The sequence below is a fragment of the Notolabrus celidotus genome, chromosome 8 (genome assembly GCF_009762535.1).
Source record: "Notolabrus celidotus isolate fNotCel1 chromosome 8, fNotCel1.pri, whole genome shotgun sequence".
In the NCBI taxonomy this organism is placed as follows: domain Eukaryota; kingdom Metazoa; phylum Chordata; class Actinopteri; order Labriformes; family Labridae; genus Notolabrus; species Notolabrus celidotus.
Window position 1 is genome coordinate 7,536,169 of NC_048279.1, and position 72,089 is coordinate 7,608,257.

The 72,089-nt window shown below is 40.1% G+C and overlaps 1 long non-coding RNA gene across 2 annotated transcripts; it reads left to right on the forward strand.

The window, feature by feature from the left end:
- The first annotated feature begins 7,054 nt into the window (after positions 1–7,054).
- On the forward strand, positions 7,055–44,710 carry LOC117816913. Of its 2 annotated transcripts, none has more exons than XR_004632051.1 (3): positions 7,055–7,079; positions 7,811–7,971; positions 44,281–44,710. It is a non-coding gene; the product is annotated as an uncharacterized LOC117816913 (long non-coding RNA). The 2 variants fall into 2 exon arrangements; XR_004632052.1 differs by lacking the exon at positions 44,281–44,710 and adding an exon at positions 38,544–40,205.
- Positions 44,711–72,089: the final 27,379 nt, after the last annotated feature.

Sequence of the window (72,089 nt, forward strand, 5' to 3'; positions counted from 1 at the left end):
AGCGATCACTGCTCATACTAAATAGCCAGGCTTCTTTTTGTTTCTTTCAAACAGTGCATTTAATAAAAAGGCATCTCTTCCATCTTGCCAGAAAGTTTCTCTCCACAAAGTCTTGCCAGAACAACAAATGATAACCCATCAATTATCTGTAAGAGATTCACAGACAAAGTGAAGCATTTGTCTAAATCAAAAGTTAGGAGATTAATATTGTCTGATCGGATTTACTTTAGACTGCACAAACATTCAGGGCCATCAATTTGCTAAAAATAATCTCCCACTGAAGAGCAAATGACTTAGTTTATCTTTGTAAACTGTGTTAAAGTGGCACTGAAATATGATTGATGGTGGATAAGCCACAGTTAATCTTTCGTGTTTCACTGATATGACCTGGACTACTCCCTCAGTTCAGACATTAAGGGAAGAACTTTCATAACATACCTTACAATCTGTCTTGTTATGCTTGCACTGCAAGCCATGGCTGTTTAGATGGAGTCCCTCTTCCTTGATCTGCAATCCCCTTAAACTAACATGAGCTCCTAACGCGAGTCACCTGTATTTGCAACACTGAGCTCTCTGGTAACTAGTTAGTAGGAGCTTGTTGTTTTGCTAAGTGCTTTATGAGAAGATAACTACAATACATCATCCTTCATTCCCTAATGCTAGTTTATAAGCCAGCTCTCTGACTGATCTTCTGGTATCTTGTAAGATGTTGGATTCTGATTGGTCAAAACCCCTTGACGATGATTATCAAACATTTGCTAACATGAGCAACACCAGAGGCAAACTGATCACACGTCATGTCAAATCAATCTGCGGAAAAGAGTTCCAGCACATTTAGCTTCTGCTTGTTGACGCCATAGACCGTATGGTAAGGGAAAACCGTTAGCTTCCGTTAGCATCAAAACAATGTGGCTAAAACGCACATTTTTGGTAAGCATACTAAATCTGCAAGCTATGGACATCTTCATATTGGATCCTGTCCAGCAATATTAGTAACAAATGGAGCAGGTGAGAGCAAGCGGTCGCTATAAAGAAACTTAAAGCTAGGGTTGGTAGTCTCGGAAAACTAGCATGAATTTGAATGTAGCATTTCCTCAGGACTCCGTCTAACCCCTCCCCGCCTACCTCGGAGCTCCTCCAAAACGACGCCCCCCCCCCGGTTACATGCACGAGCGCCGCTGACTTGTGACAATATGATCTTGACTGATTCAAAAGCGGTCTTCACCAAAACATTATCATAGTGAAAGTTAAAAACACAAACAAACATGGCTGCTGTTAGTACTTACAACTGTCATGCTAGCATTATCCAGTTGTACCAGTGACACGATATCAGGAGAGAAGTTATAACATGTATAATACTGTAACAACTCTGCTGTTTGTTAAACGTGTTCAGTGTAGATGTTCTTAATTCCTACAGTGTTGACAGTCAGTGAAGGCATCAGGAGACTGAGGTGTAGAGAGTGCAAGTGGGAGAGAGGAGAGACAAGAGGAGAAGTTTTTCATTCATTCAAACATTGATTGTTGTTTTGTTGGTTGTCGTGATCACGGCCGACAGTGACCGGTTATTAAAACTCAACATGTTCACGAATCGGCTCGTCATCCCTACAGCGTCCGGACGGACGCTACAACATCTACATTTTCTGTAGGACTTACTGAATGTCATTCATTCTTTTGCCTGTCAGAGCCCCCGTGGTGAGAGCTTTTTAGACTCTGATCCGGACTACAGTCCTGAGCAAAGCACCTCATCGGGTCAGAGGGGACAGGCCCGAGGTTGAGCGAGAGGGGCAGTCAGAGTCAGGGGAAGCAGAGGCAGGACCGGAGAGTGCACGCCGGGGAAATGTACGCGCAGGAGGCGGGCAGAACAGCAGGACAGGATTTGAATGGTTTAAAATTTTGGCACCCAAAAAACTGTGATTGGTTAGTGTTTTCCCAGGTTTACTCCGGCTGTAGAAAGCAGCCTTTTTTGGTTCTTTTTTAGGAACACATTATGTATTGATTGCCATCAGGACATAAAGATCATTTTAACCACTATAACAAAAAGTGTATCTAAATCTGATTACCAACCCCAGCTTTAAACCATGAGCAGTGGTGATGATAGCAGCAGGGTTCAAAGTTGTGACATTAGTTTGTTTTTAAAGGTGTGTGAACCGCAGAGCTCAGAGAAGAAGGAGAGCTGAATGAGGACAGTTTCATTTTAAATGAAAACATCAACATCAACATGAAATGATAACTGCTGCTGAATCACTGGGACTATTTTTAAAAACAGTAAACATAAATAATTTTAAATCAACAAAATAATCTTAGTTTTTTGCCAATGTGTTTGTATTGTATGTCAGTAGCCGGGATTGTCTCACCCTTTCGGGGTTCAATTTCCCACAACTACCTGCTAACCATACATTATCCCTTACATGTCCAAGACATAAAGCTTACGTGTTAATGATCATCAAATATTGTGTGTGTGTGTTTACTATGTCAGATGACGTAGTTGTCAGCTCCTTGATGTAAATGAATGAGCAATGAGTCTTTCAATTTCTGCAATTGTGAAGGCATTTTTTAAGTTGTAAAGTAACTACATTCACCACTACTACAGATACTAGTGGAGTTACAGTAACACATCACTCATGACACAGTTCATAAAAAGCCAGATTCAGAACTTTGAGGTTTATAAATAATGAGACGGTGATATGAAGAGAAAAACATTTTTTCTTTTGTTGTTTTGAAAACTAAAAACTCGCCCATGTTCATACTTTACATCAAGGGATCCTTCATGATGCACTTTGAAGTGATGAGGGAGATAACCACCTTTGTTGTCTTTGTTTTGTTGAAAAGAGAAAAGTACGGTTCAAAGTTTAAACAAGTTTGACACTTTCTGTGTACGAATTACAAAGTCAGTCCCACATTGTGTAACTCTGTCTCTCTGCAGCAGCTCAGTGGGGAAACAGCTTTGTAGAAACTTAAAGAACAAATTCTGCATTAAAACGAGAAACCCTGTAAGACATCTTGTTTATTTCACCAATGTGTCTTTTTTGAAACCTTTGTTTTTGGACTGACTGTAAACCTATCTCCTAATGGACAGCCATGTCTGAAAATCAAAAGAACGGAAAAATAAACAGCACAAACCAGTGATGTGGATGAGTCACGAAACCAAAGTCCAAGTCAAGTCTCCTTGACCCAAGTCCATTTTGAGTCCCCATTGTAAATATTACCACTAGTTTTATACTTCTTTAGTTGAAAATCTTCCATTTAGAGTGCTGCAGATACTTAAATAGGCTTTGGAGCAAGATGGCAAACCAGACACTGTGTTCAGTGTCAAGTGTGGTCAAGTTTCACTGGAACAAGCAAATAAAGTTCAACAAAGAGACCTGGCTACAAGGAACACTTCACTTTATATTCTGAACGATAGGTTTGCCAATTTAGTGATTGGTTTTTCCATCTTGCCAAACCAGCATATGGTCATTCAAAATCATGGACATACAAGTAGTTTCAGTGACGTCCTCATTGGTTCCATGAAGAGGTGAAGCCTAAAGACACTGGTCACCATGTTGAAATTGCTGACTACCTCTCACATCCAGCTAATGTAGAACTCTCAAGCTGTGTCACCAATGCGTTAAGAGAATTACCCCCACCCTCCATCTAAATGTTGTACAGCATTTCAACAACAGATCATTTCTAACACGCACAAATTAATGTTTTTTGGCATAAACAGGCCCAACTTAACGCTTGGCCAATGACCTCTCTGGCACTTATTAAGTCCCAATTCTTATGATTTTTGGACCATGTCCACTCCGTAATGTTCCAAATGATTCCCAGATCTTGAATAATAGAGTTGAATAAGATAAGAAGAAGAAACATGTTTACTGGACTCTAACAGAGAAAGAAGCACTTATGCGTGACAGCTGTGAAACATCTTTATTTCCATTTCTGTGTTCGTGTTAACACATCCGGGACCTGGATCCATTTAGACCACCAGTGTGAGCAGATTGTTTCATGCACCAAATAATCCAGATAATAGGAGGCATGGTCATGTTTTTTTTCCACAAACTGCGTTAGGATCTCGACGAAAACAGACCAAATAATGATCAGTTCAGCCTGTATTAGCTTTATATTAGGCAGCCTCAAGTGTAGACTTATGGGTTAGCTGTGTTTCTTTGTTAATTTTTTGTTTTGTTTTTGTAGTTTGTAGTTACAGGGTGTTTGCCTGTACGTATATATTTATATTTTACTATCATCTCTGTAGCTGTTTTGGACTTTTGTATATGTTCTTTTTGTAATTCTTGAATGAGCTGCAGCATTTCTCTGTGACTGTGTTGAGGTTTCACAGGCTGTGGTGGTGGGTTTGTCATGTTGGCGAAGGCAGTAAACAGATTTTATTTTATAGAAATCAATAACAGTCATCCTTGCTGTATGACAAACCCAGAGCCTCTCTGTTCATACACAATGGCTGTTTTGTGTGAGTGATTTTGATAAAGTGAAGTTCACTTGAGGTGGGTCAGTGGACGTCAGTTATCTGGACCTTGGTTAGCTTGTGCTTTGACTCTTTGTCTATAATATTGAATCAGACACACACAGGGTCAGCTGTTATTGCCATTCCCAGAGCTGAATGCCTCAGATGACACAAAGACAAGGAAGAGGTTTCCAGCCAATGACAGATCTTCTATTTGTTCTTCATACTCTGCTTCCCTGTGCATGCGTGTGGGGTCAAAGAAAACTTTGGATCCCATGAAAGCCTAACTTGTGAAAGATTTCCCCCTTTCTTTAAATAAAAGGCTGCTGCCACTCAGGTCATCTGAGAGATAAAGAGAAGTCAGGGTGGGCATTCAGGGGTGAAATATTTCAATGTGAAAACATCATTGTTGAGTCAAAATGTGTCCTCTTCATGTGTGATCCACGGCCTGGACACCATGCTGCAACCATTTCCAAGCAACAATGAGCCACTAAAGATTCCCCGGGATGTCAAACAAATTCTGTTTTTCTGCTGAGGCCGTCGACATTCCTTCAAAGAGCTTTCCCACGATGCTTTGGTTCAGGACGTTCTTTCATTTTGTTCTTTAAAAGTCTTCCAATGTCAAAACCTGGACGTACTCCACCAGTATGTGTTGTTTGATGCCGTTTAGAGAACTTGAAGAACTTCTGTGTTCAGCAGCTATTCACTCTGGTCTTTACGTTTGATTGGCTGCATTGGGAGGCTTCATTTACTTTGAAAAGCTTTTTATATTGGAACTAGTTTATGTGCAAACACTTTGGCTATATGCTCAGCTGTATGTGTGTCAGCTTGTGCACATGAATAAATTTGCATACGTACTAAAGCATGCTCGTCCATGTGTGTGTTTGCATGGGAAAATGCTCAGTTTTGAAGCACTTCAAAGTGTGTGTGAGGCTGTGTGTGTGTGTGTGTGTGTGTGTGTGTGTGTGTGTGTGTGTGTGTGTGCTGTTTTAAAGACCATTTTTATTAGACTGGGCACTGATTCATGCAGCAACATTCATATTCAAAGTGCCGGTCTTTGGTCTGTGTAACCACTCAACCATTCTGCTATCTTCCCACTGCAGCTACACTATAAAGTTTAGGACTTTACTATTGAATCTATTTCCTGTAACAAGCTCAGGCCAGCTGCAGTCACATTAAACGCCTTGTTGAAGAAATGGAATTGCAGCGCTTTCATGTCCTTGATTTTTCTTACTTCACTTTGCTGTTTTTCAAAATTATTTTCCAACTCCTTTTCTTTTTTTTTCCTTAAAAATCTCCACTCTCTAGTACTCCCCCCCCCCCCCCCACCTTACCTCCATATCTTACCTTTGTCGCTCTTGAAATCCAGTCTCCGGTCCTGTGTCTATAAAAGCAAGAATGTTTCTTGGTCAGACTGAAGTGGACCCCCAGACTATTCAGCACCAGCTCTTTTTCAAGTGCAGGGGAAGTCTTCTGTGATGACCTGTGTGGGAAAGACAGACAGAGGGCATTCACAAAGCTTTTCATTAGGCTCTATTAAAAAAGAGTCTCTCTTTTCTTTTCTCTCAGTCTGTCTCCTTTTTCTTTTTCCTTTTCTCTGACCTTCATCGTCACTGCTCCTTAATTCAGCGCAGCCTTTTTACAAGGTCCGCTGCCTGCCTGCTCCCAAGCCCCCTCTTTCTCTCTGTGAATAAGGGGCCACCGGCCCCTCTTCCTTTTCTTATGCAATGACCTGCTTTTGTCCTTCAACTTCTGATAAAACTGGCCAGCAAAAAAAGGGAAAACTTTTTAAAAAGTTATTCAATTTATTCTTAATTAATGAAAATGTAACATTTTTAAAAATCTGTTTGGTGACATCAGTCTTGGTTTCAGAGCATCAACCTATTTGAAATGAAACATTAGCAGTGGTGAATATCTTTCGTTAATATATATTTTAAGTTGTGTTTTGGGGCATTTTTGCCTTTATTGGATAGGAAAGCTAGAGAGACAACAAATGTGGGGAGTAGAGTGCAGGTGTCACACTCTGACCTAGAGTGAGGGTAGTAGGTTGAAAGGCTGACTGAAAAAGGTGTAGTTTAACCTAAAAATGCCCCCCTCCCCCCAAAAAAAAAGGTAGTCAGACAAAGTCCATTTGATGCAAAAAAAAATGTGTTTTATTGCCCTTTAATGACAGTCCAGGGATATGTGAGCAAACAAGGCAAAAATGCAGCAGAAAACTATTTACAAAACACTGTCCAGAACCACATTTACCTCTGTGCAGCACCACAGCCCTTCTCTGACTGCTTAGGCAGTGTAGATCCCCTCCATTTAAAGGCTAAGCCCCTCCCACTGGACCATACCATCTTTAATTGGAATCAAAAGTAATCAATTCAACTACACAGGTTACTTTCCTTATCAAAAACCATTAAAAAGTATATTTACATTTATTTACCAAACATTAAGGGAGTCATCAAAGCATTCACCTAATACCCAAGCTAGGAATGAATTTTTCAACCCCATTTAACACCCCCATCAGTTGGTATGGTGCAGTAAGATGGACTGAGCATGCTCCCTACCTTTTACTCAGGCACTATAAAAGACAGCCTGAAACCATGCTCGGGTCCTTTGTCACTGCCCAGCACTAGGAAGCACTGAGGTAAGAGAAGAGAAACATTATTGGATACAAACAACTCATAATATACAATCGTTAAATAATTAAGAGTTAACTCAAAACCATAACCATGTGTGTGTATGTGTTTCTGTAAAACTTTATGGGGAAAATAACACAGGAAACTAAATAACACAGGAAACTTACTAAGATGTTAAGTGTAGTTCAGTAGCATGCTACCTGGCTAACATGTGGCATGTGGAATGAGTGAAGGTGTGGTGTGTTACCAGTGGCAGGGGAAACTGCCACAAGACATGGGAAGACAAAGACATGCAGCAAATGGTAGAGGTCCTGCAACCAATGCGACGAGGACTTTATGCCTCTGCATGTGGGGCGCATGCTTAGACCACTAGACCAACAGCGCCCCTGTGAATATCTTTTATAATTATAACTATTTTGTCTTGCTTTAAGTTAGAACATCCCATGAAGTTGTGTAACTACATTGAGCAAAGCCAAAAGTACAATGAATGAGTACATTCAAATGTTGAACCACACATACAGTACAACCATGTGATCAGGACTGCAGAAGTAGGTAAAAGCTAACATCCTTTATGAAGTAATTCTTGCTTTGTATATACAGAGATTCTCGTTGACATTATTTTGATTTACTGGGTGAGAACATTAAAACATTTATTGCAAAGATGATTTCATAAGCTAGAAAGACTGGGTTCACAGATTTGGAGGTCTAAACATTCAGATCTGATTCTTTTCTTCTTCAGGGAAAAAAAAAGTAAAATAAAACAACAGTACTTTGGACTTTGAATCACATGACTCACAGTCTGCATCACTTACCATCCAGAGTTCCCTGCCTCACTGAATGGAACTTACTTAAATTTCCAGAAGTTGCATCAGAAAAGGTGATTGGAAGTCCTTTTTCAAGGTAAGTTTACAGCTTTCACTGTTTTTGTTATTGTTATTCAAACTGACACAACCCATGGTCCAAACATTCTGTCTACCTTGTGAACATATTCAGCGTGAGCTTTTAAAGGAGAGGTTTGAGCTGAAATAACAAACTCTACAGTCATAACTCTGTCAGGCAATGAGGTTCAGCATTTGTTGCTAAAATTGATGTCAAACTGAGATGCACAAAATGTCAAGGTTTATTATAGATCAGAGTATTGGAGTCATGGGTTCTTTACTCAAAGTGCTCAAACAGAAAAACACAAGCTAACGTAAAAACATGCCTTGACGGTGGGATTTCTTTGAAGCAGACCTTCCAGGGTCCTGTTTGAGGGTATTTACAAAAAAGTGCAAAAAAGGTGAAAATACAATTCAATAAATTTACAAAAAAGTAATCTACAAGGCAGGAGGTCCACAGTAACTCTTAAATACACACACAAAAATTGCAAAATCAGTTTCAGCAAATACAACTGTCAATCCAGCTGGATCCAGACTGCCTACAAAGCCAAAAGCAGCCCTCTCAAACCCCTGTCCATCCCTGCCAACTGTTCATGATCAGATACATAACTTTTAACAAAAACCCTACTTTCTTTTCATTTAAAACATTTTAAACGTCTAAACCTCTGTTTTACAATAATACTTTAGATATTTTACCTGGATACACAGCACATAATTATGGACATAAACAGGGAAACAAACAAATGATAGATAAACTCTTAAACCATGTTACCGCTCCTTGTTTGTGTGCTCAAGCGGGACATGGCAGAGCATTTATATGCAACACACTTTCAGCAGATTGGTAGACATACATCTGTCTAAATGTATGTTTAAGTGAAAAGAGAGCACAAGTGTGCATCCTTGGTGAGCTTACAAGGTGATGAGAGACACTGGCAGCTTGGAAAGTTTGGAGGGTGTATGTGCATCTCTCTGTATGGGTGTGTGTGTGTGTGTGTGTGTGTCGGTGCATTGCCCCCAATCAGTGATGGCGCTGCTTGCCACAATAGGGCAAAAGTCATACTGACTTGCTTGTCCTTGCCCCTAACAGCTGCTCAGTGTGCTGCAGGTGGAGGAACATGGATGTGTTGCATGTGAATCTTTCAAAATGAAGTGACGCTCTGAAAGCAGGGCACTGAATAAATCATCACTGTAGCAAACACTTGCAGTGACATTGGTTGTTTGGGCTTGGACTTGATTGAAACAAGATAAAAAATTTGGTAGTGTTGAGCGCCTGCAGCAGTTGATCGCCTCACTCTCCTGGTTCTCCTTCCTGTTATTCAACGAAGAAGCTGAGCTGACCGGGGTCCCCTGGGTAAAACATTTTTTACCTCAAACAACTCCACTGTGAAAAAAAAGAATCACCCCTTCAAATGTTTCTTATGTATTCTTCAGTTGTTTTTTTTCTACTTGATGTTTGCAGTTACGACATATTAAGAATCATTCCCTTTTATTTTGATACCTCCTCACCTCAACCACTTCAATAAAGGAAGCTTTTGAAAGCATCACCATCTGGATTCCCCTAGAGCATCATTTCTCAATCTGCAGAGTTAATGGTTAATGAAATGCACCACCAGGTAAGATTTAGAAATAAAGCTTGATGAGAAGGCTTAACATTTTATGATGTTTTGATTTTCAATGATAATGTCATGTTAATGTTGTGGGGGTGTTTGCAGTTTGGTTACAGGTTTATGCATAGAGAGGCTCAGTTTGGTTTTGGTTAAGTAAGGAGGACTTTCGTGTGGTTCCATGGATGGCATTGTGTACTCGTTTGAATAATCCATCACCCTTGGGAGACTTTAGAGCTCTTCCTACGACATCAACAGACCTCACAGCGATACCTGATGTGGCATATTTTGATTAATTGTTCAATCTAGTATATTTGGGGATTCAGGGGTGGGGAGTGTGATGTGTTTTGGAACATGTCTGGTTACCATGAAAATCCAATTTACAGAGTTACATTTAAATCAAAGTGCAATTTAATTTCTCTGTGGTATGACAAGACCCATGTTCCTGATTGCAATGTGCCCTACGGGGGGCAGCTCAGTCTATAGGGACTTAGCTTGGGAACTGTAGGGTCGTCGGTTAAAGTCCCAGTATGGATGAAGTTTGGCAAGTGGACTGATGGCTGGAGAGGTGCTGGTCCATTTTGCCTGACGTGTCCTTGAGCAAGGCAGAGAACCCCTAACTGCTCGGGTGGTGGTGGTTGATGGCAGCCTCCAGACTCTGACATCTCTCGTAAGTGCATGTCCATAGCATGTTTGTATGTATATATCAAACTTTGAGTGTAGCATGATCAAAAAAGAACACAAGTGAAAGATGTAATTATTACATGGGGATTAATAAAGTATAAGTTTACCTTTACAAGCTTGGGAGGAAATTGTTTGGTAACCAATCATCTGTTGAACTGTAATAAAACATAAAAAATCACAGTTTTTCTCAGTCGCTTTGGTACATTTCTCGAATCATCCTGGACATTTGCTAAACAGTAAGTGCATTTCTCAAAACAATTTGTACAAATAGCAAAACACCATGGATTACCTGCACAAGCCAGTATCTTGTTCAAAATCCTTAGTTCATCTCTCAGAAGTAAATATCTGTCTCAATGAACATGTCGGTGCCATCAGAGTGACAAGTCCTCGTGTCATTGTGTACAGATAAGACAGTCACATTGCTTAGTCATGTTGTCAATATAACAGTGTACTCTGGAGGGATGTTCTGATGTTAACTATGACTAAAGTTTTGATGGCAGTTATATTAAATTGTAAGTTACACCTTAGTGTATTGTGGCTCTTATCTCATCAGGAACGCGCATATGTCCTCTGCCTCTTCCTCTGTTTTGCCTCCCAACTCCTCTTCCTCTTCTTCTACTCTCTGGCTGTTGACCCGGTCCATTTCCATGTCCTTCCATTGTCAGACATTGTAATATTGTGTTGTGCTCCAGCTATATATATACACTTGCCAGTTGATGGTTCATGAGATGCACCTTTGAGCTATTTCAGATAACTGGTTGATCATTGGTTGATCTAATGCTTCACACATTTCCCTTCGTTAGAGAAAGTCAAGATTCACCTTGGAGAAATTTACCAATTCAGGAAAGATTTAGAAAAAAAGTCTGATGGAAATGTACAGAAATATGACTGACATATTCTGACAACATGTTCAGCCATTTTGCATGTAAAGACTGATGCGATTAACTAATGCCTAAATGTTGTGGAGGCTGAGACTATTCAGCAGAGACCCATTATAATACATTTTGATCAACATGACATAAGCAATTGATAATGTAGGAAACAAAAGAGAATTGTACAGAATCATTTGCATGGATGTACCAAAGCATTTGCAACTTGTTCAAAGAAATGAGAAACTGCTTTTTTGATGTGCACAAGTGACGCAATGATTTGAAGATTGAACAAGTAGTTTTGAGAATTTCAATTCTGTTCTGAGAAATGTACCAAAGCGACTGAGAAAAACTGTAAAGCATAATAGGATTCTGGCATTGATAAAGAATGAGGGATAAACATAAAATAAAGCATAATAGGATTCTGGCATTGATAAAGAACGAGGGATCTCTCTGAAGAAATTATATAAAGACAGTCAAACTGACATGCTCTGCTGACATCACATTTATTTTTATGTGATGGACTCAAACATGGTCTCCACTCAAATTTGTTTTGAATCACATGCTTGGACGTCTCTGCAAAGTGACCTCACCGAGGTGGCTCTGAAGGATTTTCTTGTAGATTCAAAGATTTGCAGTCAAACAGAAACCCACAGTTCATTCTCCTGTGCTAAGAAGAGCTAACTGTAGAGCAAATATTGTTTTAAGCTTAATTCTGTGCCCTCTATCCTGGATGCTCGGCAGTGAAACTCAGAGGAGAGGGATGTTTGGAGGGAGCTGAGGAGAGTCTTTAGGGGGAGAATAAGGGGACTTATTCCACTGATCAAATGATTTGAATGTTGAAAATCAAAGAGAATAATTTAGCATGGGGCTGACTTCCTCTGTGATGTACTGTACGTTCACTCATCATTCCTTTTCTCTGTCTTTGTCTTTTCAGTTTCCCCTCCCTCCTGATTTCTACCTACCTTTCATTCCTCCGAATTAAGGCGACACCTCCATGAAAACTGTATGATCTCAGGCTCTTCATGAAAATAATTAGGCTGTACAGGGATTTGAGGAACTTATCAGGATTCACCAGCAGTGAACGGCTCAGAAAGATTTTTGTTTCCCTGAAGGTTAAACGATCAGACCGAAGGCTTACTGTCTCCAGTGCAAGTCAAGTATTTTACAGAAACAGTAAAATGCAGGCATAGCCTCTTGATTTCAAGCGGAAGCAATATGAAAGTGACCTTAACCTGCTTTCTTTCTATTGACCAGAAGGGGGAGACTCCACTAGAAGTCAAAAGACATAGAATTATAAACTAATTTTAATGATCTCAGTGAAAACTCAAGAAATAAGACTGTTTCACGCTCATTTCATTTATTGAGTGAACATTCATGTCTCTCTCTCTCTCCTTCTTTGTCTCTCACTGCACTGGTAATCTGCTAATTATGGTTTTCCCTCTTTGGAGTTCTAAACCAGATTTAGCCAGAACATCTATCAACCAATCATCCTGCTGCTGCTGCCAAGAAATATAATCTGTTCTCTCTCCCTCAATCAGTTTGATTGTTTCAACCCTCTTCCACCACCAATCCAAACTCAAAAATGTCCAGCTGCAGCTCCTCAGCTCATCCTGCATCCTTCTTTCACTGCCACCAGCTGAATAGCTGAAAACATCACAAAACAACTTTGTGGCCATGTGGCTAATTTGCATTAGCATAGTATTCCGATTGGCATTTGAGATTGAGAACTTACTCACCAGGTCTGCGGTCAAGATGAGCCAAAAGTCCAATCCCAAGGTCCAAAGTTCCCTTTACTATTGGTAGCAATGTCAGGTAGGCATGGCAAGGCAAGGCAGCTTTATTTGTATAGCGCATTTCATACAGGAGCGCAACTCAATGTGCTTTACATTAAAATATAAAAAGCATTGGAGATATTCAGACAGGCATAAAAGAACACAATTAATATGACAAATATAACTAAACAGAAAAGAAAAGGAAAATTAGAAATATATTAAAAATTACATTAAAATTTTAATTTAAAGTGAGTTAAAATGAGCTAAGATAGGAAGGCAGTGGCAAATAAAAAGTCTTTGTCTTTGATTTAAAAGAGGTGAGAGTTGGAGCAGACCTGCAGCTTTCAGGGAGTGTGTTCCAGATATGTGGTCTATAATGACTAAACGCTGCTTCACCATGTTTCGTTCTGACTCTAGGGACTGAAAGCAGACCAGTACCTGATGACCTCAGAGGTCGAGGTGGTTCATGAAGTAGTAGCAGATCAGTAATGTATTTTGGGCCTAAACCATTCAGTGCTTTATAAACCATCAGCAGGATTTTAAAGTCTATTCTCTGACAGACAGGAAGCCAGTGTAGGGATCTAAGAACTGGAGTGATGTGGTCTACTTTTTTGGTCCTTGTTAGGACTTGAGCAGCAGCATTCTGTATGAGCTGCAGCCGTCTGATGGACTTTTTAGGGAGTCCTGTAAAGACCCTGTTACAGTAGTTTAGTCTGCTAAAGATAAATGCATGGACGAGTTGTTCTGCATCCTGCTGAGACATGAGTCCTTTAATTCTTGATATATTCTTAAGGTGATAGTAGGCAGGTTTTGTAATTGTCTAAATGTGGCTGCTGAAATGAAGGTCTTAGTCTATGATTACACCAAGGTTTCTGGCTTGGTTTGAACATTTCATCATTGCAGATTGGAGCTGAGCAGTAACCTTTAACCTTTCTTCCTTGGCTCCAAAAACAATCATTTCAGTTTTTTCTTTGTTTAACTGAAGAAAGTTCTGGCTCGTCCAGTCATTGATTTGTTCAATGCATTTACTCAGTGTTTGTATGGGACTATAATCCCCTGGTGATGTAAATGTGTGTGTCATCTGCATAGCTATGGTATTTTATTTTGTTGTTTCTTATTATCTGACCTAAGGGGAACATGTAGATGTTGAATAGCAGAGGCCCCAGGTAGCGAGGTTGAGTAGCATGGAGTAGCATTAATGTCAATGTGCTATCATAGAGCATATTTATCAGTGTGTTCTCAAGAACGATGCTGCACAACATGAAGTGGGCAGGACAGATGCTGGGAAGCCTTGATGCTATTGGTTGTTTGGGTTTATGACAGACAGGGGCAACAGGCTGTTTTGGAAACTGCTTATTATACTAGCAGTGCGTACTGATTTGGCCAAAACTTAGTATGTTGTATGTGAACAAAAGCAAAATCTGTAGTATGCCAAAATTGATGTCGTACTGATTCGTGAATATGTCTCAGTATGCATTGGACCAGTCTCCCTCATGTACTGTTTCCCACAATGCACAGTGCTAACGTTCAGCTTTTTCTTTTTTCTTCTTATTTGACCGGGGGCACTTAGTTTGTAGGTGCTATGAAAATCATTAAATTCGATATAAACTACTTCTTAACTTCTTTAATCATAAGTGATGTTAAAGAAGCAGTTTATCTATCGGCTTGGCTGTTGTTTACTTCTGCTTTCGGAAACCAGAAACCCAGCACCACCTGGCCCAGCACACTGCAAAACCGATCCAACAGAACAGTCATACTACACACTAATTTCAAGCACAGTAGGTAGCATGTAGCAGGCCGTTACGAAAACAGCCTCAGAGTGTGGGAATGTGGGACAACAAATTCTGTTCCTGAGGGACCCATATTAGCAGGGTTACGAATACTAATCTTTTGACTCCATCCAAGGGTATCCTATCCTGCTCTCCGACTCAGAACGCCCGTTGTGCTTAAAGCATTGCAAAGTAGCAATTGAATTAAATTACAGTAACATGTTACACATTGCTGTAACTCAACTGCTATTCACAGCTACTAGTAATGTGTCTAGTTACTGTTCAAATGTAATAAAGCTGTTCAAACTACATAAATTAAAAGGACTTGTTACTTTTCCTCAAGTAGCTGAAAACTACATAAATTGTGGTCATCCAACTTCGCGACATAGTCTCGCCTCAGCACAGTAGCATTGTGGAAGAAAGAATATCTGATGGTCATTGAGCATTAGCTTTCTGTCTTTGAAATACCAGCAGTATTTTTCCACTTTGACGTAAAAGACAAGAATATGGTGGTGAGTTGTAATCTGTGTGCAGGAATGGAAACTTTGACCACCGCTAAGATGAGACTTATTTCAAAAAGCTCCAAACCAAACAACACATTTCTACTAAGCTAGCTACCAGAGAGCTCGGTGTTGCAAACACTGGTGACCTTGGAGCAGCTCACGTTAGCTCTGCAGACCAAGAAGGAGTCAATTCATCCAAACAGCCATGGCTTGATTTTAAATCACTGCCAGCTCCACAATCTGTGAACCAGGACGGAGTAAGAAGACTGATTGTAAGGTATGTTGTTGAAGACATGCCTCGTATATCAACTGTTGAGTCTGCCGCTCTAAGAGAACTAATCAGCAAAATACCAGTGAGACGAGAGGCAGGGTGCTCTAATAAGAGGGTAGAAGCAAAAATAAGTAACGATGAAGTTTCTTCACCAAGTAACGAGCTATCTGTCTGGTGCCTGGAAAGTACAATTTTACAAGCAACAGAACATTTTTAGCAGTCCCGAAACAAATTTATAAATGGTTAGATTCTACTGGAAAAAGAATGTATGGATACATTTCAAAATAAAAGACATCTGTAGTATCAAAATGTGCAACAGGCAGGGAATTAATAAATATTTGACATTAACAACACTGTTTCCACTAAGATATTTTGATTCAGTCTTAGAGGGGAACACCTGAAATGTGTTCCTGCCAATCACAGCTATATCTGATTTGGAATTTCAAAATAAAACGCATTGGAAATTTAGCCGTCTTTTACTTTGAAAATCATTGGTTTTACAAAATGTAGAAAGTTTTCCAAAATGTAAGTTTGTCTCTAACTTAATAAAAGGCTTTCATCTATTGTAAATTTGCATTGCACGTCCCAACCACCGTAAATTCAATTTAGTATATTCAGTGACTTGCCCAGCACTGCTCTTGATCCCTCCGAATAGACACCATGACAGAGTCTGATCACCTAAGACACCGACCACTTCTCATTTCTCTGAACTTAAGTAATGCCATTCACTCAAAACAGAGATTCTGCTGGCAGAATAGAGCTCATGGTCTTGAAGTCTTTGTGTTTACAGTGTAAAGTTAATCAGTAGATTCTGGTCCCTATAAAATCAATAATAAAGGGAATAGCTACCTGTGGTTGACACATTGCTCCCATTGCTTTGGCTTTTGCTCTTGTCTGTGCTCTGCGCTGCTATTTGATTCATGGACTTCATGTACCGTTACTTGGTCGAAGCTGCATACAGTGTATCAGGACTAGGAGATGTTTCTCAATGACAAACAAGGATGTTGTACGATTTGATTTCACTAAGAATTGGATGACTGGTGTGAGGAAAAACTTAAAAGGATTAAGATTAAAAACGAAACATCAAGATGCTGAAATTTAGCACAGTCAGAAATGAAAAGAGGAAACCAAGAGAAACAAATCATCTGGCTTGAATGCTTCACAGTTCAGCTTCATAAATTATCAGCTACTATCTTAAAACAAGGCTTTTACTTTCCACTGACGTTAAATGAAATCTGTTGCACCTGCTGAGTTTGCTGAACAGGCTGGCAGAAAAGTGGATTTATTGGCTGAGGTAATACGTATTTTAGTCAACCGGGGAAAATATTTAATTTAACATTCTTCGAAAAATAATCACGTCTTCAAATCATCATGCATATGACTACACAGTCTTTGGTTGGGTGTCAAATCCAAGGTTGTCTTTGCAAACGTAACCTCTACAATAGTCTCCTCTTACTGAGGCTGCTGTCTTCAATCAATCTGTATTTGTATAGCGCCAAATCACTAGTGATGGGCAAATGAAGCTTCACGAACATGTAGTTGTATTTTTTGACTCCTCTAGATGGCGCTCTCTGTTCAACAAAGAGTTGAAAGCACACTGAATTACCATTCATTGAGCCTTTATTTTTAAACCAAGAGCGCCATCTAGAGGTTTATGAAGCTCCATTTGGCCATCACTACAAATCACAACAAGCGTTATCGCGTGACGCTTTACAAACATAGCATGTCTAGACCATACTCTATGTAAAATTATTAACACCCAACGCCAAGAGAGGATAAGACTCAGTCTTACCCCACCTTAATCAACCATGAGCATTGCATCTCGCAGAATTTAGCTAGTTACAGTGGCAAGAAAAAACTTGCTTTTAACAGAACAAGACTCATGTGAGACAGCCATCTGCCTTGACCACCTGGGGTCATAAAGTGGGATAGAGGAAAATAAGAGAGAGAGAGAGAGATGATAGTGATGATGATGAGATTAATAGTAGTAGTAGTAGTAGCTGTTGCCGCTGGAGTCCAGCACATCCGTATCAGCTGGAGTCTGGAAGGTCCACAGCAACAGGACGTCTACGGCAGCAACTCAGAGGAACCTACGATACAGGGGAGCTCAGGGACTCCAGAAAGGTCTATGGTTAGTAACTTTAATGGGACAGGGAGAGTTAAAGTAAGTGAGGGGGGGTGAGATAGGATCACAGTGTGTCAGTGCGGCAGTTCCCCCAGCAGTCTAAGCCTATGGCAGCATAACTAAGAGCTGGTCAAAGTCTGATCCAGCTCTAACTATAAGCTTATCAAAAAGTAAAGTTTCAAGCTTAATCTTAAAAGTACAGACCTCCCGGACCTTGACTGGTAGTGGTATCTTGTGCTGCAGTGTTTCTACGGTAGCAAAGAACGGACAAACTACTAAGATATGTATTTTTGTATTTTATGAGAGGAAGGGAATCGGTTGGAAGATGCTTCCTGTCCCTGTGAGGCCACCATCCCTTCACTAATGGGAGGGTGAGCAAGGGAGCGTTTCAATCTAGAATTGGACCCTAGATTTCGCCAAATATTTCCATTTCTTTAAACTGTTATTTAAGCATTAGGTTATATTCATGCACTCCTGGGAATAAGATACAACATACTTTGTCTTTCCTCGTGAATTCTCCTCATCACAAAGTTATTATAGTTCAAAGTCTTCATGCGTCCAAACATAAACTGTCTCAAAGAAAACCTGATTCAAAGCTGTACATGAAGGCATCACATTAATTTTATGATGATGTTTTTAGATGTTGAAACCTTTTAAAAAAGCAACCGCAGTAAAAACTTAAATCTGAAGACATCTCTACTGCTGACAGTACAATATGTTATATGCATCGTAGTCACCATAAAGCTATGAGTCATATACCCTGGGGGTGCTTTTTAAGACCACAAAAATAGTCATTTTAAAGAAAGTGATCCATTCCTCATTTTCAGCAGAGCTGGTGGCCCTAGAGAGAAGCTTCTAACAAACACAGACATCCGATGTCTTTATTTTGATAGAGTATGAAAAGCACAGAAACACCCACCAGGAGAGACAGTCCCAGCAGAGACGTGGGAATCCCAAGGAGAGGAAGGGAGTACTGAAAGTCAGACTCAGAGAGATATTGACATAGAAAACCAGACAGACGCAGCCACCATCTCTAAGAACAGCTTCTTACTTCCTCTTTTATTTATTTATTTTCTTAAAGAACGTCTGCTGCTGTTGGTTCTGTGGAGTCTGAAAACAAAAAGTTTGACACCTCTTGTCTGAAGCCAGCTTATGGAGTCAGAACAAGACAAGAAAACTGCAAGACAAACATAATGGATGAGACAAAGTCAGCGCAACTTTGAGAAAGGTTTCTCTGTGGCCATGTAGAGAGCCAGAAAACAAGAAATGCAAAAATAAAATGAAAGTTTCCTTTAATTTGGTCTCCTGATTTAAAATCCTTCTTCTGACCTACAAAGCTCTTAATGGTCAGACACCCCTCTAGAACACTACGCTCCCAACATGCAGGCCTGCTGGTTGTACCTAAAGTCTCTAAAAGTAGTATGGGAGGTAGAGCCTTCAATTATCAGACCCCTCTCCTCTGGAATCATCTACCAGTCATGATCCAGGAGGCAGACACCCTCTCCACTTTTAAGATTAGGCTTAAAACTTTCCTTTTTGATAAAACTTATAGTTAGAGTTGGATCAGGCTTGGACCAGCTCTTAGTTATGCTGCTATAGGCTTAGACTGCCGGGGGAACTGCCGCACTGATACACTGGGATCCTATCTCACCCCCTTCCCCCCAATCCCCCCATCACTTACTTTAACTCTGCCTGTCCCATTAAAGTTACTAACCATAGACCTTTCTGGAGGCCCGGAGCTCCCTTTTCCAGTGGTTCCTCTGAGCTGCCGTAGACATCCTCCTGCTGTGGACGTACTGGACTCCATCGGCAACAGCTACTACTTGTCTCGTCACTATCGTCACTATCGTCACTATCGTCACTATCGTCACTATCGTCACTATCGTCACTATCGTCACTATCGTCACTATCGTCACTATCGTCACTATCGTCACTATCATATCTCTCTCTCTCTCTCTCTCTCTCTCTCTCTCTCTCTCTCTCTCTCTCTCTTTCAAACTCTCTATCTCTGTCTCTGTCTATCTCTCTCTCGCATTGTCCTCGCCTGAGGTTTCTTCCTGTTAAAATAAGTTTAAGGTAAGATAAGGTACAATGCTCATGGTGGATTAAGGTGGGGTAAGACTGAGTTTTATCCTGTCTTGGTGTTGGGTCTTCGTTAATAATATAACATAGAGTGGTCTAGACCTGTTCTGTTTGTAAAAGTTTGAGATAACGTTTGTTGTGATTTGGCTATAAAAATAAAGATTGATTGATTGATTTAGAAAACTAGACTGTATTTGAAAGTGAAAAGTAGAATTTACCATTTCATCCTCTTGTTTCATGACAGCATACATACTACAGAAACAATCTGTCTGTGGCATTTCACTTTTGCTATGCAGCGCATGTTTTCTCTACATGTGACATTTGCACAATCCAGATCTTAGAGCTGAACATGATTTTTACCAGGCAAGTTGTTTCCTTTCCATTTGTGGCAAGAAACTCAATCAGAGAGTGACAAATTGCAGACTCTTGACCCCAAAGCAGGGCCGCGTTGTTACCAACAGTTTCTGTGGATTTCATTATGAACTGAGAATGTATTTCATTCAGTGTAAATATTGCTTCAGCAATATATTATCAGGAGACTGTGACTGCTTGGATCTGTCTGTATTAAATGGACAGAAGGAAATATGAGGAAGTCACAAAGGATAAAAATTAGAAAATGGAAATTTCCTCATGAGGCTGTGTAAACCACATATGTACACAATGTATGTGTGGGTGTTAGGGTGTGTAAATGTAACTCAAGTTATAATCTTCAATTATTACTTAGTGTGAAACCCAATTATTGAGACTATACACTGCAGGGATTTTACAATCCATAGCAAAGTCTTGCATTTACACAATGAAATGACTATTCTCTTCTCCAAACAGTGGTTATTATATCTTTACACACTTACTGAACCCACACAATGCAGGTTTGATTCTACGTGGTAAAGTTGTGCTCCTCGGTTTAAGATTATCACAATAGAGAAAAATTGTGGCACAATACTAGTTTAACAAATGCAGTTCAGTTTCAACATCGCTTGGTGTTAAAACAAAGAGCATTAAAATACTATGCATTTAGAAGTGGTTATTTTTTAAATTCTTAAATAGCCAACCAACAGCTTTAAGAGATAAAGAGCTTGGGTCTTATTACACGACACAAACATTAAGCAGCAGTCCAGTGGCAGAGGTGGAAGTGATGTAGCATGTAGTGATGCTGATGCTTAATTTATTTCACAGCCAAACATCAGGATCAGAGAGCATGGATTCAGACCGATTTAAAACACTTCTCAGAAAATGCTGCAAAACCTGAACAAACAAGGATCCACATGGAAAATTCTTTGTTAAATAATCTTAGCAAATACTGATATGTGCCTTTTATTCCATTTCATTTAGTGCACTTTGGATTTTGTTAAAAACTCCACTGCCTGTTTGGCCTGACTTCCCCCGGATTGGGTTCACTTCATCTCCGCTGCAGTTTGGCACCACTCAATGGCCTGACAGCCTCAAAATGTCCTTTACACAGAATTTAACATTCAACATTCATTCATTGAAAATGCAAGAAATTATCAATAATTGAAGAATAACATAATTAAAATTTAAAATGAGTTTAATTTATTTTATTTATCTATTTTTTTTTCTGCTGTAACATATTAAGAGCTGAAAATGTTAGCATGTAGCATTTGGCTTATTAACTGAAGTAACTGTGTTCAGGACATCAAAATTATTGAGTTGTATTTTCCTATTTTATTGAAGCCATTCCTGTCTTGTCAGATGTTACATTTTTGGAAACTGTCCCCTTATTTACTCATTCATTCATTCATTCATTCATTCATTCATTCATTCATTCATTCATTCATTCAATCATTCAATCATTCAATCATTCATTCATACATTCATTCATTCAATTCTTGGAAGCATACTCTAATAATCCCAGTCCAATATCACCCATCTATCGAATAATATCATATTTGGGCTACTGAGCTCTACCAAGCTCCACTATATGATTCCCATATTTCAAAGCCTATAGCTTTTGTTCATTATTAATGTGTTTTTACATTTTAGCAAGGATATGTAGTTCTCCCTTCATATATACTTCAAGCCTGATATCATAAGCTAAAATCGTAGCATGTATGAAAAAAGCAAACACTGTTTAGACAGCTACTGAATCTACCAGTCTCATTCAACATCTCAGCTAAGAACACTGACAGTAAGCTGCTCAGGCAATCTGAGATACATTTATAAACTTCAGCCTGAACTCAAGGATGAAATGTTTCAAACTGCTGCAGACATTTTTTCTGGCAGACATCTTGACTTGTAACAGCAGGAAAAGAACATGCGAAACAAATTGCTAACACGGTTCAGTGCCATCAAGGTTGAGAGACATGACAGTAAGCCAGTATTCACAACACCAGGACCCTGTAACCTACTCAGTTTAATGGAATCGATTCACTGATGCAATAAATTCCACCTGTGCTTTTTCTGCCATGCCAACACAAAACTTCTGCTCTGTGAAATGTCCTTTGAATGCCTTGTAAGAACATGAAACCTTGGAAGGAGAAGAAATAAGTATATAAGGGGGTGCAGCTTTAAAAAAAATCCCTTGTTCAGTAACTTTCAGAGTCTGCTTTCACAACTTAATAATACAGCAAACATTTATGTTTGGATCAGATACAATGAGAAATGAATGTCCTGGATGAGAGAGAGCCAGAGTATTTCTGTATTCACATACTATACATGATATTCAGCATTCAATGACAAGTCCAGAAGGCTATTTTTTGACATTGACATAACATTGTCTGTTTTGATGTTTATCTAAACAACAAGATTTGAGCCTGTAGGTCATGAACGTAACACAAGTTGTTTTTTTGCTCTGCAGCATATCTGACAGGCAAGCTGCACAGGGCATGTTTACTCACCCCTTGCTCCATACATGTGTCATTCTGTACAGAACCCTGAGGCCTGCAGTAGTACAGAATACGTACCAATATTACCAGCGATATCCACAAGGGGGCTGAGAACCAACCAAGGATTTCAATTATTCCAACTTTCATTGGGATTTGTCTCCATCTTTGTTCAAGATGAAGTTTTATAACATGACTTATTACACTTTCAGAATATGTCATTGTTTCCCTTAAAGCCCTGTCCTCGTGTTCATGGGACCAGTACCACTTCCTACCCTGAAACCTAAACACTGAGCCCTCACAGACTTTAGTGTGTCAGGAGTGCGGTGTGCAAGTATATGAGATGTTGTAAGGAATGAGGCCTCTTATCATATATGTCGCCTGGAAAAGAAAAGTCTGCCTCCAGTATGTCATTTTATTTCTCCTTTTACAGTGTTTATTTTATTTTAGGAAACAACCAGAAGTCAAAAATAAGTTGATGTTGATCCACTGTGAATACACAACTGAAAAACCAAACTAAGTCTACAAATGTATTGGCATATCTTTGCTTGTGGGTATGACGTGAGGTTAGTTCTAGCATTGAGGAGGATGGTTCCAGTTTGTTAGAGCTAACTGTACAGCCTCCCTGGGCTGTTGTTGGCCTAACTTGAAGAAACATCAGTGAAGCCCATTGAGCTCCATGGTCAAGGTGTGGGGGCCATTAAAGGCCAATTAGTAGGGAAGGTAGTATCATCATTGTCAATATCTGGAGCCTCCATAAACAGAACCTGGGTCTTTTGAAGGATTCAATGCTGTTGGGTTGCAGTGGCCACTAAGTGCCATTTGGTGGACTAGTTGACTTATTAGTAGTGCCAAATCACTCCTAAGATAGGGGGGCAATTGGTAATGTGTTTGTTTATTCATTCATTTGGGGGAACTGACACAAAGCAATTATCCTTTCCATTGGGGACCTATTTAAGACACAAATGGAATCGAGTATTGGTCTGGCTGCGGAAATGACGAAAATTGGGCCACGCAAATGGCGTGAATTAGAACATTAGTTGACCAGCTGAGGTTTATCATCATGAATATATAGGACAAATTGATTATATCTCTGTGAGGCTTCCCCTAACTTTGTGACACTACCTACTTTTTATGGGGGTTAGTGAAAGTTATTGAGTAGGTTGGAGTAAACTTTTCATTTGAATCCAGTTATCGGTTACACTAGGAAGTTAGCTCTGCCCCCTTTAGCATCACCAGCTTTCCCATTCAATGTACTCGAGCTCAACCTTGTTTAACAACAACAGACTGGTGTGGCGTGCCGTCGTCTTGGGCACTCGTGTTCACCCAATTTGGACACACAAATTGTTCGTTTACGTCTGGTGTGAATACGACATGAGGTTTTTTTTAATAAGCTTTGATACTTACTTCCAAATACTTGATGTATAGTTAAAAAATTCCTAACTTCCGGTGCAGGAGAGGTCAGCAGCCTACTGCAGCTCGAACCCCTTTTTTGTTTATACCTTTAAATTTTATTCTTATTTTTTTGTTTATACCTATACATTTTATTTTTTGTATATAGCTGTAAAATTTTAAATGTCTGTGTTGCTTCAACAACCGAATTGCCCCCTAGGATCAGTACAGTCTCATCTCATCTCATCTCATCATATCTCATCTTACCCTGTCTATTATCTTAAAAGACTAATCCCAACTGTTATGACTTAGTTTTTAGGGGATCTGGCTCAAACCTGTCTCTGTCATCAATGCTTCAGAAGAGTTCAGCTGGGCGATGAACAGTCATTATAACCCTGACACAGTCAACATTATCAGTATGGTTAAATAACTAATTAATGTCGCCATTTAAACACACTCCTTTAAACAACTCTGGTATACACACATTGTACAGAAGACAATGAGCTTCATTAGAATAAACTGTGTGTCTTAAGCAACAAGAGCTAACATGAGCTGATGAGGTTTTGACTTGTTGATTATGAAATTAATGCAGCTCAGGGCTCAAGTGACCTGTCTTGCAGATGTAACTTATAGTGCAGGGTTGAAGGTTGTTTCTTGTGCTACTAGAGTCATCGTATTGATGGTTATATTTACACAGTGAGAGTTATCTAAAGAGAAAACTGACTAGCATTTTAAAAAGGATTCAACGTGGAAATGTGAGCATCCTCATCCTTTGTGGTGAACTTCTGTTGTCCATGGGGCACATTGTTATCCACACCGCTTGTGATCCACATTGATCCAGTCACGTCAATCTCTGTCTCCTGCTGAAGACAATATTGCCCCTATATATCAACTTCCAGAGCTTTGGTCATCAGGATAGATGGCCTGGAGACCAATGAAGCGCACACTGGGGATTTTTGGAAAAACCTTGAAACAGTGTCAGGTCGATGAGGAGAGCAGCAGCAGCCATCATTCAACTCAGAGAGCCCTTGGAAAAAAAAGGAGAAGAGTAAAAAAAAAAAAACACTCGTCAATCAATAAAGGAGCCATCAGGAGAGGCACAGACACAGAGAGAGAGAGGCACATTATCACTTCTAGGCTGGGGACACTGAGGAGGACTTTCAGAGTGCTTTGAAATATTTGGAGAATTTGTTGTGTCACGTAACTTTGTTTTCATCCAATCGATGCCTCTGAGGTCGAATGTTCTCACACGAAGTTATTACTTTCAGTTAATGTCGACACTCTGGAGTTTAACTGTTGAGTCATGAGAATGTAGTCAATATTTGTCCCTTAGTTTTATATATGTACCTTTTTTAGGGGGATGACCGATTATCGGCCTTTGACGATTATCAAGGCAGTTCTTCGTCATTTTGTCGATTCTTTTTATTTGCATTTTATTTTAAAATCAATTGATTGAACATTGTGCTACTTTAGCTCCACTGCTGGTGTGTCCTTCCCTCTGGGTCTGTTTTCACTCAACACTCTATCTCACCCAATGTCTCACCCACACCACTATCCAATTAGCTTATGTATAAGGTGTTTAAAGTTTCAGTTGTAATTAAACATTTGTCAACGCCATTTAAAACATTTTTTTTTCCTGGAGTTTGTAATGTTCCAAATTCTAGATTTTGTAAGGAAATGAATCAATTCAAGTTATATTTTTGGGCACTTTTCCCTTCTATAGGACAGCTGAAGAGAGCAGTCCCTCCAGGAAGTTGCGATTTCGCGATTGCAACTATCAACGCAAATTCAACCAATCAGTGTGATTTTTTCGCGGCCCTGCAATTTTATACAATCACCGCAACTTTCCCGCAAATTTGACCAATTACCTCAATCTCAGCCCCTGCACGTCATCGGTTTTGTCATCAATTTGACTTCCTTGGAACATAAACATAAGTCCTCCCTTGATCGGCACTTTTCAACAACAAAACACACACAGAGAACGGGTGAAAAGAGGGGACAGCTGTCAGGACAAGTGACCATGACAACGTTATTATTTATAGATTGAGGGGCTCAGTGTTTGCTTGGTCTCTACCTGCAGCAGGTGTGCTTTATGAACCAGCTCTCCCTGCTCCATGCATCTGTCTCATCTTCATTGAGGATTTTTACTCCCAGTGTGAGTTAGTGACAAAGACACAACCGGGGGAGGTCTGTTTACTATTTGATGTTTGACGTTGTTGCCATGGTTACCGTAAAAAGCCCTGCATCTACAGCTTGATTTAATCCAGTTTGGTGAAACATCAGACACATTTAGAAAGTTTTGATCAACTCCTTGTCATCAAAGATGCAGATAATTTCAGAGTGCCGTGAACTGACTGTGCATCAGACGCTGCGAGGTGCATTCAGGGGCCGTCGTAAATGTGCAATACAGACCTTTCATGGCATTTTTCTGTGAATCAAGAGAATCAAAATACAGTCAGTGGCCACATCAAGAATGTTTTCTAACAAACAACTGTAATTTAGCATATTTACTTGCCCCTGAGATGTTATTGGGGGACAAAAGCAAAAAAAAAAAAATCGCAACTTTCACTGCAATTTTTTCAAAAAGCTGTCACAAATTCAGGCTTTTTGGGCCGCAACAATCACAAATAAATCCTGCGAAATCCTGGAGGGACTGAGAGAGACATGAAATAGTCCCAGCTGGGAGGTGAACCAGCAACCGCTATGATGTGGACTACAGCCTCTGTATATGGGGAGCGCGCTTAAATCGCTAAGCCAATGGAGCCCCAGGAAGTTTACAATTTTGGTTTCAAACACTGGTTATTGGTGTCACGAACTGTTTACAATCATTATTAGAATCGGCCCTGAAAAAAACAATATTGGTCGACCCCCAACCTATTTTTTGACCCCTAATTCATCATTTTAGTTTCTCTGTGTAGAATCAAAGTATGAGGTTGAGGATGAACTTGTCTCATGTCAAACTGATATCATTGCACATTCACTCATCACTACAACTGCCCACCACAGGTACCCCTATCACTCTGTGGCTAACACTACAGTCTATCTAGAGCACAACCCCACAATAACAGACACTCCTAGTCTAACTATAATTCAACCTGATCACTGGAGGAGAGGAAAACTCTGAGGTGTAGCAAACTGAAGTCATTTCCAGACTTTATTTTTGTAGTTTTTTTTTTGTGTTTGAAAAGAGGCCATAGGTCGTAATGAAAGTCAGACTCTGATTATGTGCACAATAAAAGACACCGTTCCGCTCGTTAGACCCAACATCCCAAACCCAGGCCGAGTGACTCCCCACACAAACACACAAACACACACAAACACACAGACACACACACACACACACACACACACACACACACACACACACACTCAATGAAGTGAATGTTTTGGCTCTGGGCGCTATGCTGCCACCGCTTTCATCTACCTGCATCCAGAGTGAGGATATAAAGAGACAGATGTCGAAACTAAAGGGCCAATCTGTGACAGCATTCACATACTCATAGCCCTTATGAAGAACAGTGGCTCTGATGTGAGAACTGTGTCAACTCTCAGTGACCCTGAGTTTGTGAAAACACAAAATCTGAAGCTTGTTTCATATGTCAGCCAAAAAGACCTACTACTGAATAAAAAAATTACACCATGTGTGTTAACTGACTGTGAAGCCAAACGATTTAGAGCTCCCTCTGCTGACTGGCTATAGGATTGGTCTTAAACCACACCTGTCATGTTAACAGATGGAACATGGGTCAAACTATAAAATAAGATACACGTACATTTTTTCTCAAACATGCTTTCAGTCATTACAGTTAGCTTGTATTGTGCTAATATATGTCTGAGTGTTCATTCTTCTTAGCACTTTAGAATGAATTAGTTCATTGATTTAAAAAATACTGGGTTATGGCACCATGATTGACAGCTCTGCTGACAAATGAGGCTCCTGCAGGATCCTGTGTCAGATAATCAGAGTAGAGGGCAGATTTTTAACACAAGGCTTACTGAAGTTTCCATATCCATGCATGTCTGACTCCAACACAATAACCTGTTCAGTTCAGCTGTGGTCTTTGCTGACCTGAGGGATCTTCAACGTTTTATCTGTAAGTCAAAAGCATGTTTTGGTTAGCAGCGAGGGTGACTTCAGTCCCACGACTCTACCAGCCAGGTTGCTCTGTGCATGCCTCAGCTGCAGTAGCGTAATATGTCAGCGCCCAAGGAGGCGGTCTTTTCTCTTTCCATCTCACAATGGGCTGAAATGAAGGGACATTGTTCGTTCTATATACAGTCAATGATATGAATAATACACGCACACACACACACACACACACACACACACACACACACACACACACACACACACACACAGCATTAAAGTAGAGCAACAGATTTGTTCTTGACAACAGTTTTTATTCTCACAGGGCTAAATATCAATTTAATATGGCCTCCATTTAGTTGGGTCACCACTTGTCAGAAGGGACTTTAGTCCAGTACACCAGTTTATCTCTCTCATATACACACACAGACAAACACACACACACACACACACACACACACACACACACACACACACACACAACACACAACACACAACACACACACACACACAGATTTGAAGAGACACCCAAAACCTAATTTTGCTATTCTGTTATATTAAATGCTTAATTAACCCTTCGTAACCCGTGATAGGTTATTTGTTCGTAGATCATTTCTCTTTCTCTCTTTCACACTCACACAGGGACATTCATGCACACACATGAAACACACACACACACACAGCCAAACACACGTGGCCATGGCCCCTTTATGAAATACATGATACACTGTGTGACCTTGCTGGGTGATTTGGACAGAAATTAAATTAATGTTGATTACTGGAGTCATGCAGTATCATTGGTTAAATAGAACGTTCCTAATGGAGAGATAGAGAGAGAGAGAGAGAGAGAGAGAGAGAGAGAGAGGAGAGAGAGAGAGAGAGAGAGGGACAAAGGGATTTAAACAGGTTAACACAGAGCTGCAGATCTGGGTCAGAAAAGTGGTCTTGGCTAAGGAGCCTGAACAAGTTTGTTTGATATTTACTGCATTGCTGTTTAATTGTTATAGTTTGAGTTGTTCATTTAAACGTGTAGTTTACAATGATCCTCAGTCAGGCAGCACAACCACTTAACCTTGATACTGAAGGACAAACTGTAATGGAGAAGACAAAGGCTTCATATATTTAGTTCTGCTTATCAGACAAACTATCCAGGTCAAGTTTTAAAAATACCTTTAGATCAGTACCCAGCTTTCTTTTTTATAGGCTGGATGTAATACTTGAATCTGATTGGTCAAACCCCAATAACTACTGTGATCAACTCTCAACAACAGCAGTTCTGTGGAAATCTTGATCTTACGACATATCAAATCGTAAGATCAAGATCTTTCCCCGGGAAGGAGTTCCAGTACATTTCACATCTGCCTGTTGACACTGTGGCAAAATCTAATAACGTTAAAATATTGTGGCCTAAATGTCAGCTTGCAACAGTCTGACCCCGAAAGTCCAGAGGGTGCACGTGTGCCGCTTTACGGCTACGACACAACTTTGCTTCGTCCGAGGGCTTGCGCCCTGGTCCATGGGATGTGTGTTGGGAGCGTAGCACCAGCTCAGAGCAGGCAGGATCAGCTGGGTCCAGCATAGAGAGAACCACATACAAACAACAGATTACAGAGCCTTTGTGTGGTTGAATTTCTGCTCATTTGGACAGTATTCTGTTACTTTTGTGCTTTAATCATCACTGAGTATGCTGCATAACTGTAAAGTTTTGTTTTTGCAGGTTTAGAAGAGTGTACTATAAATAATTTGGCTCTATTTTGTTGCCCCGTTACCATCTGACACAGTTATCATCTTAAAGTCCTGTTGTAGTCGACATGAATCATGGATATGTGGCTGTTTGTATCTTACATCCATAATCGATGAGCATTTCTGATCGATACGAACTTTAAACGGTCGGGAGTCCGTATATGATGTTTTACTTTGAAATTACTTTGATGTTGCACGCGATCCTAATGCCTGACTTCCTGTCCAGGTTGTTCTTTTCTGTGAATATTGACCAGTCCCTCCAGGAAGTTGCGATTTCGCGATAGCAACTATCAACACAAATTCAACCAATCAGCGCGATTTTTTCGCGGCCTTGCAACTGTATACAATCACCGCAACTTTCCTGCAAATTTGACCAATCACCTTAATCTCAGCTCCTGTATGTCATCGGTTTCATCATCAGTTTCACTTCCTTTGAACATAAACATAAGTCCTCACTTGATCGGCACTTTTGAACAACAAAACACGCACAGAGAACGGGTGAAAAGAGGGGACAGCAGGCAGGACAAGTGACCATGACAATGTTATTATTTATAGATTGAGGGGCTCAGTGTTAGCTTGGTCACCTACCTGCAGAAGATGTGCTTTATGAACCAGCTCTCCCTGCTCCATGTATCTGTCTCATCTTCATTGAGGATTTTTACTCCCAGTGTGAGTTAGTGACAAAGACACAACCGGGGGACATCTGTTTACTATTTGAGATTTGACGTTGTTGCCGCTCTCACCGTAAAAAGCTCTGCATCTACAGCTTGATTTAATCCAGTTTGGTGATGCATCAGACACATTTAGTAAGTTTTGATCAACTCCTTGTCATCAAAGATGCAGATTCATTTCAGAGTGCCGTGAACTGCCTGTCAAGTGCCTCTGTCACTGCGAGGTGCATTCAGGGACCGTCGTAAATGTAAAATGTAAATGTAAATTTTTCTATGAATCAAGAGAATCAAAATACAGTCAGTGGCCACATCAAGAATGTTTTCTTAACACAACTGTAATTTAGAGTATTTACTTGCCCCTGAGATATTATTGGGATGAAAAAGCAAAAAATAAATCGCAACTTTCACCGCAATTTTTTCAAAAAGCTGTCGCAAAATCAGGCTTTTTGGGCCGCAAGAATCACCAAAAAATCCTGCGAAATCCTGGAGGGACTGATTGACGCATGCTGGGCGCAGGCTCCATCGAAAAATAGACTTGAAGCGTATCTCTGGCGGAGCTGCGCGGGTGCACGCTGCAGTGGCATGTGGACCCATGTGCATTGACTACAATGGTAACGTATCGGCTTCACAGTGCAGGGCACAACCGTAACGAAATGGGTCGCATCCTGTGGACTTTTGGCTTGAGAGTTGGACATTATTGGCAGTTAGCGGGCACATGTGTGAGAGCAGCCTGAGGAGCTACTGGACCCCAACCATCTCTGATAGGGCAACATCCTGTCCTGCAATCAAGGCAACGACAGCAGAGAGCATCTCTAAGCTGCTGATATCTACAAAGTCGCAAAGCAACGCTGTTAAAAGCTGGAACAGGAGTGTCAACATCAATATTCCTGCAGAAGTCCTGTTCACCCTGTCTAAATGTTACCTTCAATGGAAATGTTCAGTTTGATGTTAAAATAAGCAGGCTAACAATTTAACTTGACCGTGAAATGAAATGTTTTGTCGTTGTAGTGTTAATTGTTCTGCAGCTGAATCATTTCTTTGTAATTAAATCCTCTTTAAATCAATATTTTTTGTCAACTTGACGTGTTTTTAGTTGGCAGTCAGGTAAAAAGTGGGATAATGTAAAGTGAATGGGTGTTCGTGCAAATAAGAATCTCTTCAGGTTGAGCAAGACCCCTCCACTTAGCATTTGGGTCCCGCTCACCCTGTCAGGAATTTTTACATAGCCACCATCTCACTAAACATTAACCTGAACATTATTACATCTGAAGCCAATATAATGTTTTAACTAAGTACTCTGATTGTTTCCACAGTTCATAGCAAAGTTAGGGAGGGACAATCCTGTGAAACACCAAGTTAATTCAAGCACATTTATGCAGCACCTTTCTGAGTGTTTCATAGTCACGAGTTGAAAAACATAAAATGTAACATGCTATTTAATGCTTGTCTGAACACATTGTGTTCAAGAACCTCATACTAATTGGAAGACTATTAAAAATCTGAAGAACTCCTGACTGGAATTCATGGTCTGCATCAGTTTTATAACAGGGCTGAGCTTCTCTTGTGAATCCCTGAAGGTAAGACCTAGGATCTCTCCTCATCGTGGGGGGTGAAGGAGGGCTCTGTGAGTGAGCACCAGAATTTTAAAATGTGGAGGCAGTGCAGGAAGATTAATGTAGGTGCTGTGTGTGACTATTTGTCTGACTGTTAAACTCTAACAGCAGTGTGTAAACAGTGTATTAAGGATTAATCATGGCATAAAGGAAAGTTACAGCAGTGCAAACGTGAGATTAAAGCATGTATTAGCATCTCATTTTCAGTTTAAGATAAGATAAGATACTCCTTTATTCTTCCCACAACGGGGAAATTCATGGAGTTACAGCAGCAAACAAAAAGCTGTACAGTACAAGAATTTAAACAAGAATATATATAGAAAAGAAGAAAAGAAATGTTCATCAAAGACGACAGCTTGGCCATAATTCTCCTGTCAGCCACCACCTCCACAGGGTCCAGGACTGCTGGCCTTCTTCACCAGTTAGTTCAGTCTCACTCTGCTGTATCCTGTCCGCCCACAGCAGGTGAAATCCTTCCAATGTGGCGTTCGTGTTCGGTGTTAGCTCTGTTAGCATGATGCTACTCTGGTGCTGGGTTAGCTCGTCCACCTTATCGTAGATAGATCTTACATTCCCCAAAACGGTGGGTGGAAGGACAGGTCGATGCCGTCTTTTTTAGCTTGCACCTCAGTACCAGCACCTCATCCTCGCTTCCTTCTCCTCAGCTCGCAGGGAACATCGGGCCTAGCATCGTTTAGCATCAACATGCTATGGGCTGCTAACAGCTGATCTTGTATGTAAACAATGTTACCATAGATACATGCAGGATCTCCGGACACACACAGGAACAAAAGTAGCAAAAAAAAAACATTGCAAACGTAGCTAGTTTGGTGTCTATGGCCAACAAATGAGTCATTAAAAGTCATGACAGACTCCAAATACAAAAAGAACTAAACAGATATGAAAAAAAGTCAAAAAAAGAACTACGAAGAGAGAGCTGCTGCAACAAGCAGCCACTCGAGCGGCACTAAGCAACAAAAGACCTTTTGGACCTATTTGTGGCTGTGTGTGGGAAACAAAAATGATTAGTTTAGCACCCTAGTTTGAGCATTGAAATCTTTCTCACATCTTACAAAATAAAGACATATAAAAATAAGATCTGACTTTTCAGAGAGGATGGCGATAAGTCACAGAGGCTCTGCTCGACCTCTAAGTGGAGGTTAACAGGAGTGATTAACCAGGCTTTAGTTTTATCCAAGCGGAAACCTCTGATCTTGGGAAATGAAGCCGGCTGCATTAGCGCTAAAATCTGCAGTTCCTCTAGTGTCCACTTGAGGCTTGCTGCAAAAGTACCGGAAACCACATACACACCCATTCAAAGGGAGCAAAAATAAACATGTTTACAGCCTAGTTCAAAATAAAAAAGGTTTTGGTCTGACCAGCTCATTCCCTTACAACACACATTATATGGATGGTGATTTTTTTAATAGTTTTGAAGATATTAAGGTTACGAGTTTCTCATAATTAGGGGCACAGCTGCCTTGACCCACAGGCGGGTACACTGTAGCTGTTAGTGAGAAGGCTAAAGACCCACCTTAACTCTGTCTCTTTGACTCATGGTTGGTCCACTGAAAGCATGGTTGAGTCATAATTTCCAAATAGGTGTCCACCATTAATAGGCTTTAGAACTCAGCTTCAGAAACCAACATGTAACCTCACTAAGACCATGTTCATGTTTTATCCAGTCTTTGGTTACCTCTTTCAATTAAGTCTATTATGGTGCTCACAGTGGACAGAGCGATACCTCTTATGTCTGTGAGGATTTTGTCCTGTACATGAGTGAGTACTGTTTTCAACTAAAACATCTCACCATACTTTATTTGTTATGAGAGTCAGATATATAACCAAAAGATAACATTTGTCATGGAAAAGTTTTAAAAAGAGTCTTCAATAGCAACTACAACAGGCACCTTCTCCATGCCAGTGGTCACAGATAGTGATGGGCAAATGAAGCTTCACAAACCAGTAGTTGTATTGTTTGACTCCTCTAGATGGCGCTATTGGTTTAAAAATAAAGGCTCAATGAATGGCAATTCAGTGTGATTTCAACTCTTTGTTGAACAGAGAGCGCCATCTAGAGGAGTCAAAAAATACAACTAGTGGTTCATGAAGCTTTATTTGCCCATCACTAGTTACAGACATTAAAAATAAGCACATGGAAAAAGTTAATCTTTATGCTGACGATCTTGTTAGCTCTTCCCAAGCATAAAGAGATATCAACATTAATTTTCAACCTGCTTCATAACCAGTCAAAAACTACTCAAAGGAGCTTTAACTTCAAGGATGTTTTTTTCCACTAGTTCCCAGCAACCTTCAAAACGGAGTTCAGTGCAGATGAATGTCGATCAATCTCACTAAGTCTGGGTTAGAAATCCAGTTGGATGTCAGCAGCAGAAAATGAAAAGAATGTGATAAAACACTGCTGAGACTAAAATTGAACTGAGTATGTAATGCTCTTTGACCTCTTTTTGCGAATTAATTTTTTATGATTATTAACTATTTGTTGTATGAAACATCAAAAAGAGACACAGTTTAAACTCAAGTGACCATCTTTAATTTTTGTTTGTGGATATTCTGCTGAGAGCTGAATAAAGTGCTGCTTGATTGTTCTGCTTTTGTTACTGTTGATGTATTTTTTACATCTAAAGAGGTTGGAGTCAGGCAGTCTCTCACATATGTTCATCTCAAAGGTGTGCATGTACTTTGAAGTGTTTTTGAATTATAAAATAATTACAGTAAGGTACACTCTTGAAGTATGGAGATAATGTGATGATGTGTTTTTAATATGTCATCCCACTCATTATTTGGAAGATTTTTGGATTGCCAGAAAGATCCCTTTGTCATCAGACTCACGAGTTGCTTTGTTTTCTTAAAACCAAAGTTCATAACTTTTGTTCACCTGGTTGATTAAAATGTGTTAATACAAATATTGCTCATTAAAAGAACACATCCTTTGGACAATCATTAAAAAAGAAAAGAAAAGCATGCATGTTGTTTAGGGGAGTAGACAGACCAGCTTTATATCACAGCAGCAGACCTGTAAGCTTTGGGTGCAACTAAGCTTTAATGACAGGGCAAACAGATCTTTTACTTTCACCAAAACAAATGTGTTCTCTTTGCAGCCTCCCTGTGTATTTCAAATAAAGCCAGAAAAGTGTAATCCCATAAGCTTCTGCCTGAGTGCACATGTGTTTGCATTTGTATGCATACATGACCACCTGAAAAGCCTTTTGGACGAGCGTTCTATTTAGTTGTTCTGTCTTTATCTGAATGTGTGTGCATGTTTTTGTGTGTGTGCTGAACTCTGCTTGGGTGCACAACATCAGCGCTTCCAGCAGGAACTAACAGAACCAGGTCAGAGAGGCAGAGATGGAGCGAGAAACTGAAAAAAATAAGAGTGAGGGAGTCAGCAGTGAAAGGTTCAAAAGGCTGTCGCATCCCCACAGAGAAAAGAGGGAGCAGAGTCAGGAAACCGATGGTTTACCTGAGGAAGACGAAGGGGGAGACAGAGGGGAGTAGGAGGTTGCAAGAGCAAAGAAAGAGAGGCACTAAAGATGGTGAGGTGAAGAAAGAAAAATCAGAAGGAAAGGAGAGAATATAAATCAGGGATAGTGGATAAGGGATTTCAGAGAAGTGGGGATGGAGGAAAGGTAGAAGGAGAGAAGAAAGTGACTCTAAAGCTCAGAGGCAGATTGCTGTTTGGAGTATTGAGCATATTGCAGCTGCTCAGCTCACTCTGGCTGCAGAAACAGTGTGCAGGTGATACTCTGCAGCCCAGTTTAAACTCTGACAGATGCTACAGAGATCTATGGCTCTGACAGGTGGCTGGTTATGAACGAGGTCTCTCTGGTCATCTCTCTCGTCTCTGTCTCACCAGTAGATTGATGTTACGACAGAGATCTTTCATTTTACAGATCTTTTCCACACAAGATTCGTTGTGAGGCTCCAACAAGGTGCGTATACACTGAACATGAAATATATTATGAAAGGGAAATTTAAAACCAGTGCAAAGATGTAGAGCCACATGAAGTCAGCTATTGGTTTGTGTACTCCTGATTATTTAACTTTGGCATCACCAGCTTGGATTTTGATTCAACCAATGACCATAATTGGAAGAGAGTACGATTACACATTATTTAGTCTTTATTCTGGTTGATCAGCCATTGTTGAAGCAACTTGTCAACAACACATAGCCAAGCACTAAAGTAAACCTTGCTCTGTTAGTTACCCTAAACATGATCTTTCCTTTTCTGTATTGAAGAAGACTTGGAACTGGTGAACTAATTCAAAACTTATGAAAGGGGTAACTCATCAACTGAGAAGCACTATCTTTTCCTTGTACACTAATTTACAATTGGACTCGTCTTCACAACCAATAGAGTTGCTCCCTTCCTAGCATCAGCAAGCAAGCAAGCAAGCAGGTAAAGCAGCACTTAGCATTAGCTTCACTATTAAATGCATGGAGTTATGAAAACTTGTAAACAAAGAACTGTAGTTTGTAGGCTCCTTATGCAACAGTGCATCTGTTAACAGCCAGCTTAGCTCTGGTATAAATGAATACCAAACAGCTGCATGTAATACAGTAATATAGTGTTATTTTTTTAATGCACTTTATGATTTGTCTCTCATTCTCTCATGCTCACATATAGATATCTATTCACAAAGAGATCTGACCACTGACCTGATGACTAAAGACGACCCTCTCAATTGTGAACCACAGTTATCCCTACCAACATTAGCTGCAACAGTCAGCAATCAGATTTGCATGACCAGTGTGAGATGCAAAAGTATTGTACCGTCAGATCATGTGTTCTCAAAAGGTGAATGGATGGGGTTATTAGACTAATTAGCCACAGTGCTTCCAGGAGTGCAAAGAGATAATAAGACAAAAGCAGGTCATCCAAAATGTGTGCAGCAGCTGTTCACGAGTCCTGGGGAAAGTGAAGGTGTTGTGAACAGCTGGCCTATGTAAAAGAAGACAATGAGGGAGGTCAGTTAGTATATTTATTGTAGCTAGTCAGAGCTGAAACCAAAACTTAGACCACCAAAACAAAGCCAGTGATCATATTCACCTGCACTGTCCATAAAGACGTTATGTGGCTTATGACGGAGTCCAAGCATGTACTTCTGCAATCTTGCTTTTCCCCTGGTAGCATCCCAAATTACTTTGACTCCAGTGGAAGGATGACATGATTGGATGTATCATCCATTACCATTGTAATCCATAACTTGCATACAGCTGTAGACTTGTATAGCTTGTCTTGGTTGAAATGTGTAACTACTTTAACAAATGCATGGAAGCTTGTTGGATCACCTTGAAAAGTTGCAGCTGAGATAAAATCATGTTGTTGGTGTGCACGTTTTTACTCTTTCTGCTTATCTATTTAAAGTTTATCTTTCAGTGATATTGCAGGTTTGTCCAAATTAATGTTGAACTAATATGTCGTCACTGAAATGAGGTCGCTGCTAGCTCTGCCACTCCTCACTCAAACCAAAGTGAATACTCCAAGTAGATGGGAACATGATCTACTGCTTTGGCTTCAAAGCCACATTCAAAACAGTTTGCCTATTAGACATTTTGGTTGGTATAGCTTGTCCACATGTAGACTAAAACACTGGTGTATCCTTATTTATAAGTCTATATTAAATCTCCTTTCTTCATACCTTCTCACCTTCATCATGCGGAAGAGTACAGGAACTTACACCCTTCAATCCCAGGACCATTTCTTACTATCCGTTCCAAAGTTCAGATCTAAGCTGGGGAAAAGGCATTCAAATTTGCTGCTCCTTTTACGAAGAACAAATTGCAAAACAAGTTGAAGCTTAATGAGTTGGTCTCACTGGGTGATTTTAAGGTGATGATGAACAATGGAGAGGCAGACACATTGGGCTGGAGGTGTTCAACCAAAATCAAAAGTACATCAGGCAGATTTAGACTAACATATGCCATTTTATTATGTTATATTGTGTATTTCAATGTTTTCAAGATGCCTTGCATTGTGTTTGTATGTGTGGATACTCTTTGTCAGAAACTCTGTGAACTGTGCTGCAGCCTGTCTTGGCTAGGACACTCTTAAGTCTTAGGATAGTTAATGTAAATTAGTTATTTTATTAGTTCCTTGTCAATTAAAGTTTGTCAAATAAATAAATATCTCAAGTAAAACACTAAAAAATCCAGATGAGACGTTGTATGGGATTCAAATGAGTAATCGCTTGTGGTTGAGCCCTTGACTGTACAGCTACAACTTACGTGCCATTGATTATTAGGCTAAATTTGTGTGCTTACTGATTTGTATACCTCTATAACAGCACCTACAATAAATTAATAAATAAATGACAAAAGACAAATGGCATCTCCACTATAAGGTCAACCCGGATTTATCAAGGTGCCAACACTGCAATGCTTGTTTATCATAAAGAGTTGTTTGTCCTTTCTAGAAGAGGAATTTCATAAAATTGAATTTACATGTGACTGAACAAATGTTCTAACTCTAACCAGGTCAATAATTCTTGGGTTGCAGAATTGGTATGACTAGCAACTAAATGCATCCTCTTCTTATCCTCAGGCGGTTTGATTGACCCCTGTGAGGACAGTCCTGGAACGCTTGGGTTTGAGTCACTGGCAAACTCTAAAAGAAATTAACACGTGGAAAACATAAAGAAAAAAAGAAATGCTCACTCTGCATGGAACTGAATCTAATGTGAGCGTACTTTACATAATCACATCACACAGCCAGCTGAACTGTAAGCTCAGTGCTGCATCATTGAGAAATCGGATAAAGAGAGAATACGCTGGAGCAACACATTTTATGCCACATTTTTCTAGCATAACACCCATACATATTGAAAGAGCAGAGCTACAATGCTTTGTTTCAGCAGGTCAGTAGCCTTACTCTGTACTTACAAATAGATGGAGAGCTGTGGGGGAAATGCAAACATGAATGGCATCACTGCGGATGTCTGATATTATGCCAAACTGGCATCTTGTCACCCAGCAGTAGATCAAACAGTGTGTCTGCCAAAAGCTCGGTGTGTTTCTTTAAGCAGCAAAGAGGAAGTGGGGGTGAAAAAATGAGTTTGATGGAATAGGGCCAGCGGTCAGTACGTGACCTTGTTCTGGTCCAAACAGATAGCTCTGTCATCGGCTGCTCTGTGTGTGTGTTTGTGTGTGTGTGTGTGTGTGTTTGCTCACGTGTTTGTGTGTGTATATAGAAGGAGCATTATCCAGTGTCCTCACACCACCTCTGTCACACCAGCATGTGCTGTCTTTTTTCCCCTCCCGGTCTTAGTAGCATAATGCAAAATGTGAAGAGTCAAATTGTTTTGCAAAAAGGAAAAAAAGTGAAACTTAATATATTTTTCACAACATCACAAAACAGTTTCATTGTTTTTATGACACTGTCCCCGGCCAATTACCTTTTATCTAATAGAAAAATGGGAAAGTATATTTTTCACTGTTACTCAATTTGATTCTGTTTAAACACGTTATTTAATTCTATGTATTTCAAATGGGAAAAACTGTTATGTCTTATTGCTTTGAAATGAAATGCTGTTGAAAGGTGCTGCATCTTTTTAATTCCTTTTTTTTTGTATTGAAAACAAAATTATATTTATCCACATTAACAGGATAACAACCAACCATATCATCATGTATCATCGTCTCCTTTGTGGCGTAGATGATTCAATTTTTTTTTCCAAATCTTCCAAAAATAATGAATCACTGTAAAAATACACAGTTTGTCATGAGTTACTTTTTTATTTTCTTTGTAATATCCTGTCTTTCATTTCATAGTTATCCTTGTGTCTTCCCAGTGTTGTGTTTCAGAGATTCATGTCCTGTGTTTTATTTGTTACCTTTTTGTGTTCTTATGTGTTTAGAATTTTGTCTTGTTACTGCCTGTGATTTCCTGCGGTCTTGAGTTGGTTTTCAGTGTTTTATTTTGTAGAATATTCTTGCGTGTTAAGTTTAGTTTTCCTTCCTGTGTTTTCCCACCTTTGTGATTGTCTTCACCTGTGCCTTGTTGTCCTCCCCTGCGTGGCCTTACTCGTTACCCAGTGTGTGTGTGTATAGTCTCCTCCCTTCTGGGTTGGTTAATTGTGTTTGTGACGTGTGATGTGTATTATGTGATTCCTGTGTTCCTGTGCTTTTTGTTCCCTGGATTTAGTTTGAGTATGTCTTGTTTTATTTCTTTGGTTTTGTTCATTAAATAAGTTTTATTTTGAATCTGCACCTGGGTCCTCCCCCTTGTTTCCTCATTCGTGACAATGCAATTATAACAATACTAATTGCTAGGACTTACACTACCGTTCAAAAGTTGGGGGTCACCCAGACAATTTTGTGTTTTTCATGAAAACTCACACTTTTATTTATCAAATGAGTTACAAAATGAATAGAAAATATAGTCTAGACATTGAGAATGTTAAAAATAATGATTTTTAGTTGAAATAATAATTTTGTCCTTCAAACTTTGCTTTCATCATAGAATGCTCCCTTTGCAGCAATTACAGCATTGCAGACCTTTGGCATTCTAGCTGTTTATTTGTTGAGGGAATCTGAAGAAATTTCATCCCACGCTTCGTGAAGCACCTCCCACAAGTTGGATTGGCTTGATGCACACTTCTTGCGTACCATACGGTCAAGCTGCTCCCACAACAGCTCAATGGGGTTGAGATCTGGTGACTGCGCTGTCCACTCCATTACAGACAGAATACCAGCTGCCTGCTTCTTCCCTAAATAGTTCTTGCACAATCTGGAAGTGTGCTTTGGGTCATTGTCCTGTTGTAGGAGGAAATTGGCTCCAATCAAGCGCTGTTCACAGGGTATGGCATGGCGTTGCAAAATTGAGTGATAGCCTTCATTATTCAAAATCCCTTTCATTTTTTACAAATCTCCCACTTTACCTGCACCAAAGCAGCCCCAGACCATCACATGACCTCCACCATGCTTAATATATGGTGTCAGGCACTCTTCCAGCATCTTTTCACTTGTTCTGCGTCTCACAAATGTTCTACTGTGTGATCCAAACATACTGAAACTTTGATTCGTCTGTCCATAACACTTTTTTCCAATCTTCCTCTGTCCAATGTCTGTGTTCTTTTACCCATATTAATCTTTTCCTTTTATTGGCCACTATTGGCCTTTTATTATATATCTCAGATATGGTCTTTTCTTTGCCACTCTGCCTAGAAGGCCAGCATCCCGGAGTCGCCTCTTCACTGTAGACGTTGACACTGGTGTTTTGCGGGTACCATTTAATGAAGCTGCCAGTTCAGGACCTGTGAGGCGTCTATTTCTCAAACTAGAGACTCTACTGTACGTGTCTTCTTGCTCAGTTGTGCACCGGGGCCTCCCACTTCTCTTTCTACTCTGGTTAGAGCCTGTTTGTGCTGTTCTCTGAAGGGAGCAGTACACATCGTTGCAGGAAATGTTCAGTTTCTTGGAAATTTCTCGCATGGAATAGCCTTCATTTCTAAGAACAAGAATAGACTGTCGAGTTTCATATGAAAGTTCTCTTTTTCTGGCCATTCTGAGAGTATAATCGAACCCACAAATGTGATGCTCCAGATACTCAACTATCTCAAAGAAAGGCCAGTTTTATAGCTTTTCTAACCAGCAAAACCGTTTTCAGCTGTGCTAACGTAACTGCACAAGGGTTTTCAAGGTGTTTCTAATCATCCATTAGCTTTCTAACACAATTAGCAAACACAATGTACCATTAGAACACTGGAGTGATGGTTGCTGGAAATGAGCCTCTATACACCTTTGTAGATATTCCATTAAAAACCAGACGTTTGCAGCTAGAATAATCATTTACCGCATTAACAATGTATAGAGTGTATTTCTGATTCATTTAATGTTATCTTCATTGAAAAAAACTGTGCTTTTCTTTCAAAAATAAGGACATTTCTAAGTGACCCCAAACTTTTGAACGGTAGTGTATATAGCACTTTTCTGAGTACTCAAATATGCTTTACATTAAGTACGAAAAATACAAATGAAATAAATTAAACACAAAAAATAGAGATGTGGAGGGAGTAGAGGTCCCGTGTTGTAGCCTTTTTTGAAGAGGTAGATTTTGAGTTGGTTTTTAAATGAATGAAGAGAGGCAGAGTTTCGGAGGGCTCTGTCCCCCAAGGTGCAGTGCTTGGTCTTGGATTTGGATTTGGAAAATCTTTATTGTCCCCAAAGGGCAATTTGGTTGGCAACAGAAGTCCCCACAAGCATCATAAGCAATACACATAATAAACAAACAGAAGTTCACACATTTAATTTGAATACGGAACTCCCGTGGATGACTGATGATTTTTCTGGATGAGACCAAAGGTACCACAATCCTCTGTGAAATGGCAACAACCTTACAGCTTGTTGAAGAACTCAACAGCTGAGGGCACAAATGTTCTAAGACATGTTTGATCTGGCCCTTCGAGCATAAGTGAACATCCTCTCAAGTATAAACTCTGAATGAAGAAGGTGGTGAGGGTCTTCAAGGATTGCCTTTGCCTTCTGAGTGGCTCTTACTTGATAAAGATGGTGTAAGATCACTATGATTAACACCAACAATCTTTCGGCAGACTATGATAATATGACCCAGTCTGTTTTTGTTGACAAGGCTGAGGTTACCAAACCAACAGATCCTCGCAAAAGTTAAAGTAGACTCAACAAAAGATGAAAGATGGTGATGGGGGACATGAGATTAGCATCTGAGAATCTGAGGCAGCGAGATGAGGAGTGGAGTTTGAGGTTAGTCAGGTACGAGGGGGCAAGGTTATCGAGAGCTTTGTAGGTGATGAGCAGGATCTTGAAGTAGTGCCTGTCTAATTTGAAGTGGTAACCTCCCATGCCCTATCCCAGCCCACAACAGCACAGAGGATATTCTAATATTACGTACACCTAATTCATTTGGAGAGCACAAAACTTTATATTGATGGTGAATGGCTTACCATTCAAACCCAGACTCAAACCCAGTCTCTGAAAGCTCTCCATTGTTCAACCCATCGATCCCCAAGCAAATTCTAACAATTTTCCCCTTTGTTCTACTGGAATATGATTTCTTTTTTCAAACTAAAACCAATATAAGCACTGCTAAATCTCTAATATTTTTCATCTGTTAGTGAAAAAAAATATTTAAATGCTCTAAAATGAATTTAATTCATCCTCTAGCATATGTTCAGAGGGAGTGTTATGCACAACAGCAGTTAACAAGCTGAATAAATCAGATATATCTTTGTACACACAGTGAAAACATTGAGTCCTTGTAGCATTTCAGTGAAAACATGGCAAAAAAAACTGAAAGTGAGAAACATGTTATGGTGTTGATGGAGAGCTTCTCTTGGAAAGCTACCATCAAATGTTCCATCGTGCGATTTCCAGCTTGAAAATAAATGACAAAAATAATCACACTGACAAGATAAGATAAAAAGGCATTATGAAGGAGCGTGACATAGACTCTTGGGATTACCCAAATCAATATGGGAAATGGTTCAATTCAATTCAGGGTCTCTGGATGCGTTTAGTCACTTAAAGTGCTGCATTTGAATCCTTCTCTTCAAACTTTCCCCATCAGGTCTGAGAATGTTTTAGTTTGGGAAAACCACAGGTCAGACTCTCATGCATAATAATGTGTAGAAGACATTAATAACCATAACACTTTCAGTAAATGCTGGAATAAACTACTAGAAACCAGCTGCATTATATAGCTCCTGGCTCTTAATAGCTTAGGATAATATATGAATGATGTTATGCCACGAAGCAGTTCTAATAGTGCAGCTGTACTGTGCATTATTTCAGCTCCTGTATATATTTATCAAAGCACAGTGTGGTGTAGTGTTGCAAATAATGAATTTGAGTCATGACATCTTTCTAGAGCATATGTTCAGGGATCAAGCCACTGATGCCAAAGTCACTGAGGTCATTTACACCGATTTAGTATTCCTCCACCATGTATATGCATGAACATAAAAAACCAGAGCCAACAGGCAATGAAAACACTGCTGTGTGTGTTCATTATACAGCTCACTGTGGCTGCCTTCAAAACAGATAAACTGAAGAGAAGTAGAAAAACAAACTTTGTTCTTTTATACAGTGTTAGCACAGAAGTGTGATGGAAGTTTGAATGTACCTATTCTCTTGTATTGTATGTGGTAAATACAGCACTTTCTTGTCTTTCCCACCACTCATAGCAATTTTACTGTACTCGTCACATTCACCCATTCACACCATGTTCACACACTGATGCCAGAGGCGGCTGCTATCATGAGGGACCATCAGTATTAACTAATTCCATACAATGGTGTCTGTTCCAGGGAGTGCAGGAGCTGGGATCAAACTGCCAACCCTCTGATTGAGAGACGACCGACTCCCCCCAACAATCATGAAACTTCTCTTTGTAATAAAAGATAACCTTACAGGTCAATGCTGGACACTTCTATAGGGTTGCATATGTGACATTGCTCATATTTTCACTGCACACAGCTCCAAACCCTACAGGCAGCATCTCTGAATGAGACCTTCCTGCTATGGATTGAATTTCTATGCTCGCCCTTGGTGTTGGTCATCTTTACAATGGGCTACATTGTTAAATAATATACCATATACACAACAGAGCTCCGGGATGTATGATCATACAGAGGCCTTGAGCAGAAATGCAGGCAAATATTTCATTCACTGTTTTCTCATGATGATTCATTTTTATCTGATTATCTTGTGCTAATAAAGCTTGTTTTCTCACCAAGATGGCAGACTGTTGCTATGAAATGTTTCTATGTAATGATAGAATCAAGAACCATATGTGTAATAAAAAAGGTAACCGTGAAAAAGTGTTTAAATCAGGATAGAAGAAGTTAAAAAGTATTACTTTATCTAAAAGTTGCTATCAACTATCCCTTGTACGAACCCAGTAGACCACGTTAAAGCTCCTACCAGGAATTTCTGGTTTGTTGATTTTGGTGCCCCCTTGTGGACAAAGCGATATATCTTATCACTTTGTTTTTTTTTTCTTGCACAAATGTAAATAGTTTTTATTTTCTCCTCACCCTGTTTTATCTTAACAGTCACATGCATGTCCAACTCAATGAGAATCTTTGCTGAACAAACAAACAAAAATGATGCTTCAATAACGTGCGTGATCTGAATGACTGACTCCTCCCCCTCACCAGCAGTCAGAGACTAAAAACTACAGAATGGAAAATATTCGTCTTCATCGGTCTTTATTTTACCTTTCTTGTTTGCTTTTGTAGGTAGCATGAGGAATCACTATTCATTTCATTCTGTTACATAACGAGCTAAAAACTACTCACAGGAGCTTTAATTTGAGATCATTATTTTCCATAAAGACTTGAATGTCTTCACTTTCGGGTCCTTTATTGCTCAAGAGAATGACCACACTTAACCTCAACTACCCAGTTCACCCATTCTGCTCTTTTGTCTCAGATTCTTCAACCAATTTTCCCTTCAATCAATATATTTGTCCATTTATTAATATAAACTAAATTAGCTGACTGAGACAAAACCCTTGATCTGAAGACGACACACTCCCTCCACATTCACCCATCTCCTCTAAACCTGTCTATAACAGCAAATCATCTTAAGTTCACAATTGTCAAAAAGAGGAGGAACCAATGATCTGAAGACGACACACTCCCTCCACATTCACCCATCTCCTCTAAACCTGTCTATAACAGCAAATCATCTTAAGTTCACAATTGTCAAAAAGAGGAGGAACCAAAATGCAGATTTAAATAAAGATAATTGAATAAATTCAAACTAAGATCAAAACAAAAACGTACTTCCAACAACAAAAAACTCTGGAAACACTGGAACACTAGAAACACCTTCACTTGACACAAGCACAATGAACCGACGAGCAAGGGAGGAAACACAGAGACTAAATAGACACAATGGGTAACAAGTTAGGACACACAGGTGAGGACAACAAGGCACAGGTGAAGACAATGGTAAAAGTGGGAAGACACAGGTAGTAAAACTAAACTTAACACACCAGACGATTCTACAAAATAAAACACTGGAAACCAACTCAAGACCACAGGACTTTTAAAGACAGATACACAGACAAGTAATACATATGAGTATATACTGTATAATAGGCAAATATAACAAAAGGGAAATCAACACATGAAACAAAAGACCCTAGAAACTAAACACACCAGAACAGAGACAAGAATAACCAAAAATCATCAAGGGAAAACAAACAACAGACCAAAACGTGACACCAATTATCATTTAATCATACTTTGTGTTAGCTTGTTAATGTAGTCATGTCTCTGGCTTTGCTGATCCCATTATAAAGTTATTGTTAAAGAATAAGTGAACAAAAAATGCATTATCTACTCTAACTGAAATGTAAATTCTTATTTAAAGGTACAGTGTGTAGAAATGGTAATATTTAGCAATGTCTGGCAGGCAGATTCTGGACTGAATCGCTTCTGTGACTGTGGTCCCATTGGGGAAGAGACGGGAGCTTTTGAGGACAAGGAGATCCTGTGATGCATTTTAAGTTTGATCATCTATCTGACAAGTTTTACCATCATCAAAAACTTCTATCTGAATATTCCTTTGAATACAATAACAACTATCTTCTTCAACTTCCAACTTGAGCGTCTCATGTGACAGCTTACTTCAAACAAATATACCTTATTAGTTGGTCCATTATGTGCTGTAAAAACATAGTGGTGCAAGTTGGCTGCCTCCATGGAAGTAGATCTAAAAGTAGACTTATTCTAAGTAAACAAAAACAAATCAAGTTTTATATCCAGGTGATTATATACTAATTTAAACATACTTGGGAATATTATTTATTACATTTCTACTAATTCTGTTCTGCTAATGCTGCTAAAAAACTGCACACAGTGCCTTTAAATTAGCATTCAGAGTTCCTCTCTGCTCATTCACCTCAATGTTTAACCCCTGGAGGGATTCAGCACTTTCATCGGCTCAGTCTTTTTCCAGTTATCAATACTAATGTAAAGCCTCAGTAAGCAGTCCCATACAGTGTGTGTCTGCTGCCTCCTCTCCTGAGAATTCCCCTTCTTTATTTCTCTGCATCACAATTCTGCTTAAACTGAAATAAATCGTCCTCTTTCTGTGCACACTTGTCAGGCTCCGATGCACAATGCTTCTCTGTGTGTGAATGTTGTCGCCCCCATTTAGTGACACACTCAACCCATGGCATCATTACAGCTGCAGTATGTTACGTGATAAAGCCATCAGGGTTTAAGCACTGCAGTCAGTGCTAATGTTGGTTTCATATGTATCACAGCCGGCTGTCAAAGGCTTCTCAAAGCATTTCTATTCATCATGTATATGAAGCTTCCCCCACTGGTGATGTATTCAACCCCCTGCTGTCATGTTTATGCAGGGCCTGCCTTCCCGGTGATTTAGATCCCTGCTTTCTGTGTGTCTGTCATCCTCAACAAAGCACAAATAAACCGGATTGTTACTCTGTGCATCATTTTCCCCTGACGTTATCATCCCAGTACTCTACCTCTACTCTTGTCTCTTTCATATCCCTGCTCTCCCTCTCCCTCTGTTTCATTTCCTCTCCTCTCGCCCTCATCCCTCTGACACGTCTCTTTTCTTTGCTTTTTTGATATCCTGACCTCTCAAAATTCCCGAGCATGCTTGGCTGCTGCCACTGCGCCGCGGGGATTTGGAGGGATGATCAAGTGAAGATGATGTGCTTGGCAGCTTTTTTTCTCACCCTCCACAGCTGTATAGTACTTTATCCGCAACAGTTGAGATGACGCGCTGACGCTCGTTGGCGCCAGCTCCTCTCATGACACAAGGTCTGTAACACTGATGATGAGGTACGAAAAAAAAAAGGCTTTAACACTCAAAAGTCAAAGACGAAAGACTTGTGTTGCTGTTTAAAGGGATGTCAGAGGAGGAAATAGAAGTGTGGATCAGGGAGGAAGCGGGACGAGGCCTCTGAGGGAAGAAATATCCGATTGAAGATGCGTTTTGAAATACGTGATTTAGGGTGAAAGAGGACAAAGCAAAGCAGAAAATGTGGGAAACTCAGAGGACGAAGAGAAAGAAGAAGAAGAAGAAGAAGAAGGAGGCTTTTCTGGGTGAAGTGTAGACTGGAGGCGAAAGCTGTGATCTTCTCTCCTCTCTTTCTTCATGACACACTTCATGAGTTGCCAAATTAGACGAGGAACGTATGAAAAAGCACTTGAACAGGCAATTATTTTCCCCCTCATGAAAATCCCTGTGTTACTGTCGGCTTATTACGAGATGTATGCGCCTGGCATTTAGCTCGTTGTTTGTTGCACAAATGAGTGGAGGGAAAGCGGAGCGTCAGAGGAGACTTTATTAGTCTCTCTCACGCACAAACACACACACACACACACACACACACACACACACACACACACACACACACACAAACACTACGGTAGGGATTAAAGGATATACCAATGATGTATCTCATGAACACCTGAGTATGTGGAAAGGAAAAAAATCATATCCTAATATATATCCTTATATTGTACTAACTCCACTGACAACATTAAGAAGGAACCCTGCCTGGATTAGTTTCAAAGGCTGTAAGAAGTACAGGACTTAAATATTAGAGACTGATTTCCATGTTGTCCGTCGTAAATCAAAAGCATCATCATGACTTTCTTTAGTTTTCAATTGTCATCATGTTAAAAACATGAAAGAACATAAAACGTCACTCAGGTATCAGCAGTGTACAAAACAGATAACAAGCTTAAAATAGGCCCTATGAATAAATAAATACATAACCTAAAAGCCTATCATAAATGAATAAAAAACAGTTAAAAAGCAGCATGTTGAAAGAAAAGTGCAGTAGTGTTTGCATGCTGTTGCAGCAGTACAGTGCAGAGGACAGACTTAGGTTGGAGAGTTCACAAGTCTTGTGGCTTCTGGGAAGAAGCAATTCTTTACGGCCAGATTCCACTGGATCCATGTCCGGTCCGTCTGTGATCCGTCGCGGAACCAGAGTTGAAAGGTTACTATTCTAGTTAATGTGCTAACTTCCACTGGATCAGTTCTATTGCATTCTGGCTGCTTATCTGATCGGGCATGCTTGAGCCCTCCGGATCAGATACACAAGACTTCTATATTTGCCTAAATCTCAACAAAGCAGATGGAGCGAGACAGGAAGTCAGACACCAAAACAAAATGAAAACATCCGGTTAATTTTCAGAATAAAACACTCTGTGTTATCACCATTTCGTATTTCACATAACTACAACAACAAACCGTCATGATGAGCAGAGCCAGGCCTGGAGTCAACAGGTCAGAGGTTTTCAGAGGACCATAAATACAACATGGATGAGGGACGGATGAGAGAGCCTGGAGCCAGACCGCAGCTTATCAGAGACGGACCGGACACAGATCTGGTGGATGTCCGATGTTGCTTTGAGGCCGCTGTTGGTAGTTTTTTCAGCAGACTTGATCACTAGTTGAAGTGCCTTCCTGGCAGTCACAGAGCAGATCTTATATCAAACAGTGATGGATGATGTCAGTGTTACCAGTACACACAGAATGACTCAAGATTACTGGTAGCCATCTGACCAGGTTCATAGTCTGTCCTGTTACAGTCTCAGTACTGACAAAATAAATGTGAAGTAATTTATTTTAGCCCTGGACTGCATTATCAGTATCATTATTATTATTATTTTTATTATTATTTTATTATTTTATTATCATTTTTATTATTTTCATCATTATTATCTAAACCATTGTTTTAACATGTATTTATTTATCTTATTTATTTATTGTGTTCACCTGATCTCGTTAACTCTACCTTATTTTTAACTTTTATTTCCACTCTTACTTATTTTATTAATTTTACTGTGTTGATTTTCTTTTCTTTTTTAAGTATTTCTTCTTTTTTCATGCCTTCTATAATTCTACCATTGCTGTTGTTTTCTTACTGTCTGTTACTCTGTGAAGCACTTTGGGCTACATGTTTCTATGTATGAAAGGTGCTATATAAATAAAGTTGAGTTGAGTTGAGTTGAGAAAAGTGCAACACATGCATTTACCTACAGTTGCATGTGAGGCTGCAGTGGAGGGTCTACGTGTCTGCTGTACCTTCAGACTGGATTCAGAGCAGATGTATGAATCAGGCTCATTTGTGTTTGTGTAAACAACTGCCTCTGCCTCTGCAATGAGATAATAGATAATGAACACAAAGTGTGAACTTGTGCACGAAAACAGAGCCTCATTTGAGAGCTCTGAAGCTGCAGATTCAGACAGTAAAGTTTTCAGTTTCATCTCCATGCATGACCCTTTAAACATCCTCAAACTGTCTCCACGCTGTCCTTTAATACGTGATGAGGGATTTCAAACATATCCAATTAAAGCTGGTAGGAAAACCCAACAAAAAGTGAGAGTACACTGATGTCTTCATCTGACACTTGTTCATAAGATGTTAGCATCTAATTAGCACAGTCAGCGCTGATTACTGAGTCACTGTCTGCTATATCGCTGTAACAGGCTCACTGGGAAGGTCAGGCAGAGGGAAGAGAGGATTAGACATCAGAATGTGTTCAGTCTGGATTAACACGGACTAAACAGCTAATGAAGTTCAGAGTTCAGATTTAAAATCATCTCCTGCCCAGACGTTAAAGGTAAAATACCTTTATGTTGCTTACAGAGCTGTGTCTCCTTAGTAGATGCAGTTGCTTAAAGGCGAAAGACGCCTAGTGAATTGAACAAAACAGTCAACAAACATGCCAACAGAAAATAATAGATCAGCTGTCAAGCTGGTTCTTTGACAACATGGATGTCCTCTGTTTATATTTGTAGCTTGTTTAGGATTGGTTGTGACAGTTTTAGATAAATTAATGAGCTAAGGAACAAAATCTAAGAGAAAACAAACCCTAATATAAGCTAATCTCCTTTAGTATTGTAGGAAATTGACGCTTGTTCAATCAATCAATCTTTATTTATACAGCGCTAAATCACAACAAATGTTATCTGAAGACTCTTTCCAAACAGAGCAGGTCTAGACCGTACTCTATGTTCAATTATTAACAAAGACCCAACATCAAGACAGGATAAGATCCAGTCCCATCTTACAGACAGGACTCAGTCTGATCTCATCTTAATCTTAATCCACCATGAGAAGACCACTTTGCAGCATTTAGCAAGTTACACCGGCAAGGAAAAACTTCCTTTAACAGGCAGAAACCTCCAGCAGGACCAGACTCATGTTAGACTGCCATGTCTAACATGAGTCTAAAGAAGGATAGAGGAGAATAAGAGAGAGAGAAGGATGATAGTCGCTAAAGTCTGGCATGTCTGTAGCATCAGGCCGTCTACGGCAGCAACTCTGGGGAACCTACAAGACAATGGAGCTCAGGGACATAGACCCTCTTATAACTAAATTGCACAAGAATTTACCACAAAGATGAGCCTGACTTGATCAACGTTCATTAATATTACACACTTTTGAATAACCCTTATATAAATATATGAATGATATATTTATGAGACTTTAGGACTCCTTGATTTTTACAATCAGTCAGGACCAGATTGCTCCAGTCCAAGTTCTCCAGGTTCTCCCAACTTCCCCTGTTCACACTTATATCTATTTGCTCTCCACTAGGGAGATGGATTTGCAGACGCTCATGTCATTTTAGCTGAAGTGACAAGGGCTGATGAAGGTGACCGTGGAGAAGAGGATCTTTGTATCGCTGACGAGTAATTTTCATGAGCCTGATCACATTATATTTCCTTATATCTCTGTTAGGAACACAAGAGGGATAAATTATTCTTCTGAAAGATACTTTTCTAAAAGCACAGAGCTCCAAAAGTTAGAGTTATAATAAAGACGTGATGTGAAAGAGACATTTCAGTGTTGGATCTCCTCCTGAAACATGATGCGGTTTCTCTCTTTCCATTTGCCGTAGGTCACATGTTCAATGTTTTTTCAGGAGCCCTTTAGTAGATGAATATAATCCAGCAAAAACAGAGTTTGTAAGGCACCGTGAGCCAAAGAACTAAATTAAGAAATCAACAGGGGTCTAAAAATACAAAGCACAGGAAATGTCACGCTATAATACGGTGGAAATAAACGGGAACTGCATGATTGCAGAAAGGAGGACAACGTGAACTGAGAGGTCTTTTAGATTACTGTGTGCGTGTGCCTGTGTGTGTGTTTGTGTGTGTGTAGTTGTGGAGGTGCCCGCCTCCATTCCACATTGAGCAAGGTCACTTTCCATGTTTTCTCAGAAATGGACAAACATCGCCTGAAAAATTAGATTACCCACACTCGAGAGCTGAATGATCTGAACTGTGCTGATGAATCTGAATCTGCCTTTGATTAAATCTACAACCTTCATATCTTGAGAGGATTCCTCTTCTGTAAAATGTGCTGTAAAGTGGTTGATTTCTTTGGGGACAAACAGGAGAAAGACTTAATGAGATAAAGCCGTGTTATCAGTGCGTGCATACATTAAGATCTAACTGTACAGAGTAATTGAAACAAACCGCGGTGCAGTAATCCTGTCAGGACTGAGTCCATTTCTTATTAAACACTGTTTTTATCATCTTATAGATCGAACAAGATCACAAATTCCAACACACAACCTGAGAATCACAGCTTTGTGGGTGATGTTTTGATCCATTTCTGTATGCTGTGTTCTTCGACTGCGAGCACAGGGATGCAGTCAGTCATCACAGCTTCAAAAGCGCTCACTTCTGGTTCTCTTCACACAATTCCCTTTTCAATTCAAGCATCACACAGGGAGTGTGCTCGCAAAACATTTATCACATGAGCTGACACTGAGAGCAGATTTTAAAAGAAAGTCTTCTGTCTACTTTTCCTTTTTGTTCCAAATGAAAGGAGATGTATTTTTGTTGCAATGACTCACACACTTTGTGAGCACATAAACAGGTACAAACTTTTGACACTGTCATCAGTCTGAAGTCACATGTACGGGGACACAACAGGTTGGTCCTGCAGTGTAGAAGTGGGGCTCTGGTGTAGATATATGTGCGTAAAATATGTGTGAATCATATCTGCTCGGTGTTTATTTTAAAATGCATGTTTCTCTTTTTACACAACTCGATTCAGGAGCCCCTAACATCAGACTTCCACTAGATCCTGCTGCGGTCTGGCACCGTGCTCTCTCTTCCGTCAACACCCACCGGCTCCGTTTTCAGAACACAGCACGGAACAAGACTGCCAGACAGCTGGAGTCATGTGACCAAGGTTTTCCTGCTGTAATTACTAAATCAAGGATTCTCCTCCTCCTCCTCTCCTCATCCATGTTGTCTTTATGGTCCTCTGAAAACCTCTGACCTGTTGACTCAAGGCCTGGCTCCGCTCCTCATGATGGTTTGTTGTTGTAGTTAAGTGAAAAACAATCTGGTGATAACACATTGGGCCTGATCTACTAAGATCCCAAATAACGAGCGCAAATTTGCGCATGACTGCATGCGCAAATGATAACAGGTGCAAAAGTGGTGCGGACCGCCCTTTAACGAGTATTTTGCGTGTGCTATCGGCTGTCACTATGGAGAGTTTGAGAGAACAGAGTGGTCTTAAGTGATAAATGAAGTTTGAAGCCATGGAGTTTCAGGTCTTAGTGGAGGAGGGAAATAAACACATCAGTGAACTCCAGCAAAGGTGAATGCTGTGAGGAAAAAACAGAAGATCTGCCGATGAAATAAATGCATCTACTCTACCCCAAAACACAATCAGTGTTTTGATGGAGTTTAGAGAGCAATTTGATGAGGCCTGTCCCTGCTTGTATTTTTTACTCTTCCCGTCAACATTGCACCTTCTGAGCACTCATTCTCTAAGTTAAAACTAACCAAACACCCCTTGATGAGCACGGTGGGACAGAATAGACTGAGTAGACATGTCATGTTATCTATTGAGAATGACAGAGCAAAGAAAATGGACATAAGGCGCATCGTGGGCAAGTCCGCAGAGCTTAAGGCTCCTTCAAACAGTGGTGAGTAGGCCGAGTACTTTATGTTGATTTTTTGTTTATATGTGTAGATGTGGGCCGCTGTGCCAATTTGACTAAACTTTACATCTGTTGATACAGTGACCTACTGTGCCCTCTTTAGTTGAAAAAGTTAGAGTGGGTGTCAGAATGATGCGGTCCCTATCCGTGGTGCTGAACTGCTTTGAATTTGTGTTGTTTTATTTATTTATTTGTGTTGTTCTCTTGGTTTGTTAGACTTCATGTCCGTTTGATTGACTTCAAAATTATATAACTGTGTGTAAAAACTGTAGTAATGCTTGTAAGCCCCGCTGTTGTGGGCATGTTGTGAAGTTATGATGAGCTTTACAGTGACCGCAGCCATGTGTGCGTAACGCTGTGCCAGTTTGCACCTGCCTTTCAAACGTGTTAATATAGACGCAAAAACAGCGCACGCTATCTGCTCCAGGTTTGATAAATCACATTGCGTGTGCTAAATGATTACATTTGCATCTCCTCCTCCCAGTATTTTGCGCGTTCTGATGATCTACATGTATTCTGCATATTCATGAAGGCAAATACGCTAAATGGATAGCGAGTGCTATTTTGCTCATTTGTTAGACACAATGGAAGCTACAGTGGAAGATAACACAAGAGAAACCTATCAGATCTGCCGCTGTGACAGGCCGAACACGGATCCGGTGGAATTTGGCTGTGAAACTGAGCCTTTTATAAACCCTGTATCAGTTTAAAGCTCTGGGGCGTTCGGATTTTAGCAGAAACAGAGACTCTTAACAAAAATGCCACAGACAACAACATGTACTTGCTAAATATGTGCTATTGGTCACATGTCCTTCATTGATTAATCACGAACATGTCACATGCTCTTCTATTCATATGAAGCAAACCAACACCTTCATCTTGCAGCCTTTAACTCAACATAATACTAATAACATGCAGAGCTTCACTTTTTCTCTACTGCAGCTGCTATTGTTTGATTTATTTCTACATTATGTAAGACTTCAACCGTGTGCTATCTATTGCTCCAGTGATTAGAGTATCCTGGGCTGCTGTTAAAGGTGAGAGAACAGTTTATGTTTGTGACTGTTACACTGGCATGATCGCGCCCATTGTAAATGAACACTAATGTGATATTTGTTTCCAGGTGTGTTAAGGCCAAGCAGCTACATCCGGCCTTAAAATATGAAGGTCATGCAGAAGTGCTAAACTGCAGTTCATCGAGCGTCTGCTTGAGGCTGGCTGCAGAAATACTGTAAACCACATACACACCCATTCAAAAAAGACTATCTTTACAGAAATAAATAACTGTTTTAGAGCCTGGTACAAAAATACGTTTAGGTCTTAGTAACTCATTTCTCTATCGGCACACACTGTACTGGGGCGGAATTCTTTTAGAACTCCCTATAATTTTAAAGATATTAAAGTTACAAGTTTTGCCCAAATAAGCACATGGCTGACTTGATTGGCAGGTGGAAACCCTGTAGCTGTTAGCGAAAAGGCTAAAGGCCCACCTCTTTACCTCACACTAGCTCGGACGAACTTTGGCTGTGTTCAGCATTTCCAATACGCCACCAATCAGCTTCAAAACAGTGCTTCAGGAACAGATGGGTGACGTCATGGATATACTATGTCCATTTATTATACAGTCTAAGGTTAAGACTTGAGGTTAGTCCAAGTGCTGATCCACTTGTCTGGATTGAAAAAATCAAGAGTAGTTTGGTTGTTGCTCAAATTTGTCACAGTCATCTAGAACACATGCTGTGACCTCTTCAACATACTTTGAAAGACACTTTGTGCATGATAAAGAGGGTTTATACAAAACTTTTGATTCAATAATATACTGATACTTGTTGATGCTTTTTCATCAATTCCAGTACGACGACGGCACATTGGAAAAATAAATAGAAATAGAGAAAAGTATTATTCTAAGAAAAAAATGCAAATTTGAGAAAAATCTATCAGGGAAAATAATATTTATACAAAGCACACTGCCTCACTTTGGAACATTCTGATTGCACCACAGACACAGCCAGCAGGACATTTTAAACCAAACACAAGTGTTGGAGCTCAGAGCGACTGACTTTATTCTCACAAATTTTGCATTTACCAGTATTTTGGCTTGTTGAAAAAAAAATTGCGACAGACTATACTGCTTTTGATCTGCTTTGTTCACAAAGTTTGATGAGGACTGAAGAGGATGTGTTGTGGGTGTGTGTGTGTGTGTTCAAAAGACATATTTCTCATATTTGTGTGGTCTCCACAGTCATGTGACACAGTTGAGGAGGTAAAAAAAGTTGTCTCAGCAAAGTATTGACAGGAACAGACTGAAAGCTGGAAGAGAAGCAGTGAGAGACTTTTTGTAAAGGAACGGATTTGACGTTTACGTTCTTTAAAGTACTCGATACCTAATGAGAGGGTTTTTTTGCATTGCAAAAAAATGAAGAAAAATATAATGCTCTAACTAGTGTGCAAAAACAATGCTGCTAATTAGGGTCTGGTGACACTTGAATAATCAGCTGTTCCTGCTGCTCTGATTCACTTTGATCCACTCGATGATGATTACAGGAACAAAAAGAGATGTTGTTGTTTCTGCAGCAGAAATATGGCTGATAGAAGCAACTATAGACACGTGGTCATTTTGATATGTATTACATTTAAGTGCTTCTTTGTGGGCAAGGAAAGCACTTTTTTTAGCATCATGTTGTAACAAAAGCTAATTGGAGGAACTAACAAAGCAGTACAATACTGTTCACCAGGTCTCATGCAGATTGTGACACCAGTAGATTTAACTTGGTCTAAGCAACACAACCATTAGATGTATGCATCATCAGTTGATAGCGACTTTGTCACTGTGCTTATAAAAAGCTGACATAAACTAAGTCTTAGTAACTTGAGGGTAACCTACGACTGAACTCTCCATAAATTGATCATGGAAAAGTATGACAAAAATAAAAGTTAGCAGTGACAACAGTAAAAATACACATCCTTCTTTTTTAGAAGATTGTGAGGGGAGTGTTTTTGCTTTTAGGAGAGGACGGCTGAAGAGTGGTGGGACATATTTGGTGGAACAGAGTGGCTGTTGACACGCAGCATAGAGCTGGGCTGTGAGCCACCACAACGAGGTCTATAACCTCTGTACTGGGGCACGCAATTTATCTGCTGAGCTGAGGTGACGCCTCAGAGACACATCTTTCTGGATGTATCACCAGGATTGTAAAACATCAATAAAAACTCTACAGGCAGACTTTTTTTACATTTAGACTTTTCAGATTCTGAACGCACACTTTCACCTTGTTTTGACAGACCAAGTGAAGCATTGTTTGTCTCCTCACTGTGCCATTTGTGTCCAAAATGCACACAAACAGCTACACACACACACTGCCAGACATCAGTCCCATGCATCAACAATCACTGCATATTACAGTATTTGTCTTATATGCCCTTGGTGAACAGGCTGCTGTGTGAGACAGGCGGGCTGCTGAATGATACAGTGCTATAAGCACACTAACACACACACTCACCGCTATGTCTTTACACTCTCCATATGTCCTTGGTGAGCAGGCTGAGCTGTTAGAACTAGATCACAGGGCGAGAGGATAACATGACACACAAAGCCGTTAAGCCCATTTAAATGTTAACAGGGTGTCTGACGGTGCTGCTGAAGTGTGTGTGTTTACTCAACATGCATGAATGACAGCACAGTGTGTGTGTGTGCGTGTGTGAGGGAGAATCGACATGTTTTCTTTGTCTGAGTCAGCATGAGTACGCTGTGCTGACTCCGAAGCAAGGATTTGACACGTTAAAGTGTATATGTATGTGTGTGTGTGTGTGTGTGTGTGTGTGTGTGTGTGTGTGTGTGTGTGTGTGACTTCAAAGCAGACCCCTGGCTCAGTCTCAGTTTAGTATAAAGCGTTCTGAGCCACTGGAGTCAGCACAGTGTGTGTCAACGTAACAGAGTGATTTGAAACACTGTGAGTGGGTTGTGACTGAATGCACACATGCAAACACACACTAAAGTGGATGCCTGTGTGTATTCATATGTGTGTATATGTAAAAGATAGTGAGCCTGCACATTTGTCTCTGTTGGGCAGAAAAAGAGAGAATATGTGAGCGTGCATGTTGGTCTTCCCCTGCTTACAGCGAGCAGCAGCACTTACTCAGTCAGCCTGATAAAGAGAGCATTATGGAAGCAATCCATTTGCCTGCAGAAGGCTTGCAGATGAAATAGAATAGTCAGGCTGCTGGGGGAAAGAGAATACGATTTGATGCATTACTCAACATGTCAAAAAGTATTTTTCCAATTTATTCTGCGTAACTTTGGGAGAGTTAGAGGGGCATTTGTTTTGAGAGCAGCCAGCAGAGCCCAGTGGTGCTGAGAGGGATGCAGGGAGGGAGGAGAGGGTGAGAAACACTGGCAGAAACATTATGCTTTAAAAGTTGCACTAGGCAAGGTTTCTGTGTGAAAAAATAGCATCCTTTTTTAGCCTAAATCACAAAACTGGGGCGTAGAATAAAATAGCTTCACTCAGAGCTTATGAAGACAGAAGATTGACCTCATTTAACCACAATAAGAGAAACTAACATCTTCTTAACTTTGTTTCTGTGTGTTTGCACTGAGTGCTCCTTCTCTCCTCTCTGGATCAGGACTGCGCGACCGATTTCAAGGTGGTCTTGTGAGATCAGATGTAGGTTACTGCTTCTCCAAACAAATGCTGTCATGAATCAAAAGTGAAGGAAATGTGCTTGACTCTCTTCTCACACCGACTGAGTAAGCAGCGCCCTCATTCTCCAGAAACTGTCTGAACTCCTCACTGTGACAATGACTGTCATTATGGTTTCATTCAGTAGTGTGGAGTTCTCTTTGATGGCCTGTAATGTTGCAGGTGATACATTTATCAAAGCATGAGGTTAGAGGACTTGTAAGAGAGATAGAAGGATTGGTTACAGCCAAGATATCATGGAATTAGTTCCTAGTTTTTGTCAAGCTAACACAACTTGATGATATCATTTATCACATCACTCCTCTCTTGTACTCTAGTGTCAAATATCTTTCCCCCATAAAGCGTTTCAAATCTTACAACCTTGACTGAAAAAAAGGATGTTTTCATGCCTTGGTCCCTTCCAGATGAAGCAAGATCAGGGTTTACTTCCTCTGACTTCAGGAAGATCAGAGCCACAAAAGACATAATGCCACTCTTTTCAAAGCCTGCACACTTCACTCTGTCACTGATAACTAAATTGACTTCTTTATCTTTGCAAAGATAGATCGACAGCTCCAATCTGGAACTGAAAAATGGAGAGGGGCAAAACACAGCCAGCCCTTTAAAGGCTTGTGAGTTTAGATACCCATGTTCTGGTCTGGACTCTGTAGCTTGTTTCCCATATCAAAAAGACCATATAACCTCCAATATCTCACCTTTTTATTTGTGTGTGTGTGTGTGTGTGTGTGTGTGTGTGTGTGTGTGTGTGTGTGTGTGTCTGTGTGTCTGTCTGTCTGTCTGTCTGTCTGTCTGTCTGTCTGTCTGTCTGTCTGTCTGTCTGTCTGTCTGTCTGTCTGTCTGTCTGTTTGTCTATGTGAAATTAAAATTATCAGTTAATTTAATAAAAAACTTTATTTTTCCCCAGGAGGCAAATATTCTTACACCCAGTACTTTTCTTTATAGTACATATTAATCTCTCTCTCTCTCTCTCTCTCTCTCTCTCTCTCTCTCTCTCTCTCTATTATTCTCCTCTACCTCAAATGGCTTTATTGGAATGAAAGTTAAAACAATATTGCCAAAGCATAAACAAAATCACATCAAACAATACAATCACAAATAAATCAACAAGAATTAATATCAAAGCTTATTCAAGATAAATAGTATATTCAATATATTTAAATATTAGAACCGAATGAAAACAATAGGATGATTGCAGTGTTAATAATAGAGAATAGAGTTAGAATCTCTCTGTGGTGTGTGTAGGTCTGATTAGATGATGGTGCAGGGATGTTCACAGGGGTTTGGAGCTGTTGGACGCTCTCTTCTGCTCACAGCAGCTGATATAGCATGCAGCAGTGTTTGCACATTGTGGTACCTCACCCAGCAGGTACACCACTTTGTGTTGGTTGTCAAGTGAATGAAATTCTTTATGTGTGTTTGTGATCTGTGGGAAGAATGTGACTCTGATGTCCTGGTATAGAGGACAGGTGGTTAAAAAGTGGAGCTCTGTCTCCACTTCATGCTGGGTGCAGGGGGTTCAGACTCTGTCCTCTTTGGGGAGCCAGGTCTGTCGGTGGCGTCCTCTCTCAATGGCGAGGTCGTGTTGACTGAGTCTGTACATGGTTAAAGATTTCCTCAACTTTGGATCCGTCACAGTGCTCAGATATTCTGCCACAGTGTAATCTCTCTGTGGGGCTCGGTAACATTCTAATTTGCTTTGTTTTTGGGTTGATTTTGTCAAATGTGTTAAATAGTTTTCTTTTTGTTTTTGAATCATTTGGTTGATTCTGGTTGGGTTTCTGTCTGAGGGCTCTGCTTGGGAGTACAGTCCCAGAACCAGGTGTCTGAGGGGGCAGCTCTCTGAAGACTCTCTGGACGTCAGGGCTTTGTAATGGAGTGTGTCAGGGTCACTATTCTTTAAGTGGTTGTAAAATTAAAAGCTCTCTTTTGAATTTTGATGATTAAAGGGTATCGTCCTTATTCTGCTCTTCATGCATTATTTGGGGTTTTCCATTGGACACGGAGGATGGATTTACAGAATTCTGCATGCAGAGTCTCAATTTGGTGTTTGTCTCATTTAAGAAAATCTTGATGTGCGAGAGGACCCCAGATCTCACAACCATACAGAAAAATGGGTTCTTTAACGGAGTCCAGAATTTGAAGCCAGATTTGAATAGGGATGTCTAACTTGACGTTCCTTCTGATGGCATAGAAAGCCCTTCTGGGCATGTCTCTCAGGTCGTTCACAGCATTGTTACAGTTACCTGTGGCGCTGATGTTAGGGCCTTGGTAAGTCTAGTTCCTTGTGTGTTCAATTTCAACAGTATCTAGAAAGAATCTCAATGTGTGGTGTTGGAGGCTGTTTCTTTTTTGGAAAATCATGATTTTAGTTTTGGATAGATTAACTGTCAAGGCCCAGGTCTGTGAGAAACCGTGCAGAAGGTCCAGGTGCTGTTGTAGCCCCTCTTTGGTTGGAGATAGGAGCACCAGGTCATCTGCATACAGTAGGCATTTAACTTCAGAGTCTAACAGGGTTAGACCGGGTCCTGCAGACTCTTCTAATGCCTTTGCCAGTCCATTGATGTAGATGTTAAAGAGGGTCGGGCTTAAGCTACATCCTTGTCTCATCCCCGGGCTTTGGTGGAAGAAGTCTCTGTGTTTTTTGCCAATTTTTACCACACGTGTTGTATGTGTACATGGATTTTAAGAGTTCATAGGTTTTTCCCTCAATTCCACTCTCTAATAGTTTGTACAGCAGACCATCCTGCCAAATTGAGTTGAAGGCTTTTTTAAAGTCAACGAAGCAGGAGAAAACTTTGCTTTTCTTTTTGTTAATTTGGTTGTGGATTAGGGAGCTAAGAGTGAAGACGTGGTCTGTTGTACGATAATTTGGTAAAAAGCCGATCTGTAATTTGTTGAGGACATTATTTTGGGTGAGGAAATGTTGGAGTCTGTGGTTGATGATCATACAGAGGATTTTTTCCAGGTTACTGTTGACACAGATCCCACGGTAGTTATTGGGGTCAAATTTGTCTCTGCTTTTGTGAAGTGGTGTTATTAGTCCTTGGTTCCAAATATTGGGGAAGATCCCGGAACTAAGGACAACGTTAAAAAGTTTTAGAATAGCCAATTGAAATTTGAGGTCTGTAAACTTTAACATGTCATTTCGGATGCCATCAATCTACAAGCCTTTTTAGATCTTAGGGACTAGGTTTTGTCCTGAAGTTCTTTGAGTATGATTGGAAAATCCAAAGGGGTTCTGATAGTCTTTAATAGTGGACTCTAGACTTTGTTGTTTCTCTTGTATGCCTTCTTGTTCTTTGTTCTGCTCTATTGGGCCAAACATTTTGGAGAAGTGATTTATCCATACGTCTCCATTTTGGATCGGTAGGTCTTTGTGTTGTTGTCCGTTTAGAGTTTTCCAGTTTTCCCAGAAGTGGTTTGTTTGAATGGATTCTTCAATTGAATGGAGTTGATCTCTAATTTCTTGGTCCCTTTTTCTCCTTACCGTATCATTTTTAAATAGCTTCGTACTTGAAGATATTTTAAAAAGTGAGAATTTGAAAGATTTAACTTTTTTTGAGAGATTCTAACAAAGAATCCACCCCTTCAATTGTTAAATCTGGTCAGCCCTGTTGCGGCCCATATTTTAAATGTATCGTCTGTCATACCTGGTATGAAATCTCTATCTTTTGCAATTTCTCTCAAATCCACTAAATCTTTGTGAAGTTGTTTTGTTCTCAAACAGACTTGTAAAGGAATGACCATATTGTGAAGTCAATGAAGAGATCATTTAACATCTAAATAGCTGATCTCGCAAGTGGTTCAAATGTTTTAATGAGAATTGTAAGTTTGTGGACAATTACATTGAAATCTTAATTTAGCACAGCACAATAAATGTTCATGAAAAGATGAGCTCAGGTGCTTTCTTTGCTCCACCTGAGCTCAGCTTGAGACACAAAAACTGAGTCTGACAAAAACCAATGGATTAGGTTAGATTGAGACAACTGAGAGAGCGCCCTGATTTCTCCACCTGAGCCCAAAAGGAGTCACAAAACTTGAAATACCTGAGAATCATTTCAGGTTTTGACGAGATCTCCTTTTGATCTGAAAGGGAGACTAAGCTGAGACTTTTTGAAACTTTTTTTCTGGAGGGAAGAATGAGAAACAGGAGACATAAGCTATAGTCTCATTTTGCTTTCAAACAGATCTCATTGTTGTCTAGGAGACATAAATTAAACACTTTTGAGATCTCTTCTCTAAATGTACTTTCCTCTGAATAAAAAAAAGTTAGATTTTAAAATGTGAAAACCACAAACATGTTTTATGAACCATTTTTAAAACAGAATGCAAATATAACTTGTACATTTCAAAAAAAATATGTACAAATTTATTAAACAACAAAGTTATACAACTATTGACATTAAATGCAGGCAATTCCTCAAGCGTTTTTTATACAACTATTTACAAATCCATCAAGTGTCACAATGAGCACTCAAATTATTTGTGCCACTCCGAAAAACAGATCCTGTCCACTACAAGACAGAGGGGCACATCACAGGCCTGACACAACCAGGGTGTGTCACAGCTTCTGTTGTCCACCTGGAGGCAGCGTGCGCACCTCAACCTCCCTTTGCTGGCTTTTTGGCCAGCATCTGTGGCTGTGGCAATGGGCACAGGCACGCGATCAGCTCTCCTGCTCTGGGTAACACCTGCCTTGTCAATGCCACAAAGCTGACACACAAGCTCTACCTTGAAGTCTTTGTGTGCCATGGACTGCACCTGCCTGGCTCTGCTCATCTCACAATGTAAGATGTAGGCGTTTGTTGTTTTAATGTCAAGGAGATGCATTGATCAAGGGACTTTATTTTAAAATTCAAACCAGTACTTTAAATGGGCTGCAGACCTAACCTCTGGTACACCTCTGGTACACCTCTGGTACACCGCCACTTCTAAATTTAACTCCTTGGCGAACCAGGACTTCTTCTCAGCTCTTGGTACCCTTTCCCGTCCTCTCCATCTTACAATTTCTCTTGGATATTCATAAAAGAATATAACCCAAGGTGCATTTTGGGGTGCTCGTGTCCTTTCACGGAAGTTACTTGACATTCATCCATCTGTTATCGCCAGAAAATTACATCAAACTACCACAAACAAATTAGATATTAGCATGGTGACCCAGAGGTGCCGAGGTTATTTCTTTGTGTGACACAACATTTGGATGTCCTGTTCTTTGTTTGGGATTGTATTTGAATACTTTATTTGACTGATCATTTTATTCACATGCCTGTTTTTGTACAAACCTATGGGTGCAGCCTCCACCTTCAAAAAGCTGTCAGGTTAAAACGTTGTGGTTCAATATTGAGTAAACATGCATGCTTATCCTACAGACAATAGGTGAATCCATATACAGGGCAGGATCAGTGCCATGGTCCATAAGTATCAGAAAAATTAGACTACTTACCAAAATGAGTGACCACATTTTTTGTCTTTTTGCTGGAAAATTTGTTGGGTTTTATGATTTCTAGGTAGATTGTAGAGTTTTGCACCAGAACTTGGAACTTTTCATCAGACTTTTTCTGCTCCCTCCAACACCAAAAGAAGCACTCCTGAGGAGTGACTCCCTACCTAAACTAACCGGAACCCAGTCAGAGACACTAGAAGCACCTCTCTCCCCAGAAGGAAGTCAGCAAAGCATTTCATCTCATGCTTAACAATAAAACCCCTGGACCAGACAGTTACCCTTCAGAATTCTACAAACAGTTTTGGCCTCTGTTCTCCCCCTTGTTTTTAAAAGTAATATCAGAAATTGAACATAATACCACCATACCCCCAGGGAGTGGTGGTAGCCAAAAACCCAAACAATATGAAGGAATTTCTTCTATGACTTTTTAGCACAACATACAACATTGGACAAATAACACCAACCCACCATGTTTAGATAAAGAAAACAGTTTGAAATCCATACTCTCCCATTTATAGATTGATTAAAATTCATAGCTGTTATAAAAACAACAATACAATTAATAACAACATACTCTCAGCATGGTTGAAGTCAAATGAAAACTTCAATCATAGCTTCTCACCATCCATCTACACCCCACTCTGGCATAACCCATAGACTGTATAAATAATGGACGTAATATCCGTGACGTCACCCATCTTTTCCTGAGCGCTGTTTTGAAGCCAATCGTCAGCAAGAGCCATATTGGTAATGCTGAACTCAACCAAACTTAGTGTGAGGTAAAGAGGCAGGCTTTGACGAAAACGAGACAAACTATTTTGGTGTGAAGGTAACATGAGGGTCTGTTTGTGGAGACAAAGAGGAATCAGCATTATGGGGCATTTACACGCCCTGTAATGACTGTAAAGTCCTTGTTAAGAGGCGAATAGACGCGAGTAGTGGTCTGGCGGTGCGAATAAAGCGAATTAATTTGCGTGAATGAAAGTTGACAGTTGAAATATCTGAACTCCAGTGAATCTATTGTGCTGTGATAGCCGATCAGCGTGAAGATCATCTGGTGATGTTTGGTGTGACGTATGGACCAGCAGAGATTCATTCATCTGGAATATAGCGGACACATTGATTATATCTCTGTATGGCTTCCCCAAACTTTTTTGACATTGAGCGAGACATTCGCACGAATAGTGAGTAAACACAAAACATTCTTCGCGTTTGTATTTGCGCCAGTAGGGTTCGCGTCTGGTGTGAACACGACATAAGTAGGAGTGCAAAATGAGGCACCAAGTGTTTTCAGAAGAAGTGGGGTCATTTTTAAAGAAGCAGTTCATTTTTTCAGATTTGAGTGGTCTGTGAGCCAGTGGAATATGACATTTTGGTCCTGTCTCTCCAATTCAGCAAGATGACCTTTTCAGCAATTGTTAATGATATTGGTACGAATGGTTTGAATTGTTTTGGAATGGACAGTGAAGAAAGATCTTCAAGTAATGCAATCATTGGATATTGGGCGATGCTGAGGTTGAGGCTGAGGATGTCAGACAGCCTGCTCATGACCTCTGGCCAGAAGGTTTGGATGTATGGGCAGATCCATAGGGCGTGAAAGTAATCAATGATTGCAGTTGGACAACGTGAACAAGTCTAACTTTGACTGAAGCCCCTTCGGTGGAGTTTGTGGGTAGTGAAGTGGGTTCTATGCAGGACTTTATACTGTACTATTTGGGTTTTGGAGTTGCGGGACATAGAGAATGTATTATAGAATATGTTTTGCCAGTTGAGATCTGGTGGCAGAGAATTGGTGTCAGTGGTCCATTTCTATGTATGGATTGCTATTGAGAGCTCTTTGGATGTTAGTCATTTGTAAATCTGGGATAGAGTCTTTTGTAGTTTGAGTAAATGTAGCTTTAGGTATAGGAAGTGGCTAAGATTGTTGAAGGTTGCGGTGTTGATAGATTTCCTGATGACCTCTTTTAACTGGATGTACTGAAAATAGCAGTGGTCCAGTATGTTGATTTTTTATTTGTTTTTGGTCGAAGGTCATGAGCAAGCCACATCACTGAATAGTTGTCCCCGGCTGCTTACTCCACTCCCATTCCAGGCTGGGAAGTTAAAAGGATTGTTGTTGATTATAAACATGGGGTTACGCCAAGTGGCAACCTCCGAACTCAAAATATGAAGCCCTTGCAGAAGTGCTATAAAATGCAGAAACCACACACAGTGGCTATGTAAACATTATGTGTACAGTATTTGGTCAGATGCTGCATCAATACTTCAATTGAAACCTAAATACCAAAAAAGTTGGGGTGCTGTGTAAAATGTTGATTTAAAACTGACTTTTATGGTTTACTAATTATGTAATCCCTTAATGTGATTGAAAGTAGTTCAAAGAAAACATAAAATGTTGTAACTGAAAAACACTATGGTGTAATGAAAAATTTATGCTCGTTTTAAATCTGATGTCAGCAACAGGTTAAAACAAACGTTGGGACAGGGGCATGTTCACCACTGTGATGCATCTTCTCTTCTTTTAACAACACTCAGTAAACATAATGGGGACCAAGGAGGCCAGTTTCTGGAGTTGTAAGAGTGAACTGTTGTCCCATTCTTGCCTTATATACAATTTTAGCTACTCAATAGTTTTGGGTCTGTTTGTCCCTTTTTTTGTCGCAGGCAGGCCAGTTTAGCACCTAGACAGTTCTACCACAGTATATTACCTGCAGTATGTGGTTTGTATTACTGACATATGCATGGTCTTCCCTGAAAAGGCATTGTCTGAATGGCAGTATGTTGTTCCAAAAGCTTTTTATATCATTCAGCATTAGAGGCACCTTCCTTGATGAGTAAACAAGCCTTTTCATGGGCACTCATGCATCCCCATACCATCACAGATTCTGGCTTTTGAACTGTGCGCTGATAACAAGCCAGGTGGTACCTGTCCTCTCACAGCAGCCATTATTTCCAAAAATACATTTTGATTAGTCATTACAACAGTGCAGTTTTCCACTTCACCTCGATCCATCTCAACCTTCGTGTGGTGTTGAATTGACATTTTTACAAAAACATAAATGATGCAAGAATCAAAATGTTTTAAACCTGAAACTCCATGGCCTTATCCTATTATCCATGAAGAATACAAAATATCATTGAGTGTATGTTTTACAATACCGCCACAAATGTATGTCCCTCATACATGTTTGGGTCAATTTGACCCGCATACAAACAAATACACACAGAGTCGCACAAAAACGTGTTCACAGACTGAGACACACTAACTCAGTCACTCCCTCACCAACACACACACAATACACACCTCTTTCAGTGAGTTTTGTTTTTAAAATGAGCGTATATTGTTCATAAAAATAAACTGGTACAGTTTTGACATTTGATACGTTGTTTTAGCTCTGTTTTCAATTAAATACAGGGTGAACGATTTATAAACTTTCTGTCCTTGTTAGCATTTTACACGGCATCCAAACTTTTCTTTGGAATCAGGATTTTATTTTCTACTTTACGTTTAAGTTAAAACACTAACATGTTCTTTCACAATGCCTCTCCAACATAACTTGCGTTAATTCACAGGTAGGTGCTATGCTGTCAGAAAAAAACAGACACGTTAACCTCAAGTGGAGGATTCAACCCAGGAAACAAGAAGAAGGAAAACCTAAAGCCAACGATCAGTGTCCAGCAAGGTGATGGCACACCAACCCTCCTGTTTGAAAGTTTCAAACCTTTTTGGAGTTTATTTTCATCACTGAAAGTCAGCAAGAAGAAACATTTTTTAAAGGGTTGTTAAGGGGGAGATTTTAACCAATTTTCAGCCTCACCTCTGTCCTTCCTTGTATGATATATTGAAGGGAAAAAAAAAAAAATGTTGCTGATGTTCTCTGGGTTTCTGTTTCAGCATTGATTTTGGTCTCTGTTGCAAACAAGTCACAAAACTAAGTCTTATCCCGATGTACAAGAATGAGATTTATTAATCTGGTTGTATTAGATTACTGTTTTGAATACATGTTTCAAGAAAATTGTTTATTAAGACCTTCTAAGGTCTGATTCTTCTCAATGGAACTCCGCTATTAGGAACAGGCTGCTGCTCAGGATGCAGCTCTGATCGCAGACTCCGGAGGAGCAACTTTTATCATATCAATCTGCAGGAAGAGGTCTGTTCAGTTTAACATTTGGTGTGTTTATTTTTGGAAAAAGGGAAAGACAAGAAGCAGAGACAAATTAAGAGTTTTTTAAAAAAAACTGGAGATATCTATAAAAGTGAAGATGAGACATAGAGAACTAAACACTAAAGAGAACAGGGTGTTTAAAGACAGTTAAATTAATAAGCAAATGGCAAGGCTTTCAGTGTCAGGGTCAAGTACCAAATCCTCACTTCACCTGTGGGAGTGATCAGTGTAGTGTTTGTAATAACAGCTAGATTAGCTTATTTTAAATAGGGCTGGATGCAGTGCCAAATTTGAATGTAATGATGTTTAGCGGATATATATACTTTAAATGAATAACAATTTATGTATGCATATTTTGTGTTACATTAGCAGCTTCTTAAGTAAATAGCTGTGTAACAGGTGGTTCCACAGGAAGTGTTTGCTTCAGACGTGTCACCCCGATCTGCTCTTCTACCGATGCGTGTTGGGTCTAGTTTCCAAGACACAGCATGCACCCACCTGTGACTTTCAAAATAAAACACCTTGTATCAACTCCTGACCGGACTTTCAGATCATATAGATCAGTAATACTATTTGATGATGAATTTTTTTTTGTTATTAATTAATGAACAGTCACATGTACGGTGTACATATTAGGACATCCTCAGGTCTCAGAGTGAAGTGTCAGAACTTAGATTAAAAAGCATCATGTCTCCAGAAAAACCTTCATCATGTGTCAGAATTCAGATGAAGCTGCGTCGGAATAAACGGCCTCAGACCACACAGCCTCAGGCTAAACAGAGTCACCTCAGACGGAACGGACTCGGACTAGAAAGCTTCAGACCAAACAGCCTCAGACTAAAAGGCTTTAGACCAAACAGACTCAGACTAAAAGGCTTTAGACCAAACAGCCTCAGACTAAAAGGCTTTAGACCAAACAGCCTCAGACTAAAAGGCTTCAGACCAAACAGACTCAGACTAAAAGGCTTTAGACCAAACAGCCTCAGACTAAAAGGCTTCAGACCAAACAGACTCAGACTAAAAGGCTTTAGACCAAACAGACTCAGACTAAAAGGCTTCAGACCAAACAGCCTCAGACTAAAAGGCTTCAGACCAAACAGACTTAGACTAAAAGGCTTCAGACCAAACAGCCTCAGACTAAAAGGCGTCAGACCAAACGGACTCAGACTAAAAGGCTTCAGACCAAACAGCCTCAGACTAAAAGGCTTCAGACCAAACAGCCTCAGACTAAAAGGCTTCAGACCAAACGGACTCAAACTAAAAGGCATCAGACCAAACAGCCAAACAACAGTGCAGTAAGGCTGGCTGGCTAGCTGAGTCTTCTTCTTCTTCTTCTTCTTCTGCTGCTACTTCATCTTACCTCTGCTTTATGGCAGGTGGCACCCAGTATAAAGAACCACAACCCCCCTCCTCCTATGAACCAATTAGTGACAGTATAGCCAGTAAAGCACACATGGTAAGCCACAATTACTTTATTGCAAATCCATATAATCACAAACATGTTTAAGATTACATTTCAGTCATATCAAATATATCTAAAGCCCTTTCACTACAACTATTTTAGTGGAGCTTGTTACAGATAAACACAACATGGGGCACACCCTTCAACCCTGCCCAGCAGAGAGCAATTATGTTACACACAAAATACCAGCCCAGTATAACAATATGACCAATTGCAGACGTCTTAAATTTTGTCCAAAGAGTTTCTGTTGTCATCAGAGAATCATCCAAACGCAAAACTTTTGTCCAGTCTCTTTTTGGCACAGAAGACGTTGTGTGCAGCTTGCTGGCCCTACTATGCCCTACTCGACGGTGCATTCGCACTACTGCTATTTTGCGAATCATCAACGCATACATGCCACTTCTGGAGACTTTGAAAACACTGGAGCAAGATGAGACTGTTAGAGGGGAGACAAGGGCCAAGATTTCTAGACTGTTTAAGCAGGCCAAACAAGCAAAGCGATATTTTGGACTGTTGTGCAGCGAGGCTCTTTCGGGGCTTCAGAGGCAGTAGCCCAACGTCTGCAAAGCAAAACCTGGACTGCACGCGCAGCCCTTGAGTGTGTCCAGGTCCTTCAGCAAGGATTGCAGACACTCAGGGATGATGATTTGGTAAGCCAGCTCATGGACAAAGTGAACAGTTGTGCAGTCCGCAACAATCTTGAGATGCCCCTTCCTTCCAAGATGAACAGAACTCCAGCTTGCGTCCGTTACATCACAGAACCCAGATCTATGCAGTTGGATTTGAGTGAGGCACGATGGAGGCGCCAGTATTTTGAAGCCCTTGACTTGGTTGAAGCAGAGCTAAGTTGAATATTTGATCAGGAGGATGTGAAAGCACTCTCATTAATGCTGCTAACCGAAACTTGTCAGAACTAAATGAAGTTCAGCTACCCCCTACACTGGATAGGTCATGCTTGCAAATGCAGCTGACTTTACTGGGTGACCTGTCAAGAGACCAATCCTTCAGCTCCGTTCAAGAGGTTGCTGATTTTCTTTCAGGGCTGCCTCAATAAACCAGAGGGCTCTTTATAGACATAGATCCATTTGCTGAGCTTTGTTTGTGTGTGCCTGTGTCTGCTGCTTCATCTGAAAGTTCACTCTCTGCCCTAAGAAGACTGAAAACCTGGCTGGGAAAGACCATGAGCCAGAAGAGACTGACACATCTGGCTTTAACGCATGTGCACAGCAACATTGTGGACAAACTGAACGTAACAGCCCTTGTCAGAAGCCCCATAAGCAACACACCCGAGCACGAGTTTTGAACTTATTGCGAGTGCTGACATTTTTCTCAACTTGATTAAAGTATGCCAGATTATAAAATAGATGGTCATCACAGCCACAAATGGAAAACGTGTATGTCTTTTCTTTGAACCATTAGTCTACAATGTTACTGGTTACAGTGCAGAAAGAATCGTTTTTAGTTTGAGCGCTGATTGTTGAGATGTTGGGCTAGGAGAGGTATTTTTTCATCTTGTATTTTTTCTGTTTGAGTTGAGTCTCAAGGATCTCCTGCATTTTCAACAGTGTATTTAAAAATAACAGACAGTTATTTGTTTGTTTGTTTGTTCATGGGGGAAAGACAGAAGGAACATGTTCAGCACCACGGACAGTGCCAATGTTTTTTTTCCCTCCTTAACAGAGATTGAAGAAAACAATGAGTTTACTGGAGAAAACCGGAGACCCCACTGTCCCTCAAAGTTATTAAATGTCGCCTAAATTGTCACTTACATGCATGTGTGCCCATGTTTCCTGTGCTGTTGTGAATTAACCTGCTGCTACTGATGCTTTTGTTAATTAACCCTTAAATGACCCTATAGCCTTAGGGGTCATCTGGCAACAAAGCAAGGCAGAAAACTAATTTAAAAATGTCTTTGCAAGGTTTTAATTCAAATTTAAGCACTATTTTTATTGATATGATTTACAATGATGGGTATGGTATGCAATTTTAGATTACTTTTTTTTTTCTTGGGCTTTTACACATTTAGTGATAGAGGAGGGAACAGTAGATTGTGGAGGAGGCTGGGAGAGAGTGGGTGTATGACATGTTGCAAGGGGGCCGCAGGCTGGAACAGAAGCCAGGCTGCCCACTATATGGGCGCGAAACTTACCATTAGGCCAAGTCCATGCCCCAATTTTAGATTACTTAAAGATAAAACATCCTGGAAGAAATCTCAGGTCCCCCCAGGGGGTCCCGACCCAAACTTTGGGAACCCCTGTCCTAGCGTTCGTTCTGTATAGTTTGTGATTAGACTCAGACTTTTTTGACAGTGTTTTTGGAAACCTCTATTTGGACCTCTCCTGTATCAACCTTGTTTTTTTTTTTATTGA